Source organism: Neopelma chrysocephalum, unplaced genomic scaffold (genome assembly GCF_003984885.1).
Source record: "Neopelma chrysocephalum unplaced genomic scaffold, ASM398488v2 Primary Assembly neopelma1_97034, whole genome shotgun sequence".
NCBI classification, from domain to species: Eukaryota; Metazoa; Chordata; class Aves; order Passeriformes; family Pipridae; genus Neopelma; species Neopelma chrysocephalum.
This window is the reverse complement of record NW_020925676.1, coordinates 1,848,532-1,920,620: the sequence shown is the minus strand read 5'-3', so window position 1 is coordinate 1,920,620 and position 72,089 is coordinate 1,848,532. Positions and strand designations below refer to the sequence as shown.

General features: G+C 39.6%; 2 long non-coding RNA genes across 3 annotated transcripts; both read left to right on the top strand.

The window, feature by feature from the left end:
- Positions 1 to 12,293: 12,293 nt before the first annotated feature.
- Positions 12,294 to 12,577, top strand: LOC113961101. The gene is made up of 2 exons (XR_003532205.1): positions 12,294 to 12,427; positions 12,545 to 12,577. It is a non-coding gene; the product is annotated as an uncharacterized LOC113961101 (long non-coding RNA).
- A 17,983-nt stretch (positions 12,578 to 30,560) lies between these two features.
- LOC113961102 lies at positions 30,561 to 51,928 on the top strand. Of its 2 annotated transcripts, XR_003532207.1 has the most exons (5): positions 30,561 to 30,797; positions 30,902 to 30,949; positions 32,402 to 32,464; positions 46,206 to 46,283; positions 50,250 to 51,928. It is a non-coding gene; the product is annotated as an uncharacterized LOC113961102 (long non-coding RNA). The 2 variants fall into 2 exon arrangements; XR_003532206.1 differs by having other exon boundaries at positions 30,566 to 30,949.
- The last annotated feature ends 20,161 nt before the right edge of the window (positions 51,929 to 72,089 follow it).

Below are 72,089 nucleotides of genomic sequence, written 5' to 3'. Positions count from 1 at the left end.
CTTGTCAGCCACCCCACTCTGCCAAAAGACAGGAACTAGATGCCACAGACAACCCAATCCTCTGTCTGCAAGACTTCAAAGGCAGAGTTCCAATTAGTGAATTAACACTCAGCTAAGATTTCAGGTAAGCAGAACTGTTCCAATAGCAATTTTGGCTGCAAGAATCCCTGCAACTGCTCTTTAGAAACAGACAAGCAGGACCTCATTTCAAGGCATGGTTCCCTCAGGGTGTGCAAATCTGTCTGTGGAGTTTCAGGACTATCATTTCTTGCTGCAGAGGTGAAAGAGACTGCTGCTTCCAGGGCAGAAATGGAGGTCTCTATCATAGCTGCCAATATGGTTGCTTGCTTACAGTAGTCTAGATCTTTGTCCCTCTGTATGATTTGAGTTATGAATCCAATTGTTTCTTTTGCATTAGCAAATAAGGTGTAAATGCTTGCCAGCATATACTGTTGTGCTTTGTTCATTTCATCCACTGTTTCTTCCTTCCCAAATGGTCAGTGAAATATGGCATATGCCCTTTCTAGAAATCAAATACACAGGACCTTATTGTAGCAAAGGGAGAACAGGTTGCAAGAGAGGGATGCTGCTTGACCAGCCTCACATGGAGAAACTTCTTTCCCAGCTCATCTGTTCCTGTTTCTCCCTATGCTCACATATTCAGGATTCCCCATGTGTTTAATCTCAACTGTCACAGCAGTCCTTTTCACTATTATACAACAATATGCAACTAGACCTGAATGCTGATGAAATAGTGTAATTAGGGGTGCAGGATGATGGTGTGCTACAGAACAGCATTTCTCTCAGTTACATTTCTCTCAGTTACATTTCTCCCCCTCTACTTCACTCTTGAGGCCCCATATGGAGTATTGCAACCTGCTCTGGGGTACCCAGTACAAGATAGACGTGGCCTGTTAGAGCAAATCCAGAGGAGGGCACAAAGATGATCAAAGAGCTGAAAGAAGCTGGCTATGAAGACAGGCTGAAAGAGTGGATTGTTCAACCTGGAGAAGAGAAGGCTCTGAGAAGACATTATTTGGCTCTTTGGATGCATTGAGGGGGCATATAAGAAAGAAAGAGATGTTTTACCAGGACCTGCAGTGATAGACAAGAGGTGGTGGTTTATACTGAAAAAGAGCAGACTTAGTTCAGATATAAGCAAGAAGGTCTTTAGGGTGAGGGTAGTAAGGCAGGTAGTGGAACAAGTTGGCCAGAGAAGCTGTGGATGCCCCATCCCTGGAAGTGTTCAAGACAACGCTGGATGGGGTTTTGAGCAACTTGGTCTAGTGTAAGGTGTCCCTACACACAGAAGGGGGATTAGAAAAATGATCTTTAGGAGTCTCTTCCAACCCAAACCATTCTATGACTCTATGTCAAGAGTACCTAAACAAAACTAATGGATAAATCACATTCTCTGTGCCTTCAGGGCAGCTTAATAAGGAAAAGTGCATTTTAATTCTCACAGCTCTCTCTGCATCATACTAAGGCAAAGCATTTACTTTGCACTACTTTTTTCATACAATTGGTATGAATCCTTTTGGGAACACTGAGAATCCTGTGGTTGCATCTCTGGCTGGTTCCAGTAATACAGTAGAGAAAGAAGGTCTATCTCTCTTATCCTAATTTCTTCCCATTACAATCATTTTAGATGTTCTTCAAATGATAAATCCGTCTGAATTTTGACATGCAATATGCTGTTGTCAATTGCTAAGGAGATTAAGATCTAATTTGACAACAACACCCAAATCCCTTCCTAGACTAAAGGCTATAGAGTAAGATATTTATTTCACTGTTAAAAGTAAAGCCAGTTTGTTGTTAATTACCTGGTGGTCTATATAACTCTACTGATTAGATTTTACTATTCAGGAGCATATTTTCACCACTTTTGTTTTTAAGGATACTTAATTTTCCCCCAAGAAAAACTAGCTTAGTGAATTAGGGAGTCAGTCTTCATCTTTGTCAGGGAATGTCTTCAATTTCTCTGTGAACTTTGAAAACAAAATGTTACCCCATAACAGCACTGACCCAGGAGAAACTGGAGTGCTTATGATTCCATTTCTGAAAGCCAGTCAGACCCAGCAGCTGTTACTCAATGTTTTACTCTGTCTATACTCACAGTTCAGTGTTTCTTCCCTTTGCCAATTCCCCTTTCTTTCCATAAATACTATGGTGAAAAGCCAAGCTGCTGAAAGGCCAAACTGCTACTAATGTGACAGAGACAAACCCATACAAATACAAAAAGACCTGTGTGGTGGCTTACCTTGGCTGGATGCCAGATGCCCACCCAGCTGCTTTATCACTCCCCTTCCCAGAGGGACAGGGGAGAGAGTAAAGTGGAAAAAAAAATAACTTGTAGGTTGAGATAAGACAGTTTATTTTAAGCAAAAAACAAAGCAAAACTTGCGCACGCAGAAGCGAAAGATAGCAGGTTTTATTCTCTACTTCCCATGAGCAGCATTGGTCGGCCACTCCCGAGAAGCAAGGCTTTGGTACGTGACAGTTTCTCAGTAGGCAGCCATTAGACAATGAATGCCCCCCCTCCTGCTCTGTGCCTTAGCTTTTATATCTGAGCTGACGTCACATGGTATGGAATACCCCTTTGGTCAGTTTGGGTCAGCTGGCCTACTTGGGTCCCCTCCCAGGATCTTGCCCTCAACTAAGGAAGGAATGTTACAGCGTTGGTGCTGTGCTCAGCGGTAGCCAAACACTGGTGTGTTATCAACACCCTTCTAGCTGCCAACTCAAAGCACAGCACCGTCAGGGCTACTGTGGGGAAATGAACTCCAGCTCAGCCAGACCCAATACAACCTGTCACACTAGATTTTGAACAGCAATTAAAAAATCCTGTAAGAATTCCAGTATGTAATGACCAAATTCCACATTTTAGATGTAACTTTCATGCTCCTAAGTCAAAATGAGATAAATTATCAGATTCTGCGTTGCAGTGTGATTTTGTCTTCCATTCTGATAGCAGATAAAGACTACTGTACGTCAAAGTACATTGTATAACAAGGCTGCCACTGAACTAGAACAAGGACAAGTTGCCATGCTTTATTAATGTTGTTGCTGAAACTAAAATAGAAGTATAAAAGCCAGGCTCTACCCTGTGTGATCAGTCTACCCTGGCAAGCAACACACCAGAAGGGTTGTTCAGCCTATGGAATCCATTGGAGGAATATTTAAACTTCAGCACCTTCCTCTCCAGAGAAGATTGCAGTAGAAGCATGAGAGGATAACAGGATGGGAAGGCCTATTTTGGCTTTCCCACAGACCATGGTGTCCCTGGGGGTTGAAAACTGCAGATGGCTTATGTGGCTGTTGGCTTGTATGGCACAGATTTTCTTATGCATGTATTCCGTGTATTCTATTTAATACAACTAAGGTTGAATCAGAATTTGGCTTGCAGGTGAGAATGCTGTACATTCCAATTCCAGCATGTGAACATCTGTGGCATTATGCCACAGCCTGAAACTGTGTTTATCACAGCCCTTGGCAGCCCTCAGACCAGGTATAGGCAGCTACAATCACCGTGTTCTTTCGCATGTGTAAGATGAAGTTCGCCATGCAAATCCACAACATTCTACAGTGACTGCTGTATCTAAATAGTGACCAAAAGTGTTTGTTCCTTTCAATTACCATTGCACAGCACTTCCTCTCTTTCCAAGGATTTGGCAAGCTATAGCAGGAAAAAGAATCTGCCCCCAAGATTTGCTCTTTGAAAGTTTTGCAGCTCTCTATGTTAGAGCAGAAATAGCTTATATTTCTGTTACTTTTTAGTTATTATTCCAATAGCATCCATACCAAGCACTGTTTTACTACTTCAGATGGCAAAAGAAGACATGTTGTGTTTTTACAGCTTACATGACTGAGTTTACAACTGAGAATTGTTTTGTCAAGCTAGGTACAAGAGAGGCATAGAGAAGCAACTGCAAAAAGTTGACAAAAATAATATATCAGTCTTCAAAAACTACTCTACTTTGTGTTTATGCTCAAGATTGTCAGTAAAAATACATGGATGGGCCAAATCCTTGTCCCACTGAAACAAACTCAAAGTGTGCTAATAAAAAGTGGTGTTGCCTGTGATTTTTATCAAGACAAGTTTATCAATATTTACTTGATAAAACTGTACACCAGAGAAATTTTCAAGGCATCTAGAACTCACTTCTTCCTTCCATTAGGTCACTTATCCTTGTCCATGTTTTAGTGATTCTCCCTAGATAGGGTCTGGCAAGCTGAAAGCAGTAGGAAGTGCATCAAGAAGAGTAAAAATAGCAAATGTACAACAGTATACCAGAAAAGCTGCAAAGACAAATAAGATGCTAGCTTGAAAATTCTTTGCAAATATCACAAAACTCTTTCCACTCAGGTAAGGACCATGAAACCAAAATGATTCTGCAAAAAAAGAAATTATCATTTTCTTTTTTAATAGATAGAAGTGGTTGTATGGTGGTTGTTTGCTTTGGTGGGTTTTTTAAATGTTGTAAAGTTATAAGGACATTGACTTTTTGGGGGAGTTACAACAGTGAACTGAAGGGGAAAAAAAGTTATACTGCTTTGCTGTAGAACTTCGGAATGTGTTTCATTTCCCTAATTTATAATAAGATATTTTTAATAAGAACTTGTTTCCTTTTAAATTATGTAAACTATTTGTCTGTGTCTTTTCAGCAAACATAATGTTCTTTTTAAAGGCTGCAGTGATTGCAATTGCATTAACCTTACTACGCATTCAAAGGTATAGTAGCAGTGGCTGTTATGACTCATGAAGAACAGCAGCTATTACAATTCACGTTTCACATCATATGAAACAAAACTGTATTTTTTAATTGATACTAAGCACAAATACTATCTAACACTCCTTTATCAGTCCAGTTCAGCATTATGTGCTCCTAATATTCTAAAAGAAATGCTTCCATCCACTATGAATCCATTACTTCCAGCGCATAGTGATATCACTATCAGAGCATAGGCACCATCACCGACAGGCACTCTCCTGCATGTCTGGCAGCCTCATGAGACAAGTAGCTGACACTAGGCCAAAAATCACCCTTGGACATGTGAACATAATTTCTGGTTAGAAAATCAATAAACTTTCTGGAGCATCTACATGTATAATAGATATAATTCTTCCTTTATCTGAACTATGCCTCTTCATCTGCACTTTTTGCCGAAGAGTGGGAAGCATCCTGAATAGTTCAGTTTGCCTCAGAAGTGAAAGTGATGCTGAACATTAAACACGAGGCTTCATTCACACACACGTCATATTCAAGCAGTGAGTTACATCCTTTATTAAACACAGAAAGCAATTTTCCTAGGGACAATTCTAACACTGAGATTAAGTCCTTTCTCATATACAATCTCTTCTGCATTATATCAATTATTGGCTGCCTGGCTTCCTGATGGAGAATATTAAACTCTTAAAACTAATGCTTCAGCTTAGACACTTGATGTCTCAGGAAGATATTTGGTTCTCCCAAGAGGGTTTAAACAAAGGAAACTCAAGAAGTTTAAGCAAGAGCTATTGTACCAATTCTCTGCAGTAACTTAAAGGGCTAAGTTTATAGGACCCTGCGCACAAATGCCTAGCAACAGTAGTCCCATATATGCTACTCATTAAGCTTGTCATGGGCTTAATTGCAACCCCAAAACAAAATAACATTTGGTTTCAGAGAATTCAAGCCTTTTTAAACAGCTACACGTAATTAATTTGGGTGCATGAGAGTGACTTACACCATGTGGAAACTTTTCATTTAAGGCTTTGGAAGAGCAATAAATATGTAAGAGATGTTCCTAACACTGAACTATTACAATAATTAGTATAGTACCATGAAGAGGTGGTCAATGCCCATCCCTCACTGATACTTCGGCTGCCATAGTGCTGTTATGGTGTTAAAATAATGGGGATCTTTTGGGTAGGAAAGGCTGATATAAAAATACATATCGGTAAAAATCATGCCACGTTGCACAGTGAATACATTTTTATCAAGGTAGTGTACTTGCCAGTTGTAGAATCATAGACTGTCCAGAGTTGGAGGGAACCACAAGGATCATGGAGTCCAGCTCCTGGCCCTACACAGCACAACCCCAAGAATCACACCATGTGCCTGAGAGTGTTGTCTAAATGCTTCTTGGATTCTGTCAGGCTTGGTGCTGTGACCACTTTCCTGGAGAGCCTGTTCCAGTGCCCAACCACACTCTGGGGGAAGAACCTTTTTCTAATATCCAACCTAAACCTCCACTGACACAGCTTCATGCCATTCTCTTGCATCCTGTCATCTGTCACCAGAGACAAGAGATCAGTACCAGCTCCTCTGCTTCCCCTTGTGAAAATATTGAGGATCACAATGAGGTCTCCCCACAGTTCGCTCTTCTCCAGGCTGAACAGACCAAGTGACCTCTGCCTCTTCTCATAATGTTTCCCCTCTAGACCCTTCATCATCTTCATTGCCCTTCTCTGGATGGTCTCTAATGGCTTAATATCTTCCTAATATTGTGGTGCCTCAAAGTGCCCCAGAACTCAAGGTGAAGCTGCCCCAGTGCAGAGCAGAGTAGGACAATCCCCTCCCTCGATCGCCTGGCAATGCTTTGCCTGATGCTCCCCAGGACATGGTTGGTCCTCCTGGCTGCCAGAGCACTGCTGACTCATATTCAACTCACGATCGACCCTGTTGCCGTTTCACCCACCTGCCCCCCCCGGGGCTGGAAATGGTTAATCCCAAGTAAATTTCTGATGTGGGACCAATGGAGAGCTGTGTTTCGCCCCTGTGAAAGTAATGTATCACAACAACCGGGAAGGGAAGCTGTTGGCGTAGTTGGAAAATCGGGCAGCCATGTAAGTGCCGAGGGGAGTCCCCCCCGAGTTTGGGGGAGCCCCTGGGCCCCCGCTGCCCTTGCCCAGCCAGGGCTGCGGGAGGTTTTTTTGCCATTTCCCTCCCCCACTACCAGTGGGGGCAGCGGCACAGCCCCGAGCGGCCAGCCGGGGCTGGAGCTGGGCCCCTGCCGGCCAGACACAGCACTGGAGCGAGAGAGAAACTCCCCAGGAGTTTTCCAGTCGGCCTCACCCAGGAGGAGCTGCTCGATGGAGGCCGAGCAGGTGGTGGGGGTGCAGCCCGACCCCCAAAACCTCGAGAGAAAGACTTTAACTATCACTGTGCAAACTTCTCCTGAACTGATGTGGGAGGATCTAGGGGTGGTAGAAATTGTGTTAATGCTGTGTATTTATTTATTCTTTAGTTTAAGTTTCTTTAGTTATAGTTTTCATACTTAAGATTATATATGTATATATGTATTATAGTATTTATTGTGTTAGTTATTTCAATATAATTCCCTTCCCCCATACTGAGTTGTGTCTGAAAACTTCTCTCACTCCCGAACAAATTGTGGGGAAGCTTGGAAATTGGATTTTTGGGATGAAACCGCCAGGGACCCCCAGGTCCTTTTGCTAGCACTGCTTTCCAGGATCCCCTTCCCCAGTCTGTCTGTACACCTGGAGTTGCCCCATCCCAGCGCAGAATCCAGCACTTTCTGTTGTTGAACTTCATATGGTTTGTAATTGCCCAGCCCTCTAACTTTTCCAGGTCTCTCTGCAGGATGTCTCTGCCTTCAAGGGTGTCATCAACTCCTTCCAATTTTGTATTGTTGTCAAACTTAGTGTACCTTTGAGTCCTGTGTTCAAGTTGTTTATGAAGATATTGAAGAGCACTGGCTCTAAGATGGAGCCTTTTGGACCCACACTAATGACAGGTCACCAGCCTGATGTCACCCCATTTGCTATAACCCTTTGTGCCTAACCCATGAGCCAGTTACTCACTCATCACATGATATGTTTATCCAGCTGTGTGCTGAACATTTTGTCCAGAAGCATCCTGTGAGAGACAGTATCGAAAACCTTACTGAAATCCTTACTGAAATCCAAAAATCTGCATTAGCTGGTTTCCCTTGATCCACTAAGTGGCTTACCTTGTTGCAAAAGAAAATTAGGTTTGACCAGCAGGACTTTCCCCTCATGAAGCCATGCTGGCTATGACCGATAACTGCGTTGTCCTTCAGCTGTTTTTCAATACCTCCCAGAAGAATCTTCTCCATAATTTTACTAGGCACCTAAGTGAGACTGACTGGCCTGCAGTTTCCAGGGTCATTGTTCTTGCCCTTGTTGGAAACTGGGACATTGTCAGCTTCCATTAGACACTGTAGCGATACTTTTTAATTATAAAATATAATATGCAGGTGTTTTGCTTACAATTTCCTCATATTTGTGGGATGAATGATTGTGTTGCAAGAATATCTCTTTTTTGAGTGATCAGATGCCTCAATGTGAGTGATGCTGAGCCTAGCACATGGAAGGGCATAGTGTAAATTTGCCGATGTTACGGTGGGATACTTGCACGCAACATATGAACATGATATGATCCATGAACATGAGTTTGGGATAGCTGTAAAATGGGCAAATGACTACATTGCAGTGGACATATGATCACCCAATACTGGTTTTGTTAAAAACTGTCCCTTTCAGCCTTTGCTCTCAACTTGCCCAATGTGTTTCAGAAAGTGCAAGCTGCATCCCCTTGTCCTGTACAGACAGTGTGTCAAATAAGGACTCAAAAATGGGAATTTGTTATAGTGTTTCCACAGAGAAAGTGTTTTCTCATGGATTCAGTAACAGTCTATTTAGCGAAGGTGGCTTTGGGAGTATGCTGAATATATGTCTCTACCAACAGTCTTAATTGTTGTCTCTTCAATGGGAGATGCTCTCTTTTTGAGCAGTTCTGGCAACAAGTCAGCCCCACAACACACAGGCAGTGTCTTGGCAGCACAAGCAGCTGGAATACAATGCCAGCAGGCATTGTCCCTGAATTGCTACTGAACATCTCTGTATTTCTATGTCACGTAGTGCCAAATGGAAGGTGGATGCTTCTCCTTCAGAAGAACATCTCAACATTAATTTGTAATGGCTCAGGGAGTACTTTCTTGTGTCATGTGCAGTGAGAGAAGGAGAGGGGCAAGGATGCCTGCTTAGACGTTGTCTGAGGGTAGACTTAGGCTGGATTTCAGCTGGACCTGCTATGGTCTATGCTGACTTACTGAAACAAGGGCAATTCCCAAAAACACACACTGACAGTTCAGCATCCCCAAACATGCTGTAGCATGCTGTTTGAGATATTATCTGGAGCGGAAAAGACCAGAAAATCAAATCTGTGTCTTTTGCGTCCTAACTCAGCTTCAGGCTGTGCCCTTCACTGTGAAATATGGATTATCAGAGTGAATGAAAAATGCTGAAACTATGAGTTTCTTTTATTTCACGATACTTGCTGAGCTGTAGAAGTCTGTAGAAGTTCCAAGGTGATTGAAGTGCTATCTTTTGGTGTATAAACTTGGTTTATACAGATTGCACCCAGCTGAAGTCATGTGGCTCTCTTGGTCTACAGGCTCAGTTGTTCCACTACCTGAGACAAAACCGTTCCCCTTCCAAGGGGCCTCCTGTGACAAGGACATGGACAGTGCTGGGTTGCTTTATTCTGTTTCACCCAAGATCCAACCAGCAGATCTGAATCAGAACTAAGACTTTCCTCTGGTCCTTGCTAAGACCTGCTGACCTTGCTCAGTCTCAGACACATCACACTTTCCCATAGGAACAGTGAAATGGTCTTCTGACCCTGGGAGAGGCCTCTGCTCCTGGAGGAGTCTGCAGGGGGTGATGGCCCTTAGTTCAGTTAGAAATTAGTTTTAAATTCTTTCATGCACATCTGTAAATCTGTGTGAGGAACGCATTTTAACAACCACCCCAGGAAAGGCCTCCAGAATTAAAAATTCTCATGTAAAGTGGGGTGACTTCTGAAGCACTTTTACTCTTTTACTCATTCCTATTCGGTTGCTTCTCTTCCCTTCACTCCACCTTCTTCGTGCTTGGCTGCTAAAACCAGACACACATAAGTGCAGATATGTTTAATGCTGTCTAGACAAGCACCCTATTAAGCTGGGCTGGGGCAGTTGTTACCATAGAGATGAACAACTATGATTTTGTAGCTGAAAATGAGGTAGCAGGAGATTCATACTTTCTTCACAATATAGTGGCAAAGTCAGAGTGAAATTGAAGTATGAGAAACAGCAACTCTTTGTTAACTATTAGCAGAAGAGCCATAAAAAGGAAGTGATATAGCTGGTTAAGGACTGGACCTTTCTATTCACAATGAAGGTGAAAAATCTGAGTTTTGAAATAGCCCTGAAACTGCTCCTGACTACAATGAAGATCACTATTTCAGCTTCTTTTTGGTATAAAGCATAACCTTATATCATACACTGCTTTTACTCTAACATTTGAAGTTTATGCTGAAGTTTTAGCTTAACAAGTGAAAGTTTTTTGCTGTTAGATGAGCCCAGAAAGTTCTCTCCAGTTTTCTCAACATTTCACACTAAAGCAGCATTGCCAGGAATTGCTGGGGCAGGCTCAAAGAGAAACCACAAGATTTTTCTCACTGCTGCAAAGATTCAAGTGAAAAATCTTTCTCCTTTTCAGTATATTGCATAATACCCAAACAAAAGCAATTCTCATTTCTTGTGGAGGAAGTTAAGGTACAGCAATTGTAGAATCATAGAGTCATTATGGAACAGGCTCCCCAGGGAAGTGGTGGACTCACCATCCCTGGAAACATTCAAGAAAGTAAGTAGACATGGCCCTGCACTTCTTGGTTTAGTAAGTATGGTATTAGGTCAAAGGCTAGACATGATGATCTTGGAGGTCTTTTCCAACCTTAATGATTCTGTGGTTCTATGGTTAAGATAGGAAAAGACCCCTAAGATCATCTAGGTCAACCATTAACCTGGCACTGCCAAGTCCACTAGTAAACCGTATGTCTAAGCACCACATCGACGTTTTCTGAATCCTTCCAGAGATGGTGCTCACTTCCAGCCACCTGGGTCCTTCCTGATTAGCCAGGACTGCTGGCAAATGATGGAAAGTGCCTCAGTGAGCACTTCCACCAGGTCCCTCAGTTCCCTTGGGTGGATCCCATCCGGCCCAATAGACTTGAGCATGTTTAAGTGGAGCAGTAGGTCACTGTTTCCTCCTGGATTATGGGGGCTCTTGTCTCTCAAGAGAACAAAGGCCAGCAACTAAAAGTCTTCTCCAGCTGCTTGTAGAGTGTTTATCTGCCTCTTCATCCTGGTTGGGTGGCCTGTAACAGACCTCCACCAGGATATCTGCCTCGTTAGCATTCCCCCTAATCCTTACCCACAAGCATTTGACCTTAATCATTACCATCGTTAAGCTCCAGGCAGTCAAAACACCCCCTAACACACAGGGCTACCCCAGTGCCTCTCTTTCCTAGCCTATTCCTGAAGAGCCATATTGAAGAGTTTATAGCCATCCATTGCAACACTCCAGTCACGTGAGGAGGAAAGGAAAGTGTCCTTACAACAGCAGCTCTCACTTCCCAGCCACCCCTGCCACGGTGGTGCCTGGGACATGGCACTGCTGCAGCCCTTCCACAGCTCACACCCCCTCCTGTCCCACAGATGGTGGCATGGGGCCCATTATAAACCCTTTTTCATCACAAAGGAAACCAAGAACAATGTTCACATGGCATGTTTCCTATAAAAAGAAAAAAAAAAGAGATTGTTTTTATTTCCTTCTGAAACCCCTGAAATATATTTAATTGAAAAGTATTATCACAGAATTGTGCTCAGAGGTAATAAAGCAAGGAAGTAGCATTTCAGATGGTATAATACCATGCTTATGAGTTCCTTTTCTCTGTTTCCCTTTTGCATAACTTTTATATCAGATCATTAAGCATAGTTAAGCTGTATATTTTAATGTATATGTTAGTGTACACAAGTTGTAAGATGTGGAAAAAATATTTTCCTAATAGAACAAATTGAAACAAATATCAAATTACCACATTTCTTCTCTCAAATTTTTTGTCTATGGAGTGTAGCTTTTTTCCATTTCAGAGACAGGCAGATGTGGGCTCACAGATTTCAGGAACAAAAATACAAAAGAATGGAAGTCCAGATGTCCTAAACTTGCTTTATCAGGGGGTTGGATGAGGTGACCTCCAGAAGTCCTTTCCAACCCCAAGCATTCTGAGATTATGTGATTCCATTACTGAGTCTTGTCTTTTGCTGTGACAGGTATCCTATCATCTCACCTCTCTTGGAAATGTACCAAGTTCTGTATTAAATGTTGGTGATGCTCTTTATTCCCACCAATTCTGTGGAAGAGGTTGTTTCAGAAACTCATATTCTTTCCTAGTGCATCTCTGGGTACACCTCTTGAGCTTGTTCTATGCCATCCCAGGGAGTGCCCCAAGAAGACCAGCTGTGAGCAGCCCTTCTCCTCTGGAGTGAAAATGCCACCCTTTGATGCAAATGGCTTCTTATGTCCTGCTCTCTATGCCTCTACAACCTTGAACTCTAGGCTTGGCTCATTCTGAAGGTGAGCTGTCACATTAGTGCATACTTACTCTCTGGAGTCACAACACTGAGCTTTTTCAAAGGTGTTTTTAGTCTCTATAACAACTCTGAAAATCATCTTTCTTTTCCTTCTTCTTAGGTATGAATAAAGCTATCTGTTTTGGTTAGTCTAGCATGATTTGAGTTTTTATTTTTCATCTAGTCAAGGTCCAAAAAGATCATTCTCCCCTCTGACATTAGAACTAGTGTCTGCCTCTTCTGCAGAGTGAAGGATTTGTTGTTGAACTCCACAGAACAACAAAAATAACTGAAAGCCCTTGTGCTGGTTTAAAAGTTAACCAGCAGGGGAAATGAACTCAATTCAAAAGAGAGATTTATAAGTCAGAATAACAATTTATTAAAATAATACAATAAGTACAATTATACAGACAGACAATTGGTTTTAACCCGCAAAACCCAAATGTATAACCCAGCACCCTGGGGTATGAACAAAAGTGGTGTACCTTCCCCCCCCCCCCGAGTCCAAAGTAAAGGGAGAGGGGAAAAACCTGCTGGTGGGAGAGCTGTTGCAGTCTGGTCAAAAGTGGTGATTGCAGTCCAGTTGAGGGTGGTGGTCTCAGTCTGGTTGAGAGCGGTGGTCTGCAGTCCAGTTGAGAGCGGTGGTCTGCAGTCTTCCTCTGGATCCCACGAGTGGTGCCAAGGTTCCAAAACTCCCAGTTTATATATTCATCAGTTCAGGCGGGAGTTCTCAGTCCCTCCCTCAGAGCGGGGAATTCCATAAAAGGGTATGAGGACAGGAACATAGGCCTCTACTGACAACAGTTTTTGGGAAATGGCATGGAAGGCTATAGAATACACAGTTTTGGGTTACACCCATCCAGTGATGAATTGGTCCCAGCCGTTCTAACCAGGACAGCCCTCAAGTTGACTAAAAGTGCGTACAGATCACATAGGCTTCAGACAACACGAGTTGGTATAAACTCAGTGGTAAAATTTATGGCATGCTGTAATACTGCTTGACAAAATATTTTTTAATGTATCCATTGATAGAAGCATGAGGTCTCCTGTTGAAGAATTATGGAATTATGATTCTGACACCACTGGTTTCCTTTGCCCATTGTAAAATGTATAATGATGTCTTAGGGCTGAGTAAACAATGACAAAAGAAGACAGACTCAGGTTCTTCCCAGTTGTGTATGGGAAGAGGATCAGAGACAACGGATGGGAGTTGAAATGTGTGGTTCAGACTGGATTAAAGAAAAAAATGTTTCCCCATGAGAATAGTCAAGCAGTAGCAGAGCTCATGGAAAGAGGTCTGCCCTTGTCTGCCCTTGGGGAGTTTCAAGCCCTGACCGAAAAGATCCCGGTGTGAACCTGTCTGACCTCAGACACTGACCCTGCCTTGAGCAGGAAGTTGGACTAGAGACCTCCTGGGGTCCCTTCCAGCAGCAGTTCTTATGAAGGAATCATCAGCAAACAGGTCCCCTCTCCCTGCTAGGCTGGTAAGATAAATGTTTACTCAGAAGTGCCTCACACCATGTCCTGATGGACATGTTAAGAAGGTGCTATCCAGATATGAAGTAAAACAGTTTGTATGGCATGATTATTCTGCTGTGAACTTATACTGTGTTCTTGGAAGTACAAACACACTTTAGTCATCATCCTACATATAAGAAACATGTAGACAAGGGTAAATTTCTGAAGAAATCAAAACTTGCAGAAAGTCAGATCTTGCAGAAATTTGGATTTGTGAATTACAGCATAGAGGCAGAAATACACACTACTGAATCTAAGCAGAAAAACCCAGAAGTACACTCCAGGCAAGAGGTAAACTGCTGTGGTAAACACTGTCTGAAGCCTTCGTTTCTTTTCAAAACCTATTTAACAGCAAAATAGATTGCAGTTCACTGAGCCAGAGCTGCAGAAGTGCACTAAAGTGACCATTTTGGATAAGGCAGTCTCTTGGCTCATAAATACGGTGAAGTATTGAAAGTTACCATGGTTACCCTCAAATTCAAGCTATCCTAACTACTCCAGTAAAATCCCTCAAATGACTTTGAGATAAGAATAATGAGCTCTTGAGCCCTTCATTAGTTGTGCAGACAGGTATCACTCCAGCTCTCAGGTTGCATTACTTCCACTTTATATAGCATGAATTTGAGCTAAGCACCTTGCAGCTGAGCACCTGTTGTTCTCAGACAGTTGGAGGACAGACACCTCGAGTTGTTTTGCTGAAGGCTTTTTTGCTAAAGGCTTGATTGAAAGCCCCAGTAAGTTCAGCTGGTGCTGAATCAAGCTGCCACATGAGCACCATCATAACAAAAGTACTGTACTTTTCCCACAGCCATGTATTTTAATTTGGGTTAAATGAGGAATATGAGGGATGAATCTGTGATAAATCAGTCTGTAATTGGTCAGTATGAACTTTGATGTATTTTGGGAAAAAAATACTCTTGTGATGTTCTTATATGGTCACCACTGCAAGGACAAAAATTAAATGGAAAAACTGAGATCAGTGAATTTGTTTAAAAATAAATTACTCTTTCTTTTCCACCCCACTTATTTTATTAGATGTGCAATATTTCAAACTAAAATTAACATTTTTTGTGGGTTTTTTTAATACAATTTTGCTAAGCAACGGTTAAAAATATTACCCAGAACCTCTAAGCAATGCTAGAAAGAACTCGACACTCATAAAAATGCAACTATACTATTACTACGTTCAAGATGAACTTAAAAAATACACAGATTGCAACTCACTTTTAGCTTGGGATCTAAAGTAATTAAATTGTAATTTTCATATTGTGTTAGGTTTGAAGTTTTAATGTTCCTTATAAATCTATGACTTAACATGCTATTTTTGTTGCTCACCCTAAAGATGTTTAACAGAGAAAACATGGTTGTTAAACACACAAAATGAAATTTTAATTTATACAATCTATCTTCAAATTGCTGTTGTGTGGGAGTAAAAAGTCTGAGCTTCTCCATTAGCCATTTCCTGGGCAACAGACTATGATGACATAAATTCAGAGTTATGACTTCACCATAGGATCAAGCAGCAGAATATGATGAGTGATGGAAAGCACTTATTTAAAAACAAATATTAGTTCCAAAAGTGAAAGGAAAGCATATAATAGTATTTATTCTCTGTTTAATTTAAAGTTTGAAAACAATGCCAATTGCAATAATTGCAATAATACAACATTTCATGATACATAGTGGAGTAGGAGAAAAGCAGAATGAGACAGTCAGAATCCATTATGAAAGACAATGCAAGAGCAAAAGACACATTGTTACATGTCCCTCCATACAGCTGACTATGTCACAGAACTGACCTGGAGGGACTTCCTCAATTTGTCTGCAATGCTTTTTAGTCCAGCACCTTCTTACCATGTCAGGAATTGAGAATGCCAGTTACTCCTGAGTGCAAGCACTGGGTGAAATAATATCAATTATGAACCACGCTGATCGACCAAGTCTTTCACACACAGTGTTTAGCCTTGTGTCTAGATAGATTTAAGAAGAGCAATCTACTGAAGACCTCCATAACCTGTAGTTACATACTGCACTTTGCTGCTTGGTTGATTTTTTTCTTCCGTCTCTCTTTTCACCCTCCTCGCCTTTCAAATTTCCTTTTTTTATTTTTTATTTTTTTCCCCCAGGGACACAAAATTTCCTTTAAAATGTTTTATTTTAGGCCTTAGATAAAAAAATGAACAAATGCAAATTAAACAAACAATTAATTTCTTATAAGGCAAGGAAAAAGAGACGTGTACTTTCTTATCCATCTGTACTGATTTGCAGACCTGTAACAAATCAAAAGTGCCAGATATCATGCTGATAATGGATGCAGTATCTATACCAGTTTTGATGTGAGAAAGAAAGTATCCAATTAAATTAACATAGAACATTTTAATCATATAAAAGGTACTGAAAAAACTCACAATATTCAGTAGTAGCTTTTCAATGTCATCTTTTATCTTGTTATAATGCAGTATATCACATAATCACAGAAGGGATATCTACAACGATAGAGACTCCAAAACCTCCTTGGGCAAACTGGGCATTGCTTGGTCACCCTTCCAACGAAAAAGCATTTTCTGATCTTCAGGAGGAGCCTCCTGTGTTTCTATCTATGCCCATTGTCTGTGGCCCTGTTACTGGGCATAGACTGGAAAGAACCTGGCTCTGTCCTCTTTGCACCCTTCCTTCAGGTGTTTATATACATTGCTGAGGTTCCTGAGCCTTCTCTTCTTCAGGGTGAACACTCCCAGCTCTTTCACCCCCTCACAAAGTTCAGCAAGGCAAAGTGCAAGCTCCTGCACCTGGGTCAGGACAATGTCAAGTGCAAGTACAGTCTGGGCAGAGAATGGATTGAGAGTGGCTCTGGGTTGAAGAACTTGAGGTGTTGATTGACAAGACGCTTAGCATGACCTGGACCTGTGTGCTCGCAGCCCAGAAAACCAGCCATGTCCTGGGCTGCACCCAAAGCAGTGTGGGAAGCAGGGCAAGGGTGAGGATTCTCCCCCTCTGCTGCACTCTGGTGAGACCCCACCTGCAGTGCTCTGTCCAGCTCTGGACCCCCCAACATAAGAGAGACGTGGATGTATGGAGCAAGTCCAGAGAAGACCACAGAGATGATTAGAGGAATGGAACACCTCTCCCATGAAGAGAGGGTGGGAGAGTCTGGGTTATTCTGCCTGGAGAAGAGAAGGCTCCAAGAAGACCTTAGAACACCTTCCAGTACCTAAAGGGGAGCTATAAAAAGGCTGAAGGGGACTTTTTACAGGGCATGTAGTGACAGGACAAGGGAGAAGGGTTTTCAAGTGAAAGAGAGCAGGTTCAGATTAGATATTAGGAAGAATTCTTTACTGTGAGGGTGGTGAGGCACTGGCACAGGCTGCTCAGAGAAGCCGTGGATGCCCCACCCCTAGAAGTGTTCAAGTTGCCAGATTGGACGGGGCTTGGAGCAACCTGGTCTAGTGAAAGGTGTCCCTGCCTGTGGCAGGGAGGGTGGAGCTAGATGATTTTAATGTCAAACCAATCCAAACTGTTCTGTGATTCTAGGATTCTGTGATCTGTTTGAAACACTTTTCAAGTATTTCAGGAGTGAGTTCAGTTACCACATGTTTTCTTTGAAGAAAATAATGTAAGTTCACTAAGCAAAACATGTTCCTCTCACAGACAGGGTCATTTCACAGCTATGTCACTGACATTACTACAGTAGAGCATGATCACAGTGCCGGAGCTGCACCTTGCAATAAACTCCATTACTGATATAAATACACAGAAAAATAAAGAGCATTACTTTTTCTAGAAGTAAACATGCAATCATTTTTTCAGTATGATACTAACAACTCAGTCTTCTTTTTTTTTTTTGTTACTTCTGCATTGTGGTGCTACTAAAGAGAACATCAGATAAAAATATTTCTTTTTCTTTTGACAGCTGGTGGTCAGATTTCAAAACACAAGGTAAAGAAACAAAAATCAGCAAATGACAGAAAGGTATGACATAGTCTTACCAAGTAGCTAACTCAGCATTAAGTATAAAGTAGACTCTTTGAGATTATATATGTCATTCCAAGGTCCTAGAAGCAATAAATGGTTGGGCATGGAATCAGTTGGTTCATCAGGCACAAAAGAAAACTGATACAAAGATTGGTTTAAAGGAGATAAATATACTAGCAGCAGAAAAAGCTACTATGGTCAACCACCTGAACCTTTTATATTACACAGGCCATAGGATTTGGCTGAATTAGTGCACATTTGCATACACAACTAGACTCCTGGGCTGCAGCAACTTCCACACCAGATGCTGGAAGTGAGCTTGGTTAGCTGGTCTACTGTATCTCTTTGTCAGCTAGAGATGTGGGGAATGATGATACGCAGCACCAGTCACTCTGCTCAACTGATGCTTCCCCTACATTATGCATCACTCCCTGCAAACTTTAATAGCACCTTTTCTCATTCTAGATACAAAATCTCTGATCCGTGTTAAAGTAGTTAAAAGCCAACAGTCAGATCACCTCTCAATACACACCCATTAATTTGTGCACAATTACATTCTGATTGCCAGCAGTGAATGGTAGTTTCATCCAGGCCATGGGGATTTTGACTATCTCTCACTTTTCAGCTAAAATATTATGAGAACGAAGTCAAGTGACAAACATGAAATCATTGCACCAACTTTATTTGCTTTGTCAGCCGAACTTGTAGTCTCAGTCAAAAAACTATGTAAAGCTGCCATATGCAATATAACAGTTTACCTCTCTGGCAGTGTAAATAGACCTTGAAGTGCTTTAAAAATGTGTAAAGAGCCTAACTGTTAATTAAAATCAGGATCTTAAATCCTTCAGCAGGCAAAATTGGGTCAAGATGTACGCTAGTTTTCAAAAATGAGATAAAACCATGTTTTTTAATGAACTGAAGAAGGATGGCATATGTTCACTGCCTTTACAAATCAAGTCATCTTGTTGGTGTATAACTTCAGACTCCCTCCCATTGTTGTTTCCACTGGTTTCTTCACTTGAGAAAATTGCTTTTCAGTCCAATTGGCTGTTCCCATGTGTGGTGGGTTGACCACTGCCCTTCACAACTGGACGGGGAGAGAAAATGCAACAAAGGGTTCATGGGTTGAGATAAGGTCCGAGATAGATCACTCACTGAATAGCATCATGGGCAAAACAGACTTCAACTCGGGTTATTAATTGAATTCATTACTAAAAAAACGGGAGCAGGATAATGAGAAGTAAAATCAATCTTAAAAACAATTTCCCCCACACCTCTCTCCTTCCCAAGCTCTATCTCCTCCCCCTCCACCATGGAGGTTACAGTCAGTTCATCACAGATTGTTCCTGCAGCTGCCCAGGGAGAAGAGTCCCTTCCTTGTTCCAGCATGGGGTTTTTCCCATGGGAGACATTTCTACACAAATATCTCCAGTGTGAGCCTATCTCCATGAACTGCTGCAATATGGATCACTTTTTCGCAGGGTGCAGTCCTTCAGGCACAGCCTGCTCCAATGTGGGTCCCCCACAAGGTCACAAGTCCTGTCAGGAAACCTGCTTCAGAGTGGGTTTCTCTCTCCACAGGCCACAGGTCCTGCCAGGAGCCTGCTCCAACATGGGCCTCCCACAGGTTCAGATCCTTCTCTTGGGCATCCACCTCCTCTGATGTGGGCTTGTCCACAGGCTGCAGGTGGATGTTTCTACTCCTGTGGTCCTCCACAGGCTGCAGGAGCACAGCTGCCTCACCATGGGCTGCACCATGGGCTGCACCATGGGCTGCAAGGGAATCTCAACTCCAGCTTCTGGAGCACCTTCTCTACCTCCTTCTCCACCTACCTTGGGGTCTGCAGGGCTGTTTCTCTCACATGTTCTCACTTCGCTCTTCTCTGGCCACAATTACATCTGTGTGATAACTGGGTTTTTTTTTTTCCTTCTTAAGTATGTTATCACAGATGTGTTACCACCATTCTTGATTGGCCCAGCCTTGGCCAGCAAGCAGCACATCCATCATGGAACCACCTGGCATTGGCTCTGTTGGACATGGGGGAAGCTTCTGGCAGCTTCTCACAGAAGCCACTGTGCTAGCAAAACCTTGCCATGCAAACCCAACATACCATGTTGGCCTCTTAGCAGAAGTGCTTGTCCTGCTCTGCACAGTCCTTCAAGGAGAGGCTGGAGTCAGCCCATTGCCTCTGGCAGTCCTCTGCTGCTTCAAATCCCTGTGTCCTGCCTGTGTCCCTTTGGTGGCAGCAGAGGAATCAAGAAGGAGCCTTTAGATACCCCAGGATAATCCTCAACAAAAAACTTCCACTCTTTATTGCCAGCTCACATCTCTATGGCTCTGCCTTTTGTTTTTAAAATATCAATTATGATATTGATATAACCAGAGATCCAAAGGGAAGCAGAGCCATTAGCCATTCCAGCCCATAGCTGGAATGAAAATTCTGCAGTCAACCTCTTAGAGAAGACTAGTAATTTTTTTTCATGGAAAGCCTGATGTTGACTACATTAGCCTTGTTCTTTTTTCTCATGTGCAATCTCTGACCCAAAATGCATTTCCCCAAGGAAGTGGAATTAATTTGAAAATATATTTTTGAGATTTAGTAGTTTGAAGGAAAAGATGTTTTCCATTTGAAAGAAAGTCTGATATTTTGTAAGGTTTTGTTTGTTTGTTTGTTTTGGGGGGGGTTTTGTTTGTTTTTTTAAAGAGCTTAGTTTTCAAATCTGTTTCATATTAGTAACTCAAAAAATAACACTCAGAATAACTTTAAAATTTTGGAACCCTTCAGTATTGCTGCTGGAGAGAGTTCTCTCAATACATATTTTTGCAAATGATACAAACTCTGTAATGTGATCATACAGTGTTCCCAACAACAGAACACTTGTCAGACGTGCTATGTATGACTGAGGGGGCCAAAGGATGAAATTTAACGTCATTAACATACAACATTTAACTAGGATCTTTCCTACTGCTTGTCAAATATTACTCCACAGTTCTGAGGCTTTTCTTTTTCACTTCCACCCTAAACTTTCTCATAAAGGTGTTTTGTTTTTTTTTAAGGTGGAAATCCCCCTCAGCTGTGTAAAATTTTTTTTTAATAGTGGTAAATAATAAACTGAGCACTCATCAGAGCTCAGATTTGCCTCTGGAACAACTCTCCACAATGGTAAAGCACATTTGCTAAGTTCAAAAAAGGCAATATCAAAAGGACAATCATGAACAAAGTTCTTTTTTAGTAATGCCATATACAAACCAAGAAAGTTTCCACTAAAAGCCACTTAAAATACATTATTAACTTAATAGCAAGTAACCACTGCCATCTGCAGAGTTGAGTATAATCTGGGTTGTAACATGAAGCTGCCTAGGAGTATAATGACATTCTGGCCCCAGACCTCCGTCTGCCCATGGTATAAACACTTCAGTTGTAGCTGTTCAAGAGGGGGAAGTTCTAGTTTTAAGAAGAAGTAACCACAGTTTTCCTAGACAAAAAAACAACAAAAAAACCCCCAAACAAAACAACAACAACAAAAACAAACAAACAAACAAACAAAACACCACCCCAGACAAACAAACAAAAAAAGCTAGCAGATTTAAGGAAGCAGCATATTGTATTTTTGTGGCTATGTTATAAGGTAAGAAGGAAAGAGTAGTTGCAGTCTTTTGGTCTCAGATCAAGACTCCATTGAATCCAGGACCATCTTTGACAGAGGTGACAGAGATGTGTAGGGATGACAATGCATATACAAGAAAAGCATGTCTCACATTCTACATGGAATATCTGACAGGTGTAGTAATTGCCTCTCCAGGCCAGAACTGGATTTTCATTAATCAGTGTAAAATATGACATAACTGAACTCACCTGCTAAATCTGGGAAGGAGTTTGGAATTTGGAATTTTTTTTTTTTTTAATAAATGCACAATTTCTTTTTATGACATGCTGGAATTGCTGAATCCCAGGCTTCAGCAAAATGGTAAAACAAGAAGTGTTCTGTGAACATACACACACACCTGTGCGCACATGTTTTTAAGAAAGCAATTCTGTTCACCAACTAAAAAGGGACTTTTTAACTTCTTCGTCTAACTTTAATCTTTTACTGCCTGTTCTTTGGTCACTATTATGAGAAGTGCCAGGAAAAAGAGAGATTTATTAGATCAAGGATAATGGACTGAAGCTTAGTCTCCTGAAAATGAATGGGAGATGTGTTACTGGTGAACAGAGTCAGGACCTTCTTCAGATATACCCTGCAGGCAGAAAGAGGAAAAAGTAAATGATGATACAGTTCATAATAAAAAGCATAGTGCAATGCTTTGAAAAAATGGAAAAAAGGAGAATTTTGGGACAATCGAACTCTGACCAGCTCTTTCTGTAGTAAGGAATTTATAACTCATTATGGTTAAAGGGAAAATTTAGGGGGTTTTGGTTTTAAGCCTATGAAACTAGCAAAAAAAATGTAATTAATTCCATACTCATCACTTCCACAGCTTCCCATTTTCTTTGTACAAGTTCTGAAACACTCTAAAGGAAATGTTATGGCCTATTATACAGGATTAAAATGTCCCTGGGCTGTGGCAATTTCCCTTTTTCCCTAGGTATAGATGGGTACATTGACTGACTTTTTTCCCCTTTATATATTTCTTAAAGACAAACATTTATCTTCATGTCTGACCCTTTCATGATTACTTTTATAAACCCTGCTGGGTCCGGGTCTGGATGCAGAAATTTCAGAGATATTTGTCTTGTAATGTAATCACAGTGTTTTTATTGTTATATAGTTTGCACAAATCATCAACATTTTCAGCATGATTGGCAGTGTGAACATGAGAGCTTTTGTACTCAATCTAGAATGAATTTTCCTTGATTGAATGTATTTAATTACATTGCAATGAAAAAAAAAATCATCCAAATCCAGACATTTAAAAATAAGCTGACAGAATTGATTCAAATCAAACTCCTATCCTCTGCTTTTCCAGAATTGGTGAACTAGCAACAACTGATCCTCTGTTGTTGCATTCCAGACAAATTAAACTTAATCTTAAACTCTGCTTTATAACCAAACTTAAATTTGGCTTAAACTCATGAAGTATTGACTAAAGTAATCTTGCCGGTTCTCACTAAATGACTGAGAATAGTTGAATGCATGGCCCATGATAGAAAAATTGTAGCTTGCATTTTTAATTAAATGAATTCTCATTAATTTAAATAGAACACAGTGCGTTTGTTTAATTTACTTGAATAGAAAGGCTCATCTCTTGAACCATTACTTGGAACAGCAATTAACACATCTGTGCAATCACTAGTGCGAGTAAATGTTACTTAAAAAGTGAGAATTTGAGAATTGCACTTACACTCATGTCTCTTAAACAATGCAAGTATGAAAACATTGCAAGTATATAAATCAGAATGACATTCAGAGAGTGTCAGTGTAATTTGGGAGAGGTCTCAGGTTGGTTTCAGAAAAGTACACACGTGTACTGTTCAATCTGCTGTCTTCTTTGGGTGTAATTTGGTTGGCTAGTTATCAACAACAAATCCTGTGATCTGTATTTTAACTTTTCTTCTGAATTTTGATAATGCTTAAGACTTTCTCTGTCTCCCATGACTGCTCTCCCTCTCTCTTTCCAGGGAGCACATAATACTCTTCATCCTTTTTGGCGGAAATAGCACTTCCCAGTCACCCTTAGTCAGAACTAAATGTTTTTCCACTGTTTTTCGCACCAGAGTACCTGAGTTTGCAAGGAGACAAACCCAAACTGTAAATTCTTTCAAAAGTCTTGTGAAGGTAATTTATCCTAATTTCCTTACAGGAAAACTAGGCAATGAAATACATCTCACATCATGCCTCACAGAACTTCAGTTAATGGTGTCTCTTCACCATTAACATTCAGAAACTGGGGTGTCTATTTAATACAACAAAGCAAGTCATGTGCTTGAGATCGACCACACTTTAGGGTCTTCTATGGAACTCAGGAGATTCTCTTTTCTCTGCATGCAGATACTGCTTTATATACTTTGGCAATCAGGCAGTACAAGTCAAGGATTTACTTAGTTTATCAAAAAATACAAGGTCAAGGTCAAGGCAAATCCTAAACATTAATTATGTAGTTGTTGGTTAGTATGCAAAGTTCCTCAAAAATCTAACCTACTGGCCATGAATTTGATCTACAGTGCTTAGTATTTTGGTACAAATATTTGTATGAATGAACCTGGTAGCAAATGCAACAAAGTGTCCTAGAAGTAAATACTCTGAAAAGGTAAATTAGACCAACAGATTCTAGGTTCAGTTACATGATTCACTAATTCAGATTATTGTCCATTCCTGCATTCTGGGCCTGAGTCAATGATAGAAATCCCAACTTCCTGTAAAACCTACGAGAATTGTGAACCCTGATTGGGGAATCATTATTCTGTTTTACTCCAAGATAAAAATCAGGAGATAATCAATTGAATTCTCAGGGAGGCAATATAAATAAAATGAGATGTAGCATTTTCTTTATATAGTACAAATAGCCAAAATTTTTAAGAGGCAGTGGTCAATGGACCACTCTTGAATTAGGATCCAGAAAGAGCACATGCCAGGGAAGAGTACGCAGGAAAGAAAGCCACTATAGCCACCTTTTTCTACTTCTTGTTCTGCAAGTGGAAAACAGGGCCTTACCTGAACTCATACACCGACACGGGTACTGTGGCTGCTGTTTTCCAAGCACACAACTGCAAAGCTGGGAATCATGAATTTGTACTGACTGAAACAAAATAAACGCAGTCACTACCAGTATCTCTCCCTTCCCTTCCAAAGCAGCCCTTTTAACCATTTGCTGTTGCTCATGGAGCTCTGCTCACTTCACCATGACTCAGGACTGAAATTTGCCTAATTTTTACATTTTTTTCCCTCTGTAGGCCCCAAATCAGACTGATTTTTCTTCTATGATATTCTTAAGCTATTTTTCTCTCTGGTTTAAGGGCAAAACCCACTTTATTTCAGTCCATAACAAAGTTCCCTCAAATTTTAGTGGATATAGAATTTCACTTTAAATTTTGTATGCTTAACCTCAGCAGAGTACTTAACTCTGTACAAGCAGGTAGTTTCACTGAACTCAAGGGGACTAGTCTAACTGTACAGGCCTTGTCACAATTTTCCTACCTTTGCCATATTTTTTAAGTATTATGCATATTTTACATCACATCTTCCTGTCAAGTGTTCAGTTTCTGTCATTATTGCAGAGGAACTGCAACAGATGAACCAATAATCCATTCTGGAAGAGTGAACTTCAGTTTGTTAAGAGTGAACATGTTCATATGGCAGCTGATGTGTAGTCCTTCCATCCAAGGTGTCCTCTGCTGGAGTACCAGTAAAAAAATCCTTAACATTTGGTTTATTTAATGACAAGTTAATCTTATTTGGAAATCTTCCAGACAACTTGGTTTCTTCAGTTATTTATGCATAGCTCATTTTGTTTGGTAGTAAAAATAAATGAAAACAAAACTCTCTTAGATTTGGAGATAAGCATGGAAAAGAAACCCTCTGCATCCAGCTCCCAGAAAACCCAACTGAAAACAGAACACACAGTTTACGCCTTCTTAAAAAGTCAGCTAATGGACAGCCTTCCCCTCTAACTTCAATCTAGTTGCCACAAAAACATCACACATAATTTCTCGTAGCCAGTTTATAAACTACAGTGCCCCCTTTATTTTTCTTAAAATATCTTGACAGTTTTTTAGGCACTTTCTTCTGTGAATTTATTTTTTGATGAATAGAACTTAAGAGTAGGAATAGCATGAGTGACTGAAGAATTTGTAAGAAAGGAAAGCTGTCAATGTATATTCTATCTTTATGTGTACATGGTGAGTTTCTTTCTGGTGCTATGTGGTGCTTTCAGGATTTATCCATTAAAGTACTGCAGTGCTGCAGATATCATTAATGGAAACTGCATATTCACAAAAGCTGCAAACAAATACAACTGAATTTGGGGTCTTGGATGGTTTTACAATGAATTGCATGCATGACGTGGCTCCAATTTTGCAAAGTACCAGCTTCACCCAGCATCTTGTGCACCTTCTCACCACCTTCTTATTTCAGGTGCTCCAGGCAACCCAAAATCAGTACATTACAGGATAAGGCAGCTCTCTACACTACCTCTGGCAGGCTTGAGTGCGATGGATTTCCAGACCAGAGTCTTGTCAGTTTTGTGTGTTTTGCACAATATTGGAATTGGCTGAAGGACAGAGGTGAGAAGGTGAGTGGGAATTGTGGCTGATAGTGTAGGATATAATTTCTCTGGTTTCTGTCAGAATTGTGAAGGACAACTTCAGAGTGATTTTTCTGGTTACTGTTTTAGGTCTATTCATTGCAATAGCTTTTCATCTGCTTTGTTAGCAGTAAATCTTTGTTATGCTGTTTTTACCATCCCCTCAGCCACAAGGGCCTGTTCTGCTTTGTCCGCTTTGCAAGCTCATTTTACACTATTTATATAAAAATAATGCTTTGTAAGTCAGGGCTTTATCCATTTTAGGGGTTATATATCAGACCAAAGAGAGAAATAAAGAGAAAAGGAATCAAAGGAAATTGTCACAGACAAGAGGTAGCAAAAGGAACAAACTTTTTCTCCCCATCTATAGTTGACTACAGAACTAAGTCAGACTTGGTTTAGTTAACCATAGGGTATAACAATCAGGTTTGAGGTTAAATCTATTTTCCTGAGGACAGTAGGATAATTTACCTGAGTATCACATTTGCAATAGAGATGTTTTTAGGTGAGTGATTAGAAACTAGAAGAGGGAACACTGGCACTGGGCTCACAGTCAGGTTGAAGGCCACAGCTGCAGATGCAAGAAGAGTTCCACTTCATCGCAATATAGCATTTTAGAAAGGGCAATACTTTTCCCTAATAGACTGGTTACCTATTGGTGTTTCTCAGCATCCTAATGCTCTTTACTACTTTAAAAAAGACATAATCAAAAAATGTATTATTTGACTAATAACTGCAGAAAAGTGTTTTTCAAAGATACTTCAATTCAATCTTAACAGTTTGCTTGAATTGGGTCTTAACCTCTCTCTTTCTACCTCATTGTCTGGGGTCCATGTTAGTCTTTATCTCTCAAACCTTGGATGTCTAATTATATGTCCAGAACCTGGAGTGGCAGAAACCCTCCTGTCTCACAGTGGGGCCAAACTGCCTCCTTTGACCACTCAGGCTCTTGCCTGCTGATTCCTCTTAAAAGCTAAACCTTTGTTTCCAGTTCCTGTCAGAGCTGCTAATGGAAGCTGGCTAAGGGAAAGGAAATTGAAAACACTGCAGCCAAACTAAGGAATGCAGACTGCAGACTTTGAGCAGATCCTAGCAACTTAGCTTGTTTCAGGCAGCAAACAGGTACAACTTTCCACATACAGTCAAGCACAAACAGCATAGCAAAGCAGTTTACTTACCTGGGCTACAAAAGCGAGTCATTGGAAAGAAAATGAAGGTTGTAAGGGCTCAGATGAAGGTTTACACGTACCCACAACCATTCTTGGTTGTTCCTGTGGGAGTTTTAGGATGTGGTTAGGTTCTCACGAGTCATCAGCTGTGACTCTGACACAGGACAGGGAAGTGTAACAGCACTCAGAACCATGTCCATAAAATCAAGCCATTAAGAGTCCTAAGTGGAGAACTTGGACTGGAGCTGCTGATGGACAGTGAAACCGCAGACCCTTCAGTGGCCAGGAACAGTTCTCTGTAGAGGACTGAGTAAGTGATTTGTCTTCTTTTATAGCATTTTTCAAGTCTGATTACGGTTGTTCCACTGATACAGTGAACCATGCATTGGGATCTGACCAGATCTGCAGAGAGTCCAGGTGAATAGAAATTACAAGCTAAGTTAGGATCTAGGTGCTGAGAAATTGGGTTGTAAATTCTGTATTAAGCTACTTATTTATTGTAATAAATTCTGCAGTATAAAAATCATAATATAGAATGGTCTCTGAATTCTGTTAAGAATATAAAGCTTAAATTGTAACTATAATTTAGTGCCATCATTACTCTGCCAAGGATCCCTGAAAGAATCTGTTCATCCCCTCCATGTTGGATAACAGCATTCTCCACTTCACTCTCTTAGGGTCTTTGCAATACAAACTTCCCACCTCCCACAGTTATGTCTTTGGTGTCTAGTTTCATTTCACAGTGCCAGCTCTCTACAAGTGGTGAATCTCTGACACTTCACCAGCTATGACACATACTCCACAGGTCAGAAGATGCACCTGTTGCACAATGTGGAATATGTAACATTTTTTAAAGAAAGGATGTTCTTTGATGTTTGATCTTTGTGTACTTTCAAGCCTAAACAACAAGAAAGGTTTAACCCATGAAACAGAAAGCAGCCAACAAGCTCTAAGTGATGTCCAGGTGTTGAAAAGACAAATGACTTGTTGGTAGAATTGCCTAAGGCTTGACAAGTTCCAATGATCTCAGACCTAGAGGGAGTTTAACAGCACTTGGGAAGAAGGTCGTACCACTGATAGTGGACACAGGGAAGGTAGAATTTACAGGCCACAAGGATATTTGGCAGAACCCCTAAGATAAGGAAGAAACTAGTAAAAACAACCCAGCAGCTGTGCTGAATCAGCTCCGACTGGGTACAAGGTAATTCCAGCAGGAGCAGATCGCGACCAGCTCATAGCCACCAACCCTAGAAATCCAAGGGCTCCAGTGAAGAGAAAGATTGAGCAAACAGACTAATTAACATGAGAAGTGAGAGAATCATTAACCAACAGAAAATAGAATACTGCTTAATAAGAGAACTAGGTAACTTGTAGCCAAGGAACATTAATGCCTTTGTTTGCTAAAATGTACCAACAGTGAAAAGTTTTGGCAGTTGTGATGCTGTCTTTGTGGATTTGCCACCCAGTGCCCCTTTCTGTGCAGAACTGCCAGTACATCAAATATCTCCACTCAGTGCATGATCATCCTTTTGCACACTGGGTGCAAGAATCTATTTTTGCAACACACCTAAACTAGACAGAACCCACTGCTCTCACCTAAGTGTATACCATGAAGGACTGCTACCTGCCCTGAGCCCATATTTATTATTCAGAAAAAACAAAACAAAACAAAACAAACAAACAAACAAAAAAATCACTATCTCAAGATAAAGTTTAAACGTACAAGCTCTACTGTATTTCAGTCCTAACAGCTGATCGGTGAAATCTGAGGAGAAGGTAAGCACTTGAACAGATATGAGCAGTAGTAACTGTATTTTTGAGGCGAACAATCTGATCCTTTTGCACTAAATTTAGAATTATTATCACAGTTTACCAGAGGTTTAAATATCAGGGGCTGCTTATGTCCCATATTTCTCCCTTCCAGCTGCTGAATTTTCCCTAAGCTGGCAGGCCTGCAAAGCATTCCCAAAGATATAGTAGCTGGTCAGGAAGGTGCAGAGACGTGCTAGCAAGCTGCTTCCACTCAACAAATGGAAATCCTACATGGACCATAGAATAATGCAGTTTCATGGGGAGTTAAACACAAGTGGATTCGAAAAACAAGGTTAGTTGCTTATAATCCAGGCCTGATAGAGAAGGTTTAATCTTCTATTAGCCCACATCACGTATGATTTCATACCATTTTAATCACTCTTGCCCTGGGCATTATTAACGCCGAGGAAGGTGTCTTCATAACCTGCAGGGTAATAGGGAATCTCAACACGTGTTTCTCTATTCTTTTAAGCCATATATCCCCGTATAGCATTTTGGGGTAAGACTGATTGCGCTGTGCCCACACTGCACCATCTCTCAGGTGCCTTTACAGCGGGGAGAACCTTCGCGGGGTCTTTTGTGTCGCGACGATATCCTTCGCTCCGCTGCCTTCGTCCCTCGTCCCATGCTCGCGGGAATAATTCCCACAACGTATGACATCGCTGCTGCCCATCCCGTGCCACCGCTCCGTGACAGCCCCGGCAGAACCCCTCGGGTGCCCTCGCCAGCACTGCGGGGCGAACCCGCGCTCCCTCCCCGCGGTGTCCCCGCATCTATCCCCGCATTCGTGCCTGGCACAGCCCCGCACGACCGGGAGAGTCCCGGCCACTGGCTGCTCCCCCCTCTCCCCACCCCCCATCCCTGGGCTCCCGGGGCAGTACCGCGCTGCCCCGCCCGTGCCACGGCGCTCCCCGTCCTCCCCGCCCACCATCTTTTCCCCTCCCAGACAGGCACAGCAGCAGGCGGGCGGCTGCCTCCGTCTCCCTCCCCTTTCTCCTCAGATGGCCTTTGCAGCCGCTGCAGGGTTATTATTGCAGTCTGTGGCTGCTCCCTGCCTTTCCCCCCCATCCCTCCATCCCTCCGCCCCTTCGCGCCGCTGCGCAGCGCCCTGGCTCCGCTCCCCGCCCTTCCTGGCCGCCGCCTAGGGGGTGCGGGATGGCCCCGGGGGTGCGGGATGGCCCCGGGGGTGCGGGATGGCCCGGGGAGGGCGGGATCGCCCCGAGGGTGTGGGATCCCCTCACGACCTGGAGACAGCGGATCACCGGCTCTCCCGGGGGCTCCTTCGACTTCGCGCCCCTCGGAGCGGCCGCGGCTCCCAGACATCGGGAAAGGGCGGGACGCGGAGCTGCGGATTATTGCAGACTAAGCAGTCTGGTGCTGCAGCAGCGTGCGGGGGGAGGTGGGCGGGCGGGCAGGGGGAGTGTGTATGTGTAAGGCGAAGGGGGGGGGGAATGGAGCAGGCAGCTGGCCAGCTACCATCAGAATTAGCTCATTGTTCAGTATAACCAGCCCTGGCAAGCAAAACCCAGCCCGAGAGAGAGGGAGAGAAAGAGGGAGAGGGAGAGGGAAAGGGAATGGGAGAGAGAGAGAGAGAGAGACTTTCCCCCAGCCACCCCCACCCCTTTTTTCTTTTTTTTCTCCGAGGCTGCACTTTGGAAGAGGTGCAGTCATTCTTACCCACACCCCCTACCCTCTCTCCACTCCCCCAACTATAAATTCCCTTCTGTAGCATGCTGCCCTTTTTTAATCCACATTTGTGTTTCAGATCATGTAGAAAGGACAGAAAGTGAGCAGGGACCAGGGGCTTTTGTCTGTAAGTATATGCAATTCCAATCCACAGAATTTTATTTTTTTAAATTAATCCCCTCTCTCTTGCCCTCCCCCCTGCCCTTCCCCCCTTCCTTTCTCTGCGTCTCTTTATTTCTTTTCATTTCTTTTTGTCCTTAGCCGGACTTTGCTGCAGCTTGGCTTTCCCCTCTCCGTGCACATTTCCAAACAGTCTTTTTAAAAGAAGATAAGAAAACATGCAGTATATGTGTTTAACTCTTTGTGCTTTAAGGCTGGATTTCTAGGCTGTGGATTTTTCCGCACACATGCAAGGGGAGATGAGCAGTGATTTTCTATAATGTTTTCCTTTATTCTCGCTTTTGCACTCTGCAAACACCAAAATGTATTTTTGAACCTAATGCACTTGGCTTTGTTAGCATGCATGCAAGGCTCTAGGATAGGTTTATCATCTCCTTTCTTCTCCCTTGTGAAACGAATCTCCCTCTTCTCTGACCTGTCACTGGATTCCTCTCAGGCTGCTGGGGTTTATTTTTAGAAAGCAGTCATTCTTGCAACAGCTTTCTGCATTTTTGCATGTGCAGCAGTTAAATTTTGGGTGGTTCTTTTGAGAAAAAAAAAAGCCAAACAAAACCAAAACAAACCATATTTTGCTGAACATGTAGTGATGTGCTGCTTTCTTTCAAACGTTTCTATGTACATTTAGAGATATAAGAGTTTGCAGTTTTTCATCCAGTATGTATGTGTGTTTGTGTAAACGTATGACTCATACCTAATTACATTTCATACATACACACTAAAGGTAAGAAATATACAATCAATAGAAGAGAACTTTAATTTTTTGTCATTATGAGACAACTGATAAAGGAGGTATGCTACAAATTCAGTCAATTAAGAAAATGATAATTTAAGGTAAATGAGGTAGGACCTACTCTTTTTTCTCTCCCTGTTTAAAATAGAGAAGGGTTGTGGAACAGAGAGAGAGGGAGAAAACTGAAGGTTATGTAATGCAGTACCATTTCCAAAAATACCTAGTCTCTGGGCCGTTACATTGTGTTATACTTGTTCCTTGATTGCAAAAACCCACACTTTGTAGTATGCCTGGGAACAATGGACCGCAATTACTGTAAGCATACAGTGACAGCTTTTTTTCCTCTTGACTGATTTTTGCCTTTGTTAGCCATTAGGTATACTGCTCTTCAAAAATGTACTGAGTGCTAAGAATAGCATAGGGTTCTGCAAATCCAGGTACCAGGGATTTCTTTGTCCTATATTTAAGCCTACAGACCACTGAAGTGCAGAAACACATGATACATTACCATTTGTGTGGTTAGAATAATTTGCATGACTTTACTCTTAACTACTGAAGTTAATACTTGGTTCACTCACTGTTAGGCTGAAAAAAAAATACCTATTAAATATGGTAACTGTTGGAGTTACTTTTTTTTCCCATTTTTAATTTTTTTAAAATTTTTTTCAGATTGTTCTCCTTGTACTACTTGAGAGAAACTGCAATCCCAAGACTTAACAGAATCTAAAAATGGTAAGAATCAGTTGCTTTAGCACAGAATCAATTTTTTTTGTATAAATACAAACACTATTTCCCTGTTCCCGATACACATTTATAAATATGACTTTTATAAGACATACTTTTTGAGGCTATGGGGATTTGCCATACAATAACTGATGTACTCTGAAAACCTCCTTATGTTGGATCTTTTATTTTCTTGCAACCTTTGAATAAAAATCTGAAATCCTTCCTTGTGCAGTAAAGCTTATTTAATCGAAACAAGAAATGTTTAGGTTACTGTGAAAAATACACATTATAACACATGTAGCAATATATACAGACAAAACAATATCCAATAATGTCAACTCTGACACCTTCCTTCCAAAAAGAAATAAATAGGTCATTGCACTGAGTAAATGAAACAGATTTAATGTTAGTCTGTCAGGGAAGTACTTAAGAGACAAACTAAATTTTCTTATTTGGTAATGTTTTCAAAAGGTTAATATTTCTTTGTGACACAGATCTCTTTCAGAAAAAAATGTCCAGGTCTCAAACCTGACTGAACTTACAGGCACTTGGTTGGAATGTATTTATTGAACAATAACCCATTTCCTTCAGTGTTAATTGTGTTTGTCTTTAGTGATAAAAGCCCATATGTTGAACTCTGAGATATTGCTGCTGACAAACAACCAATTTTAAGGATGAAACATTATACATCTAATATGGTATTCTCTGCAAAGGACTGTCTCAGCATCAGCAGGACAAAAATAATATTTTTTTGCAGAAAAAGGGCTCAAAATAGGCAGGTTTGTTATCATGTGGCATTCTTGATTGAAGATGCAACTATTGCTTGGAGCATATCTCAAAACATGTCCTGACATAAATGTGATGTGTTTTGGGCGCTATGTGAAAATATCATGGCCAAAAACCTGTTAATTTGTATGGAGAAATGTTTGAAGTATCATTGCATAGGATGTACATTAACACAGAATATTTTCCAAAATGTGAGGTTCTCAGGGACATATTCTTATTAGGATTGGGTTGAATTAATTGCATTAATATTATCCTTGTCTGGTTCTTGCATTAATATTATCTTGTCTGGTTCTGGGGTTGTTTTGATTTGGGGGAGAGGGGATTATTAAAATAAGCAAATACATACTCTGTTATAAAGGCTTTGCTTTTGTTTTTGGCTCCTTGTTTTATATAATTTCTCTCTGCAAAAATAAACTTGCAAATTCTGGAGTTTTAGTCTATTCTGGAACCTACTTTCATCAAAGTGCTTTGCTCATCTGTGTATAAATGAATAGATGGGGGTGGGGAATTAAAAGGGAAATGATTCACCTAAACTGTGAATAGAAATCATGTTAAAATACATGTTGTTCACACAACTGTGGAATATTGGATAAGGCAACTATTTTCCTACCAACACCAAGGTGACAATCAGCCCACATTTTTAGATACTATGCAGGCTGTTATGTGCAATATATGCCTATCTATGGAACAAAAGATTATTTTAAATCTAGTTAGGCATTAAATAGCTGCTGATTTTTACCAGCAGGTGGTTCTATAAATCTAGCAAGGTTCCTGTAATAGTCAATGAAATCAGTTTTGTAAAACCAGTCTCTCTGGGCTAGAACATAAAATACAAATCAGAGCTATCCAAATGCAAAAAATAAAATGTTGTTACCCACCTGTCTAGTCCTATTGTTTGTTTTGCAGTGTAACATAAATAAAAATCTCATTTAGCTGTTTCTAAAAGTTTTTTATTTGTCAAGAAAAGGCCTAGTTCAACTTCGTTTTTTGTGATCAGAATTAAAATGTAAGAAAGATTAGATTTTGCCCCAACTTGCAAGGTTGCTTAAGATGTGATACTAGGCATAATCTCTTCTCCTACCACCACCTCTTTTTCCCTTTCCTTCACTTCTGGCACACTAACACTGAACGCATTTCTAAACCAGACCACTGACATACTTTTCTTGCAGTAATGGACACACTTGTCTTTGGCATATTTCTTGTATTATATTGCAAATATCTCCCTAGCCACTCTAATTTGCAGAAAATATTCTTCTTTACATATCAACACTGCCTATGCTGAAAGATGTGATGGTAAAAGTGTTTACTTTGTTTTTAATATCACAGCATATGCAAAGGCTCTATTCTGCTCTCACTGGTCAGTGAAAATTCAGCTGTTGGATTCACCAGACTGCGATAAACCTTTAAAAATGGGGGAAAATGGCTTGCTTATTTCTTTGCTAAAATGGAAGTTCATTAGTTATTTAGTTAAGCTTACAGTTAAAATTGGGAGTATAGGACTCTAATGAACTTGGTAAGTGAGAACAAATTAATTCTTGCTTTAACTTCGATCTTACTGTTTCTTAATGTTCTTTTTCCAAAAAATGTTTCTTAAACAGTTTACAAGTAAAAGCAAATAATTTAACAGACTAGTTTCCAATGCTGCTTCTTTTTCTAGACTTGGAATTCCTCATACCTGGTTGATTAATCAATCTTTCTTGGAGCTGTATAATAATAACATCATGAATTTAAAGAGAAATAGGCAGAAGACTGTACTTTCTCGTCTTCTTATAATATTAATTCATGGACATTTTGAGCCATCTTACACAAGAACACCTGCCATTTGAGGATCTGTTCTTATTTGTGCGTATATTTCCTTAAGTGTCTACCTTAAGGGAGAAAGAGTCTTTTACATTTATGTGCAATGCATGAAATCTTGAGGTGTTTAAGTGCTATTTCCATCTGAAATGCTAGAATTTCTGTACACCACCTTCATGGGAAGTGCTGAATGACATAAAATATAAACTGAAAATTTAATGCTAATTAAAGTGGAAAAACAGACTCTAACTAAAAAAGAAGAAGAAAAAAAGAATAGTTTTAAAAATTTTTCTTCTTCCCCAAGTGATCCAACCATTAAAATAAAGGAACTTCTCAGAGAGTAAGGAAGTCTTAATTCCAGTTTTCTCTGACCTCAAAGAAGGCTCTTAGCAAAACCAGGGACGGGTTACTGTTTGTGCTGGGTTTTTTTGGTTATTTATTAATGGTAAATGATTGTTTTTAAAGAAATCATGCCATCAGTTTAGGAACTTGAGAAAGGGGTCTGTTTGTTTGCTTCTAAAGCACTCAGGTGTGTTTTTTTCATCTCACACTGTGGTTCATTTCTGGATTTCAGGTTCAGTTTTGAGGCTTTGCCTTGAAGGTGCTAAGGAATTTAAACCAACAATACTAATAAAAATGTGTATCAGTCAACAGATCCTTAATAATTTAATTTTGACCTACCTGAAAATAAAGAAAAGATAACCTAGAGCAGATCATTAATTTAATTCTGACTTACCACCATTAGATGATTACCATTAGACGACTTTTTTTCTGAGTCACCAATGATCTGGAATCTCCAGGCTAGGTGTTTTACAGTATAGCTGTGTCATCCCAAAGCAAAAAGGCCCCAGAAGTAGGTCATTTGGGCCGAATGCTTCCTGTAGTATATCCTTGCCTGAACTGCCTCTGTTCCGAGGTTATTCTGTCATTTACATTCTCTGCATTTTAAAGTTTTACTTGTGGAAAAAAGAGAAATATGGGATGATGACCTTTCAGAGTGAAAACAGTTGGGAGAAAAGCTCTTCTTCATTAAGTCAGAGAGAAAGAAATGACAACCTGCATTTGGTTGAAAAGAATCACCATTCCATTAATTTTTTTTTTTCAGAAGGCGGTAGAAAGTTTATAGGGAAATTTATAATTAAGCTAGATGAAGATATTTATGAAGGAAAGTCTATGTTTAAGATTTCATCCCAGTTTAGCCATTACAAACCTTTTTTCCAGGGAGTTACATGCAGATGTCTTTTACATTCTGTAAATTTCTGTGCCTATGAAATGATTCCACCTTGGTAAGAACAGCTTTTCATAACTCTAGGGTTATCTGTGGAGAATGGAGCCTAGAATTGGTCTGGAAGAGGCATTATTTGGAACCTTTTATACGCTCTGAGGAAAAAAAAATAAAAAGAGCAAGATACTAGAATGAGACATTATGTCTCTAGACACACACGGCACACACTGGACAAATGCAGCTCTTGGTCTGGCATGAAAAAACTCATACTTTGTTGATTATTACCAAACCTGGCACAGGAACTGGAATCTCCTTTATGGTAGTTCAGAGCTGCATAGGACCTCTAGAACTGTATCAGACCCTCTTCTGTTCACGTGTAACATGAGTAGAATTTGGTTGAGAAAATTTGGTTGGGGGTGAAAGCTAGCAGTTTTGGCCATCTGAATGTGTATATTGTGCTTTTTTATTATGCTTATGTATTGTGCATGGAGAATACATTGTGTACAGTTTGCTCAGTGTTACTTGATTCCTGAAAAATTTAAGGGATTAAAGCTTTCCAGCTTACAAAATTTATAAGCAGAAATACAAAATCATTTTTGCAATACTTCTATCAAGTCACCTGTTCAACTGAGCAGGAAACACAATTTTGGTTGATTATGAATAGAAAAGAAGGGCTTAAAAAAAGGTAATATTTACCCAAAGCTATAGATAGTAGGGATATTTCTGTGGTACAGCTCATATGTACATTAAAAACCAAAAAATTTGTATATACACGTTTCTGCTCAGTCACAAACATTTACACTCTGGGTGCTAAAATTTTCTAACTATGCCCCAGTGTACTTTGTCTGAGCAGAACTGTGTTGACACATGGAATGGGAGGTTTGCATAATACTAGATCCAGGAAAAAGCTTTACTAAATCTTTTCTCAAAGGCTGAAATCTTGGAAAATCATAAAGAAGAATTAATATATATACCTTGTAACACTACGGTTACGACATTGATTTTTAAGACTTGGGATCTAAGGCCATCACAGGATATTTTAATAAAAAAATGTTTTAACTATTTGTATTTTGGTTTTATTTCAAATATTTTTTCACCTCATTAAACCACATTGGTTGACGGTGTGATCTAGAAAAGTGCAAAAATGTTATTTTCAAATGTTTAATATAGAGTGATAGTATGAGTCACTGTTTGAGTGTTACATGCAATTCAGTTTGGACTTCCGGTCTGGCAAATTCACAGCAGTATTACTGAATGAATCCCTATGTACATGCTGCTGGGAGGATTCCTGATGTTTCCTTCTGTAAATACTGCATTAAAAAAAAAAACCCAAACCAAAAAACAACCAAACCAAAACCAAACAAACCAAACAAACCAAACAAAAAAGGAAAAAACCCACAAAAACCCCCACACCCTCAGAATAAGTAGGATTTTCTCATCCTACAGGAAGAAGTGATTGTGGATCAATTTTGTTAACACTAATCTGTCTGTCTACTAGCTTAGCATACTTATGTGGGAGCAAGTTGAAAAAAGTAATAAGAAATTTGTGTGTTTTAAGCCTTGGCTTAATATGTACATTATTGGAAAGAACTGAACTCTTCCAGCACTGATGTTTAGAAGGCACACATTGGCACCACAAAGTTACTCAGACAGGCCAGGTTAGAGAGGAACAAATTTTCCTGCTTCGTTTTAACATGACTGTACCTAAATCTCTGTCATAAAAGAATATGAGTTTACATAACTCTATTCCTGCTGGCAAAAGAAAATCCTGTGGAAATATTGGTATGTGTCCTTACCCTTGATTTCTCAGCGAAGTAATTATATAAGGCAACTTCGAAAACCTCAGAAAGAATACTTGGCAGCAAAAGTTCTTTCCCTGTGTGTCTCTGTTATATGAGTCCTAGAATCCACAGATATTTTGTTACTTTCAGCCTACAGTGCACACATGATACACTTTGTACTTTTGTATCTGGAGTAGCACTTAGTTCCATTAGATGGTACTAGAGGCTGGTAATATGGAGACTTCAGGTAAATGTGCCATAATGCTTTCAAGCACCGGTTACAGTCATCTGTGGTCATTACAACCCTTTTAATGAGGTAAGTACTGCCTGTACAGTGTGATTCTGTCTCCCATTTCCAAGAGTACTGCTGGGGCTCCTAATGCTGGCCTGAAACATGCTGCTTGGTCAAGGGTCTGGCATCTCAGAGGCAGAGGCAGCGAGCTTGCCGCTGCTTGGGGAACAGCATCACTTGTTGGATTGCTGGTTATCTTTCTGGTATGTGTGAGAAAAGCAGTCTCAGTCCAAAACAGTCTATTGAGTCTTCTGTAAGCTACAGTATTCAGGCCATTAATTTAGGAAATTTATAGGAAATTAAAAAAATAAACACTTCTGAGTCTGCTTGATGTATACCTTTTGTGTACCCCAAAACTGCAGGGCTAGGTCTGAGATGGCACACAGGAGAAGCATTATTCTGGCCTGACTCTGTTCTTATTCTTTCTTCAGGATTCCCTAGTGGCCTTTTTTGTGGTCTTTCTATTAAGATCAAAACTCAATGGAGTGAGGAGACTGGACTAAATAAACCTTTTGCTCAGCCTGCGACCATGTTCCTTTTCTTCCTCCTCTGTTGCTCAAGTAATTTGTCAGTGTTGAATATGAAAAATTTAACTATTCAGCCTTTGGTCCAGCATTTTGCTGCCATGCTGTGTGTTCACCTGATTTTATAGCAAGAGACTTGCTCAAGCATCTTGTTCTGCAGTCACCATTAGGTGTAGATGCAAATAGTTACTAATTAAACTCTACCTTATTGCCCTTGAAGAGCAAATTACAAACTCCTATGCAATTGACTCAGAACTGAAATATTGTTTTAATTCTCAGCCTTGTTATTGTTGTTTTTCTGTGTGTTGAATGTTAAGTGAAACAACAAAAAGAACCACAAATGAAATATGATGGGTTGTACTGGGCTCTGAGTTCACTTTTCTGGAGGGCTCATTTGCTTATTATAATTTCTGTGATGTTTTATGATGTCAGAGCATATGCACAGAAATTTACCAGAGGAATAAAGTGATTTGCAGCCATTTTATTGCTTCATGGAAATTTCCATATAATATACATTTATTTATTATTTTTGTTGTGAAATAAATGCATTTCTTTCTCTTCCAAGGAGTGCAATACTCTGGTAATCAGTATCTGACTGAATTCATTGATTCAGTCAGAATTTAGAGGAGCATTTATGACAGTGTTCACAATATATCATTTGAATTTTTTTCTCTTATTCTTTGTGTGCATGATAAACATTCACAGTGCTTTGCAATGATTTTTGCATATTAATGAAATAAAAAAGCAGAATGACAGCACTTGTAGCATAGAAGCCAGATTCATCTGGACTATTGCAAATTGATCTCTCTGCCTAAAAATAGCATTATGTTCAGGTAATGTGGGATGGATTCCTCTCCAGGGAAAATTAGAAAGTGTTTTCTATAATTAACCTCATTCAGTCCCCTATGCCAGAAGACAGCTAAAATTTTAGTTTAGGGTTCTTACTAGATAAAGAATTGAGCAGAAGTCTGCTGACTTTACACACAAGCTTGATCATCTTGTATTGTCCTCCTCCTTAACACCATACTCACCCAGTTTTGGAGGCCAGTGGTCATGTAAGAGATGTGGAAAATGTGCTTCTCTAGACACTGAAGTTCAGAGTTCTTAACTATCTACCCAACATCCTTTCCTGCAGCAAGGGACTCTGCAGCAGTAGAGTCCATTAGTCTTAGAAGCATGATTTAGAAAATTTTGCACAGTCCCTCAGACAATTTTCTTTTTTATGCCATGGGATGCTCTAAGTACATATATAAAAGATGCGACTTGTATAAAATGGATGAGGACAAGAGTGAATTCTTTGAAGAAGCTGATACAGATGACCCAAGGTTGGACACTACATACAAGCAGACACTTCAGTGTAAATGGAAAAATAGAGACTTTAAGAACAATGAAATAAATGATAGATGAAGACTGGTTTAAATGAGAAGTTTTTTCACTAAAATCTAGAAAAACTATCTCCAAGGTCACTTCCTTATGCTATGTAGTGAAGAAACAAATGACACTCTATTCTGTGAAATTGACAAAAATTGCAGAAGTGATGAACAAGGACTGCAAAAAAACCCCTAATGAATAAACTTTATAATTCATGTGCAGTGTGGAGAGGGGGATGCAAGAAAAGCATACTTGTCTCATTTAGGTCTTTTCATCTCTATGTGGTTGTGAGTTTGAGTCATCAAATGGGGAGGAATAAAAAGCAGCAGTAATATTTTCCCCATGAAAAGGCAAAGACATCAGAGGATGCTGATGCAGAGAAGTCAAAGGCAAATTCAGGTGTACAGTTGTCCTGTCACATTCTGCTGATGCCAAGTATTAATTATCACTGTAATGACAGGTAAAGTCTCACCAAAAAGATGGGACACTTGGAACAATCTCATCCAGGTGGAGGATCATCATATAATTCTTCATTAGTTCTCTCAAACCATTTATATAACTTTCTTTACTCTGGAATTAACCAAGTGAAATACTTGTAAATTTTTTTTTCACCCACTGATTTTTTAATGTTCTTGACACTGATGTGGAAAACAGGGATGACAGAAAAACCTGCTGCTCTGCCAGTGTATTGAAAACATGAAATCAGATTATTTGGGGAAACTACCGCTGCACCTCAACCACAGGTTCACGCTTGTGGTGCAGAGCCAGTCAAAAAAGCAAACAAGTTTGTAAAATTGACAATCCTCACACCTGTTAAACCACAGCATTTTTAACTAATTAAACTGAGGTATTTAACTTGCATTTTAACTTGGGCAGATTGTGGTTTTTGATATTTCAACAGAGAAAGCTTCTTCACTGAGCCTTTTTTAGAGTCAGCTTATCACAATAGCATTATCCCATTTGATCATGTATGCAGCTTCTTCAGTACAACAAAGGTTCATCAAAACTTCAAGGACTCTTTGAAATAAGGAGTAATGATGAGCACTCTTGATGTGGCCTTATCATTACCCTCTGCAGAAAGTTCAGATAATAAAAAGTGTCTGAGAGCACGCTGCCACCCAACTAAACTCTCAAGAAGCAGCAACAATTCAGCTGTATGTATTAAATCTTGTGTGCTAGGTTTGGAACATGTGGACATTTATATTATATGCTTTCATCATGTTCTCCTAGCAGTGTTAAAAATAAACTACTAAAGATAGGAGCACTAGAAGCAAGGTATTCATTCTAGCAAAAGAATTCCTTTCAGTTTTGTCTAAAATTAATTAGTGAGGTTTTCATTAACAAAACTATCTATTTGGTGTTTAAGCCATGGTGCAGTAAGATCGTCTGTTTATACATTTAGATTGTGATTGTGGGACCTTGGTTACAAAGAGAACTTTTTACTGCAGTGGGAGGCATTTGTGGGAATTGAGAAATTCATGGTAGGATGTGCTGGGGAAAGTAGATATACAGCTCAAACCAGCTGGAACTAAGAAACTTTTTTTTTTAAAAAAGGCAAAATTATAACTGTTTAGACTTCACAGGCAACTATGTTACAATTTTTCAAAAAAGAAATTACGTAGTGTCTTAATTTGGAAAGAAAATCTGCTGGACACTTTCAGTGATGCTGAGACTAGCCACAAAGGAAATAATTTACAAGTGTTCCTTGAGTAACCTCAATTTCATTGATTTGTGTCATTGCAACACAGAGCAATGATGGTAAAAAAATCCATGAACTACTTTAAAGAAATACAGGTACAGAAAGGAGGAGTAGCATTCCTTTCTGGCTATACAACCCATCCTTAGGAGAACTGTGTAAGAGAATGGCCTCTCTCTATTCTGGATTAGGCACTACAGACACACAGGGCCCACAGTTCTCACAGCTGCAGAAGTGTCATTTTAGTGCTGCAGACGGAAAAAGCACACCTCTTTCTTTCCTTCTTTTCCACACACCCCTCTTGTTTTAGTCCCATGTTCCTTTTGTGTCTGCTGTTAGACTGCTAATCCATATGGGAGATCCTTTCCTTATAGTTTCTTTTTTTTCTTTTCCTGCAAGCTTCTGCAGAACTACTGGAGATTACCTTTTATTTGGAATTATGAATTTCTAGTGTACTTCTCATCATTTCCTTTTTGTTTTCATTTCCTCCTCCCCCCCCCCCCGAAAATTGGTTTATATGACAAAGAAGTTATCTGAAACTTCACAAAAGCTAGTTGCTGATTTGCTCTGAGCAGTTGATCTTCAATAAACTTTTAGTTAAGAAATTCTGACTGCAGTTGAATACCACTGCAAGCCTTGAATGAGACTTGATAACAGGAATTCTACTGTGGTCCACCAGGGGGGATGAGTGGGAAATATAGAAAAAGTAATTCCAGGGGCTTTCTTAATTGTTTCATAACTATAAAAACTTTGGGAATGCTTGTTAGGAGAATGCTCATTTTACTAAGTTTAGCATGCTGTAAATCTGGGTTTTTTCCCCTCTTGATGAATCTATGTGAATGTTTGAAAGATGCTCTTACTGACTAGGAATGAGGAGTGGGTACCAAGAAATTAATTTTAGCATTTTTATGTGACTGATACTACTGTATTTAGTCCAGCTATGTTAAATTATTTTGTGTGTCTGTTTTAAAGCTGGGCAAAAGATTGTGCTCCCCTACTGTTGCTCTTTAAGAGGACATGGCTTAAAATGGAAGAACAGGAATTGAATTTTTGAAATGTTGGTAAAACAGAGTCTTTGCTATAGCAAGAGTTTCTCAGTCTGTTGGGTAAAGGAGAAAAGATGACTCTGGAGATCCTTCTGTTTCTGAAAAAAAAAAGTATCACTAAGTAGTTCTGGAACCTGGATGCTGTAAGAGCTCATAAATAGACTGGGCATTTATTTTCCTCCACTTTTGCTTTTTCTTTAACACTAAATTTTATAATTTATATCTTTTCAAGAGACTGGAGGCCACAGAATTGAAAATATAATCTTAATAGATCATTCCCAATTTCAAGTTGGCCTCAGTGTTCCAGGCATAATTTCATGCTGCTGTAGAACAGTCTCAAAGAGCTCTTCCCAGATCAGTGGGTTTTTTTCCCCCTGACTTCTCCAACTGGGAGTGAATGGGTTTGCATATCACATGTTCTGCCAGGAAGGCAGGATTCCAGCAGGGTAACACTGATTTAGGGGTGATCCACTCTGATAATTTATGGATGAAGTTTACTAGCTTAACTTTTTAACTAATGATTATCAAATACTGAGGCCATCAATATGAGTCAGAGTGTGACTCTTATACATTGTGCAGACTTGCAGTAACTTTAGTTTTCAGTCTCTCCTAAAGCTCAGTAATTCTGTTCTGAATCATGATACTTTGGTTATTTAAGCCAAGCCTGAACTTGCATAATAATCACGCAGGAAGTACTAAGAAATGAAAATTTGGTGTGTATCAATGGAAGCATTTATTTAGAAGTGTTTGCTTTATGCTAACAGCTGGAATATTGTAACCCTTACATCCTACTCTGTAATGCAACATTGCTTTGCACTTTCTCCTCTCTCTATAGCTCATCTTGCAACATTATTATCAGTTGTTTTGAGCTGCTGTAATTAACTAAATGTTCTTGCTGTGTTTTTCTAACACCCCAATTATCAGTATATTTGAACATCTAAGTAGTTTCTGCATTTATAAGCATGTAGCACAGCAAGACCTCATGGTTTGGTTTTTATTTCATTTTTTTTTCCTGGTGGATTGTAGTAAGTTTTAAGTAGACTTTTCTATACCAGCATTTTTTTTTTCCATTCCGGAATCTTCCTCCACTAAGCCAGGATCCAAACCGTGATTCTCTGTCAGCATTGCTCCCAAGTCAGATACTTAAAGTTCTTTGGCTGTCCATTCACAACTTTGGTACACTCATGGCAGAAAAATTACTGCATGTGGAATATGTCCATGTGATTACTATCTACCAGTATGGGCCACAGTAGTTGTTTTGAAGAAATATTAAGAAAATGGGACATTATGGATTTTTTTCTTTACAGAAAATTACTGTGAGAGGTAACCAGGGGATTGTGTAGGGTATTTTGATTGTGGTGTTTGGTTTTGGTGCTTGGTTTTTTTAACCCTGGAACATAATTGTGAGTTTATCTTACAATTTACAGCTTTTCCCTCCTGTCCCGTTCCCACCCTTAAACTGCAGTTCCTCTAAGTTTTTTTTATTAGTTTAAGTTGAGGATTTTTATTTTGTCATTTGACTTCAGGTGCTCATTTTATTCCTACTAAATTATTAATAGGGATAACATGGCCTATAGGCTAATCTAAATATATCTCAGGCCCCATGGAAAATATAGAAGGTCATATCCATCATAATGACTAATACTGTATTCTGATGCTTATTCTGTCCTCCTATATACATTTTTTACGTTTTGCTGGTTTGAACATGCACATCCTGTGGTAGAGCTGAACTCCTATTGCTACTTCCCATCATGAGTTTTCACACAAAAAATACCACTACACAATAAAACCAAGACATATTTGCAGAATGAGTAATCAGCCATTATAAATAGCAACTGGAGAACTCAGAGGTTACTTGATGTCTTTTATTCAAGTGTTTCAAATATTCAGTGTGAACATTAACTGATGAATTCACAGAGTGCCCTATGTATTAATTATTTTATGTCAGACATACCCAGAGAGCTTAACTGGCTTGAAATCTAAGGTATGAAATCAAATCTGTCGCTTTAATTGGGAGAAAGCACTGTGGTTTGTACTGCAGAAAATCATGGGAGAATGTCTGAAAGCAGGTATTGCCTTGGGCTCTGAACCCACCTCTGTTTCCTGCCTTACAGTAGAGTTCAGCACTTTCTGTTGGAAAGATGGTTTAAATAATCTTCTGATTATTTCTCTAAGCTACAACTAGACCAGTTGTGCCAACTTATAGTAAACTTGCATCTCCACAGAAATAAAATCATTCCTCCTGTTCCATTATATGTTCAGAAGTAAGCAGGTGAGTAAAACTGGTCCACCAGTTATTTAAGTGACAGTACATGTTTTGGTTCCTAAAGTGCAAAAAAATTTGAGTGGTGTAATTTTTAATAGCCAGCTCAAAACATTGACATTTAGACATCCAGATATTGTGCAGAAAGAGTTCAATTCACCAAATGCCAAAGGAAAATAAATTCAAGATCTTCAGTACTGTATGTAACTTGTAGCTCACCACTTCAGTGTTTCATGAGACCAAGATGAAGGATGTTTTGATCTTCATCCTGAAGTTGAGGTGCATTAGCTTGGCATTTTTTCACCCTAATCTCCCATTGTAGTCAGTAGACAGCTTTGGATCTTACCCATTTTCCATAGGAAATTTTTTCTATAGACATTAAATCCTGCTCCGAGGTATTTTATTGTACCTATTTTATAATTTGTTGGATTTTTTTTTAACATGCAAAATATAGGGTGCTAACATAGTCCTTCAATGATCTTAGAAAGTTCTAGTTCACAGTTCATTGTGAAAGGATTATCAAAGGTGTGTTGCTCTTGTCTGCTGCAGTCATCAGCAAAGGTAATGAACTTCATTAAATAGCCTTTTACCAGTGACTTCTGGAAGAAGAGAATGGGCATGTTGCCTCACAATATCCTCAGTAAGTTTAAAAGTATGGACATCCTCTTATATAGAATTTTTTAAAGATATTTAAAACATTCCATCCTGTGCACTTTTTTTTTTTTCCAAACAGCCTGTTGAATGCAGATTGCCATAAACAGTAGAGTTGTAATGCTCTAGGGACAGATGTTGTCATGGCTACAAAAAATATGTACTAAGCGTTAAACACAGCTAGGTCTCTGGGCCAAGCTCAGCTAACGTTAAACTTGGTTTTAGTAATGTGATCTGTCATATGAACACAACTTTATTGCATTTAATGAATCTCTCTTTGTTAGTAAGATCTCATATATATTTATGTTACTACAGGTTTATCAACCAAGGTCAATGGCTTGGGTGAGCCAGAAAATCTTTCCAACCAGCGGAGGGGATGGGGGATTTCCAAAGGTAAAGTTATTTATGTAATTTTTTTCATGTAACAAACAGTTTACTAAGATGAAAGTTTTCTGAAAAAAAATTAAATTGCAACTTCAATGGATTTCATTTTATGCTTTGAGAAAGTAGCCAGCTCTCATGATTTCATCATGAGTCTTATGTTACTCTGTTTTTCTTAAAGCCTTGGCTCCTTGTTCCAGGCAGTTAACTGAAGATTTCAACTTTCATTTTAAAATTATGTTTTTAGCCTTCAGGCTTGCAGAAAACATGGACTTGTGCTGGCTACACACCAGAAGGAAAACATAATTTTCAAGAGCTCATATTTCTTAAGACTGTCTCGTGATTTTACAGGCTTGTCATCTGAGTTTTGAATGCTTAATTTTTGCAATTCTCTCTTAGCAATGCAGATGAAAATGTCAGTGACAATGCAGGAGGAGGAACCAGGTGGTGTTTTTTATCTTTTGTTAAGTTTTTTGCTTGTGCTTTACCTGGCTTAAGTAACAAGCATACAAAGCATGGCAGGTTTCACCTGAGTTTGACAAGGAGTACCCCAACATAAAGGCAGAAGATGTGGCTTGTTGCATCTTTAGATGTGACAGGATTCATAAGCTTTTATTCTGTTACCATTGCTGGCTTCATAAATGTGAAACTGGATATGAAATCTGCATAGCAAAAGTATAGCAGTTACTCAGAACCACAGAATGTACGTGTTTTATTTTCATATTCCCTTTCTTTACTGACTCAAGATCTGTGGGGTGGGAAAAAAAAAGAAGCAATAAGTAAAGAAGAGATCACTTGGTAAACTGAAGAGAGCATATGGAAAATTGTTTTGATTAAGTCTAAGTTATTAGCTAGACTTCAGCTCCCTGTTAACAAAACTCTGCTATTATTCCATCTGGATAACATTGTACTTTCCGCACTTTTTCTCTGTAAAGGAAATTCTAAAATTTATAGCTGGGCTATTTGCAGTCTGCTATTTTCAAACTCATGTGCCAGCATGCCAGTCTTCAAACTAACATATATGGCAGTACTGCCACTCTTAACAGTCACAGTATTCCAAAAGTTCAGCTGAATAGGCTGATAGCAATGCCAGAGTATGTGCTGTATATGGTCATACTTGCATCAAGTAAATTTGCTAACTTTGTGAATCAGCTGTGTGCTAACTAGATGGGTTTTATTCAAAATTTCAAATGAGCAGCTTTAGTAAGTTGTCATTCATAAAGTTACTCCTGAAACACAGTAATGAAGCTGTGAATTATGTGCAGCATAGTTAGTAGCAATGTTGCATTATATAGGATTTATGAATAGCTGTGGGTTTATGCTGTACATAGGCTAACATAAAAGTTTATCTAAACAGATAACAGTTTCTCAACTATTCAAAAGGTATTATACACTTTTTCCCCTTTATAATCATTGGATTCTTGCTTTTTAAATACAATGTGGGTTTTTTCTAGCCCTTATATAATTCTTCAAAAGATATTTGACATGTGCTTATACAGGGACCAGTTTTTAGAACCAGCTCCAAATTTTAATTCACAACTGACCTTCAAAAGCAACTTGAATATTAGTTGCACACAATCCAGCTTCCAGCAGAGTATCAACTTTGACAGAATCTGTGTGTCTTTGGAAACTTTTTTTCATCTGTCCTATAAAATTAATTAGGATAAATTGATGAAGAAAACTGCACAAAGTTTTCAGTCCTTCAGCTGAGCAGTTTTACCTACTCAATGTCAAAAGGCCTCAACTGCTAAAAGGATAAAGTAAAATGAATAGATTTTTTAAAACTATTATTTGAAATAAAAGTGTTGTTGTGGTTTTTTTAATTATTATTTTCATGCAACCAACAAATGTAAAAGGATACAGTTCTTAAAGACAATTTATTTCCAGACCTAAGAGAGTCATATGGGACTTCTTATCTCATGATTGTATGGCAGAATTTCAGGACTGAGATTGTTTTTACAGCTGAAAAGGAACTGCCCAACACAATGCTTTTGGAAATTTGCCCAGACCTTTGGTCTGTGTGGTGCGCCTATTTCTAGTTTTCTTCTCACATCCTGTAAGTGATACACAAGTAGCAAATTTATTAAAAAAAAAAAAAAAGTAAAAATATTATCGTGAGGATGGATGAGTCCTGTGAGAAAACATGTTTGTGCAGTCACTAAAATTTAAATGGCATTTTCTCATTTTGAAATTCTTATAAAATCCCCAGTTTGGTTCCAGCAAAGGTATATTTCTACTCCTACTTCTTTCCCTGGCTTTCAGAGCCCTTCTGCATATGTGCTGCCCAAAGTCTGCTCTTTTTCTCCATTTCTGGATGCCCCAAAGGAAGAGGTCACCAAGAGCAAGGGATTTTGCTCTGTATTCAACCTGAAAACTGCTCCTGACCGTGTGCAGTGCAGAACCCTATGAGGATTTCTTCTACCTAAATGCAGAATTTATCCTGTAAACTGTGATAAAGGCAGTGGGAGACCCACGGAGTGACTTAATTCCCAGCACAATAAATGTAGCAAGTATGGACATCCCAGCGAAAATTCTGACTTTGAAGAGCCAGGAAAGGAAAATTGCTGAAAATTGCACTTTACTGGTAGTTGTGGAACTGCCATGTGTTTAATTTCTTATTCATAAATTTACAACTCTCAGGTCAGAAAAAACAGAACATGAAGAAAACAATTTCTTTAACAAAGAGAAGCATTCTGCTTATGTCACAGACATGTCCAAAGCCATATGAGCAACAAAACACCTTTACAATTCTAATCTCTTAAACACAAACCCCACCAATTTATTTTTCCATACTTACAATATATTGCTAGCTAAACAAATTCTTTTTGTTTCAGATCCCATAGTGGCATAACATCAGCAAAGTACTTTAGGTGCACGCTTAGCCTTTAGGCTTCATTCTAAGGCTTAAATTGAAATATATATTTAAATGCTTGGCTAAATATGCACGATTATTATGTATTGTTAAAAAAGGTCTGTCTGAGGCAGCTGGCTTATATGGCCCATCATCTTCTTACTTATCCAGAACAAGAAACACACTGCAGGGTCTTTAGTGTGCTCTTTTCAATGGATTAATGTAGGGAGGTGACTTATTAGTGTATGTTAGCTGCTTAAGCAGTAAGGTTTTTAAAGATAAGAGGTCTAAGCTGTAAAAAGTTCACTTAAGATGGTCTTTCATAAATAAGATGCGCTTTTATGTTGGAGGTCAAGTGGATCCATAAAAGGGAACATTTGGAGACAAACAAACAAATGAATTTATTGGTAGATAATACCATTAACATTAAGGTTTTGGTTACACCAGTTGGTACTGAGCCATATTCCCAAAGGGCCTTGGTGCCTGCCATCTGTTGATCCATGGCCCTGAGTTTTACATTTACGGCACTGAGATCCTGTGTCTGCCTTCTGTGCTTCACATGTGCAGAACAGATAATTGCTCATTTTCAGCCACGGTTGTGTGCCAGAACTCCTGCACACACAGCACCTGCTGGTACAGGTTTAGATCTAAGCTGCCTAAGCTGTTATTAAGGGCATAGAAATGGCTTTGTTGGGCAAAAGTGAGTAAAGTAATTCTGAGGAGTAGTGTAAGGATGACCTGCAAGAAGGGGTTGTTGCTCCATAGCTTCTTTCCCAGTGACTTTTCTTGGGTGGCTGAGGCCTCTCCAGCTGCAACAGATGTCCAGATTACCCAGTTCAGCAGTAGAGGGTGGTTCCTGGCTCAACCCTTGCATTTTGGCTGCTAGGACACACTCATTCATCCTCAGGTGACATGTTTTTCTCAGATGGTGCAAGAATTGCCTGGTCTTCAAGCAATCCTTTGCTCTCCATAACATCAGTATTTATAGGTGATTCGGTCATGCTTGGTAGATGTTTAATTCTCAACTAAAGCTGGGGAATTATGTAAACCTTAGGGTAGGAGGAGAGAGGACCCCACCAAACAGACTTCTGTGAAGCACAGCTAATACCAGTTTTTCATCTCCACAGGGAAATCTCCCTATCTCGAAGGAAGTGAATCGCAAGAAAAGTGAGGCGGAAGGGGAGTGCCTGGTTCCAGCAAATGGCTATGGACGCCAATTCACCAAAATCAATTACCTCTACTCTTATTAAACATTATTTCTCCATTCGTATTACATATGGTGTATGGGTTTGATGAGGTCATGGTGTCATATCTTGGGGATTGTTTCTGTGTAAATCATCAAGTGTAAGAAGAAACTATGGGACTCTGAGCCTTGCTTTAGAGAATAACAGTGGACAAATGTGTACCATAAAAACTAGTTTTTAACATTCTAACTCAAGCGCAAGCTCTCAGAATTTCACACTGTGAATCCATGTTTACAAACATTACAGGTGGGCCCTCAGGCCTGGTTCTACCACAACAATGTCTTCCACTACTCAAACTCCACAGCTCACATGAAACTGGTTAACAGCTCTCTCCATTTCCACCATCCAGAACTGCTTCTTGCAGAGGCTGAGAGTCCCCCTTTTTTCATTTAGATGTAACAAGCCTAGTAGTTTATTTTCATTGATTGTCTGTATATCTCTATATTTTATCCATGTACTCTTTTGATGTATAGAAGTAGTTTGAAACTCATGGTTTCCTTGTGGTAAGTGATCGTGATGCTGCCACGGGATTTGAGACACTGATGAATGGTGCTATTTTGGACTTTAAATATGCTCCTTGGCAAGGTAGCTCTGATGGAGTTATTTTTTATTTCCATGTTCTGAGAAGGTGTTGGTACTTTGTTTTTCTGAATGTTGTTCTTTAGACTGGACTGACTTGTTTACTTGTGTCTTCAGTGTGGCTTTCTTATTCAGTGCTGTAGGTGAGTAACTACTTATAGCATACAAGTGAGGAACTGATTCCCTATCAGTGTCCACTCACAAACATGCAGTTACAGTGGGAGCAATCACAAAACTGTAATTTACATAGAATCTCCTTTCTGACTCCTGTCCACCTTATGGAGAAAGACGAGCAATAATTTTCCACCAACTTCTCAAAGTCTCTTGATTTTTGTCTTTTTTTCTTACAAGCCTTTTAAAAAGAAGGGACAAGTTTTAATGTCCTCTTCAAATCCATAAAATAGGGGATATAGTAAGAAAAATACAGCAAATTTCTGGGAGGAGAAGTCCTAAAGGGGAAGAGTACATTTCCACAGTCCTGTCAACATGTGGACTTTACATTTTTGTTCTTGCTCCCAGACTACAATCAATACAAAATAACACAAACCACAGAACTAAGCAGTACCATCTACTCATGGAGTGTTGTTGTGTTAGACACAGTCTGAAAGCCCACCTTAATTTTTTATATAATTCTGTCTTTTAGCTCTTCCTTTTACAGGGCAGGCCTTGTTCTGAACTGTCTTAGCTTCTGACTGTTAAATACCAATGCATGCACTGCACTTCCTAGATTTCTTTCCCTTCCCCACCTTCTGTATCCCTTTCCTTGTACCTTTTATTTTCCAATAGATTAGATACGTCTGTTGTGCTGTATATAGAGCAAGAAGTAATATTCAGCAGTCGTGGCATTTATGTATAGTTGTTGTGTACTGCTGAAAATGCAGGCTTTTGTAACAATGTGATCTTTAATAATGCACTATAAGTACCCAATGTATTTTAGCTATTTTAGTAGGATTTGTTCAATAAATACGCAAGCTGTAAGGGTAGCTGTGATGTCTTTGTTTCCTTATTACAATAAAGGGAGGGCTCCTTTTCTGATGGTTTGCACCTGTTCTTTACCTGCCTTCTGAGGTTTGTTTCAGGAATATGTGGTGAAGTAAAAGGTGATTCCTTTTGTAGCTATGCTAAGCAGTAGCTATTAAGATAACCTGAATGCCAAACCTGGATCTGGGAAATGATATCTTGCTGGACAATGGTACTCATGTACTTTGTCTTTAAGACTGTGGAGAGGTTAGGTCAGATGTGACACTTGATGCCATTTTTAGTAATCCTAGAAAGACACTGTGGGGCTGTGTGTGGCAAACACAATATGTTTCATTTTCCACCTCTGATAAACTGGATTAAAAGGTCATTTTCCTAATGTATGTAATACAGTTTAAAATAATGTTGATACAGCCCTCTCTTAAAAATACTTTTATTGGTGGAAAAGTTACACACACATTTCTAAGGTTTAGAACATATATTGGTTTCATTATAGCGCAGAAAACAGATACAGTGGCATTTAAAAAAACCCCCACAAGTAATGACCTACCAATTAATACCAGATGTAGATCTGCCCCTGAAATTTTGCAGTCATGAGAGCAAACAAGTGCAATTCCATGTGCTCTGACTGTCTATCCCATCAAGTGAATTTACACAGGGATTGAGTTTGGTTCAATTACTTTGATCGTATCACAGAAAACTGACCATGCACATACAGCATCTGATCCAAATGGCCACTGACATCACTGTAGGAAACACAACAGACAGCAGTGTATTTGGACTAGAGCTAACTCTGGTTACAAAGCAGTTTCATCTATCTGTAGTATATCTGTATTCATACTAACAGTATATCTATATGCATACATCTATAAGGATATGTAAATGATGAGAAACAGTTAAGAGAGCAATGTCTAATTGATTAATTGATCTTATTTTTTAACCTGTGGGCTACTAGCTTTGGGAAGTAAGTGAACCATTTCAAAAAGACATATGAGAGGTTATTAAAAGGCTTTTAGATCACAATTCTATTGTTATTACTAAGTATTTAAATTTCCTACCCAAAAAAAACCTTTTAAATCTGAATTATTTAAAAGGATCATGATCCTTTGGAACTTGCAGCTGTTGAAACAATGATTTCTTGACCTTTGGCACTGATTTTTAATCTTTACAGCAACATGACACATTTTAATAAGACATAATGATCTGTGGATTAGGGTTTTTGATGAAATTAAAAGAACTGATAAGGCATTTTTGAATACCACAAATAGCAGGTCTTTTTGTTAATTATAAACGCAAAGGATGCCTTACTGGATAAAACAACTTTTAATATGCTAACACTCTAGAGACTAAAATTTGACAAAGATGATTTAATGTAGGTTATGATTAACAGTGGCTCCCTGAATGAGCTAAAATGGCATATGCTTTTGCATCAGCAATAGTGGATGTGGCATGTATGCAGCATCAGCATCAGCTACAAGAGAAAGAGTTACAGTGAATATGCCTAAAAAAAAAAAAAAGGCATGGGTGTTTTAGGGAGTGCCTCTAGGATTTAATACATCTATTTCCTTGCCTTGCAAGGGTGGGGAATGGAGCAGGTTGGTGCTTCCCAGGTTGACTGGAAGGCTTTCTGGATTTGGAAATTTGATTAAAAGCATTGAGAAACAAAAGCATTGAATGTGTCTCCGAGGCAATTTTTGCGGAACACCATGAAAAGCTACCTTTTTACCCATCTCATTAAATAATCATTTGTGCAATAGAAAGACTAGTGGGAGTATTTCTAAAGCATGATGGTCAAGTAGATTGATTTGTGAAACACTAGTTTTAACTGCAAACCATGGAATAACATATCATGGAGTATCTGGCAAAGCAGTATTTGTCCCTCAGCAAATCAAGCAAGAAAAAAACCCTCCAAAGATGAATTCTACAAAACAGAAATAATAATTGATACTTGTTTTCATAAAGCATTTTCAGCTACACAGATAAACTCACTGATTAGGAACTAACTTGTTACCAGTGACCACTGGTTCGTATTAATAATTTTATTCAGTGGAAGTTAGCTAAATTCTGTATGCTTGCATATAAAACATATTGAAAAGAATCACAAAAATTTTAAATCAATAATACATTAATGCCAGATTCCATTTAAATTTCCATTTAAATATAATTAAATTTATATTTATATAATATAATTTATAATTAATTTAAATATAATTAAATAGAAAGTTAAATGGCATTAAATTAATCCAGATCTGTCTCAACAGCATCATGTTCCTGTGAATAAAAAGGCAAATGTGATACTGGAAAAATCTGGAGTATAACTGGCAAGACAAGTGAGATAATAGTTTAGTACTATTCAGCATTGGCAAGGCTACAGCTGGAATAAGACTTGGGCACCCAAGCACAGGGAAGATGGGTGCACAGTGCCAAGTACAGGGAAAAGCAGCAAGTGTGATGTGAGCAATGGCAGAGAATATGGCTGACGGGTAGTGACTGAAAGAAACAAGTTGGTTTAGTTCAAAGTGAAGCTAAAAAACTGCCTTTCATACAAGTAGAGCAACATGGACTTCAGAGTCATAAAAGGGGTTGTGGTATTACCTAGATATTTGGAAAATACTTTCAAAAGTGGAAGGCTAGGGGTGTGCTCAGGGAGTGGCCAAGGGAGAGACTGTCAGTGTTCGTCTTCTGAGATCTTTCAGAGCATGCTGGTGCTGCTATAATGTGCATTACCTGTAACTTCAAAGCCAGACAACCCTATCCTGAAATAATGATAGTCTAGAATCAGGAATTTCTGTCTTTCTATAGCTCCTTAAAATCTTCCCTGACAAATGCAGGGAAACGTGGCCCCACACATTTCCAAAACCATGCACACAAGACTTGTATTTCCCACTCACTTGCTCAAGGCTGAGTCCAAGAGGGCTATGATCTATGTGCTAAGACATGAGACTCCTTTTTGTGGCTCCTCACATCTCTGTTTTCTAAGATTCATTTTGAGTTCTGGTGAACCAAGAGACAGAAATACAGGAACTTATATGGACTTTGCTGCATCCATGAAAACACAGGTAAGCTACATTCCAGTTCAGAGAAATGAAAGACCAGGAGGAAAAAGAAAAAAGAAAAAGAAAGAAAGATGGAGAGCAATATAGTAAGCAATTAAGGAGAAATAAGAAAGTCAGAAATCTTGCCTGTTTGAGCTAGAGCTCCAGAGATGCAAGGTTTGCAGAGAGAATACAGGAGCATCACATTCCAGTTTGCAATAGCTATTTTCCTTTACAGATGCAGAATTCTGAAATACTCTACTGAAAACATACAGGAAGCAAATTTGACTTTATGAGACACTGTTGATGGGCTTTTTTCACCACATTCTGTGAATGAGAAGCTGCAGGAGAGGGGGCAGGCTGGCAGCCCCACTGGAAAAAGACATAGTGGTATATGAGACTTTTGGCCAGCTGTGGGATCATCAGGATGCCTGCTTAGCCCAGCCTGGGCCTCAAGATCCTGGCACTGCATCTACCTGTGAACGAAGGACATGTCTGGAAAAGTTGCAGACAAGGGCCACCACAGTCAGACCCTGTGTCTCTAATCCCAGACTAAATAGGGGAACAGGGGAAAACAAAGTAGACATGCTGTAGTCTACATCATTTTGAAGAAAGAGTCTAGTATTTGGATACTCAAAAACTGCCTACTTATGCTGCACTGAAAAAAAAAAAAGAAAAAAAAAAGAAAAAACATCTTGAATTTATAGTTTAACTGCATGTAAACATAACCTAAAATCTCCAGGTATCCTACTAGTATACTAACAATTCTGCCTGCCTACACCTATCCCTCTGAACTATTTTGTAAGTGTATCCAGAGCTACCACCTCTCTGTCAGGGTACAGCCAGAGCTCAAAGTGCTGTGTAAGCTGGTGTAAATTATCTCAGGAATCAGAGTAACTGCAAAATCAGCACTGCTTGGGGGGAAAAAAGTCAGAAAAGGATACCCATGCTTTTCATGCATTCATTTCTACTTTGTCATCCCTGATACTGCCTGAGTATCTTAGCATGATGACACCAGCCAATCTCTAACATTTCAGAGCAGCTTAACTCTAGTCCTGCTCTGAAGTCTCTGACTTAGTGTTTCAAGCTGTGGGTTTAAAACCTTCAACCTGTACGTCACTTAGTGTGCCCTGCTTTTCAGACCTCTCTGATTCTTGTGACTCATCTAATACTTTCCAGCTGCTGATTCCAGAGGAAGAGATGTGACCCAGCAGCTGATGTTTCATACAAAGAAAGAGTATCCTGTTTGCGCAGCGCTGTTTTCAAATTCATGTTGCACGTGTCCAAAATTAACCCCATGAATCTGTCCAGACAGATAATTGTATTATAGGGAAATTTACTCTATGTAGGTTAGAACAGATCGTGAAGGTTTCAAGAAGTCGCAACACCCAGGACTTCTATTTTCCAGACATGTCCTCAAGATGAAAGTGCTGAGCAGGTTTCTTGGGCATTTTTTTCACGTATTCTTATGTCGTTTTTGCAGTCTCAAGTCTTTAGTTCATCTCAACAGATTCCCATTAACAAACACAAGAAAGCAGAAAGATCTTTGTGGTATGATTTCTCCATTCAACACTCCATCTTCCCAAAGAAGATGCTTTTCTTAGCTGGAAATTTTACTGTGTATTGAGCTCCTAATAAAACTTTCTGTGGTCATCCACTCAAGACTTATCACTGACCATCCAGCTTTCTACAACAAAACCACTGGACAGCAAGTTCCAGAGGCTGCCGAGTTTTTGGCTGGGCTGCCACAAGTTTACAGCTATATCTAGATTTACTTTCCCACCAGTTATGCAACCAGTCGCATGGCTGACTGTAGTGACAGCTGCTAGAGTTAAATGTGTTAGCAGACTATCAGAGCAGCCCTGCTCTGGAGCTTCATTTCCCTGTGAGTCATTTTTGGCTTGGTCACTTTTTCCTCACTGCCATTTGCTCAGAGGTGAGTTTCTGCCCATGAGTCATCAGTGTTACTGTAGAGCCCTGTCTGGTGAAGTCCCCCGGGAGCCTAAGGAGCCGTAATGTTTCCGGCACAGACTCTGCTCAGCCAATCAAAACCACCTGTATCCTCTAACAAATTCACAGTCTGTTTGCTTTCTTTTCAAGTCCAACAAATTCTTGGTGTTTCCTTGGTAGCCCACCCAAGCTGGCAGCACTGCTCAGAGGAAGGTTGTATGAGGACAAGGACTGCATGTGGCAAAAACACCCTCCAGAAAAAGAAACGGGTGGGGGTGGAGGGTACAAAAAAGGATGCCTGCACATTGTGTTTGTAAATAAACAGCAGTAAGTTATCAGCAAGTTAACTGTAGCAGCAGGGAACACTTCAGTCAGATTCTGGAAAGCTAACTGTGGCAGGAAACGGTTACGTAAAGTGCAGAACTGGTACTATTTAAAAGTGCACTTTGATCAACAAAGGGAGAAAAGATGTATTTCATGCTTTTCACTCTAAAATACAGCAATTTGAGGTAGCTCTTTTCAGCGGGGGGGCCTTGAGTTGCGATTTGCTGTAACTGTTAAATCTCACAGCATTGCCAGATCACATGTGAGAGCGGAGGAAAAATACAGGGCACTTCTCCCAGGTGTTATCTGCTGCTTGTTCTGTTACTGAAGGATCTGAACATCTGAAGGCAGAAGAGAGGAGCTGGACACTGGCAGGGGGGTGTATAGCTGGGCACTCCACCTCCCATCCTGCCAGAGCACCATTTCTAAATCTCTCTACTTCTCCATTTTCCTCTGCCCAAAGGGTCACAAAGAAGCAAGGTTCAGCCACAGAAGCACATATCTAGTTGCTGTGTGAGTCAATTAACACTCCCACACCCCTCAGATGTATTTGATAATTCATGATAATACCGCACACGTGTCCTGAGGCTGGGGAGAAGCTGCTGAAGGGAAATGAGAGGATCGGGGTTACTCCAGACCCAGAAATCAAGTTGGCCAAAGACCTGAAAAGTAGGGAATGGTTTCCTGTGATAGAAAAGAGGTATCTTAATTAAATCCTTTTCTATGATTCATGATATCTATCCTAATTTCCAATAAATCCAGTAGAAGGAGAATCCAAGAACACTGAGTGCTTAAATCACGTGCTAAAACAACTGGGATGTTGAAAACTGTCAGCCATCTCTCTGATCTCACACAACGGTAAATCCTGAGCTATTTCACTGGAGTCACTAGGCTGCATAAACAAGATGAAAACCAGGTTCATGTGGATGACCCAAAACCTTTGATGCACTCATGAAGCAGACATTTCAACTGGGTGATTGAGACTGCATAATTCAGCTCTTGTAGTCCAGGCAGTGTCACTGACACTCTCTTACAGACAGGCAGGGTTTGAGCAGAAGGGTACAAGTCTGCTTGGTGCAGGCAAATTTCCCTCAGGTGGGCTCTGCCCATGCACACTGTCCCTGCCCTTCTATCCCTCTGGGATGCTGAAAGGCAAACCTTAAGTTTTCTGTCCTTTCAGGGGGTGCTTGGCTGCTACTGACCAGAAACTAAAGCTTTTAATGCATTTTAAGGGAGGCCACCACTCTAATTGTTAATGGGTTTCCTTTATTATCAAGGTGATTGTGCTGTGACGTTCCCTGGTCAGAGACTGCACTGTTCTCATGTGGAGGAATGATGTGAGCCACAACTCAGCTTCTGCTGGGATGCTTTGGGGCCTCTGAGTCCAAACCACGCTTAATCAGCTATTGGGGAATTTTTGGATAAGGAGTAATTTTGTTCTAATTTAGGGATTATGGTTCATGGAAAGGAATCAGAACAGATATTCCCTAAAAACTCAGTTTTTCCAGATGCTTTAACGGGCTTTGCTCTGCTCTAATGTGCTTGAAAGGCAAAGATGACCTGGGACGGGCATCAAGAACAGGTCTATGCCATAAGGAAGGCACAAGGTAGACACAACACTTCTCTTGCAGTAATTACTGCCTGGCCTTTGCTGCAAAGTCAATACCCTTTTATTTTACACTCCCACCTATTGCATTTGTAAACTCTGATCTCAGAAATGTGAACAGCAAATGAAGTTACATATCAGTTGATGAAACAGACAACATCTTGTTTGTAGATAGTGCAGTAAAGTTATATCCAGTGGGGGGTAAGGTTTGTTCCTACTCCTGAAAACCATGCAACTTTTTTTATTTCAGATTCATACATGTGAACTCATTTCAGAAAGCTGGACTTTCTTGTACCTTTGGAGTGACACATGAAGCACTGAATCTGTTTCTACACAGACCATCAGGAAACCATCCTCATAACCACAGTCTCTCTCTCAAGGTGACAGAGTGCTGTTAAGGAGCCAGATTTTTGATGGTTGATAAAATATTTACCTGTGTCCTTTATTTTTTTGCTTTGGAGGACAACATACTGTTTTCTAGTTAACCTTAAAGTCTTGAACCCCAGAGAACACTAAGTAATGTGTTTTATTGGGAACTTCATGCAAAACCAAGAAAAATATTTCCCCAGAGTTCTCACAGCTATAACAGACTACTAGGGATAGGCAGACATGATCATTTCAAAACATTTAATTTTAATACTCTAATCCATGTAAGAGCTTCCAATAATTTTTGACTCTGCAATGAACAAAGCTACCTATACTCAGGGTGGTAGGTATATCTGAGACAAAATATATATTTAAACTAAATCATTTGGCTACATTTAATGTGGGTAATTTTTAGCACTGATATTCTTAAAGCAGACTACCAGGAGTAGGCTGGTGAACATCACACTCTCCTGCACTTCAGGAAACAATGCAGACAGCAGGCCAGAGTTTTGCTGGATTATAAATAACCAGATTTGGCCTGGCTCTCCTGTGGATTATGCAAATTCAGTGTGGAAGAGGAAAGCAGATTAGGGGCCTTATGTTGCCTACTTCTGAGCAAGGAGTTTTCTTCTACTATACAGGCAGGTGGCAAAGGAGCAGGACAGGAATGACTGCTGTCCCTTTGGGCACAGGCAGATAAGTGATTGGCATTAGATATCTCCCCATTTCCTATGCACCACAAAGCAATTGCTGCACTATGGAACAGATCTTCTTTGCTAATTTAGGATCTTAGAAGGCAAAAACCAGCATGCTGTACCCTCAGTATGTCTGCGTGTCAAAAGAACACTGGCCAGAGTAGACATCTTTTATTTGTGCCTGACAGATTGGTGGCTTCTGAAATGGCTCTAGGTAGCAATCAGACTCTTACAGTATTTTGGAGGTGTGTATCTGCAGCTAGTTGGGACTGGACCACCCAGCTTTGATCTGGCAGGTCTCAATTAGTATTTCCCCAACGTAGACCATTTCCAAGCCAAGCATGTGTCACTAACTGTTTTTCTGATTTCATTCCTGTTTTGAGAATGATATGTGGATGTTACTGAAAAGAAAGTAAATGAAAAGGAAGCAGTAAGTCAGGGAAACTACTTTATCAATGCACTCAGAACTCACTTATCTTCAACTTGTTGCTAAAAGTATCTATTTTTCCCCCCCTTGGAAACAAAAATACATATATCACTGTCTTGAACCGCAGTATTTGAGGGAGTATGCACCTCACATTGCCAATCTGAACAGCCATGTATGTCCAGTATTGTGCTATTTTCTTGATTTGCTGCTTATTCCCTGGCACTCATAAGAAAAAGTGAAGAAGAAATCTAATAGTGAACGAGCTATGCATTCCAGCTTGACACTGACCCACACAGAGCTCCCTGAGCGTTCACAAAACTTATTGACTCTAATAAAAGCAAGCACTTGTAAAACCAGGGCTAAAATCCCTGAGGGAGAAAGGTAACGGCTGCACCAGAAGAGGATACTTCCCAGGAGTATCTCCCCAGGAGACCCGTGCTGCTGGATGGAGAAGAGTCAGGAGAATGCACAGGAGCTGCTGATGCTCCAGGGAACCCTGTAGAAGTAGGAGGCCCCTGTAAAAACAGCTGTAGTCACTGTAAGAGGTGGCTATCTTTAAAGTCTGTCAAAGCCGTAGCTGTACCTCCTGATAAACCGGCAGAAAAAGCTGCTTTTGAAAAAGTGGCTTTAACTTATCCATGCCTCCTTTTTACAGATATAAGAGGAAATAATACTGATTATTAGGTTTTGTAATGTGAGAGGGTGCAGAGGCCACTGAGATCAAGTTAAAACTGTGCAATAAAAATAGCCCAAAGAATGACAATAAAAAAAATATGGGAGACTGCTCAAGTTCACCAATTTCCTGTGCCAACTGTAGCAAGTCACTCTGTGTCAGATCTAAAAAAAAAAAAATAAAGAAACTAACTACAAGTTCCATGTTGGAGGGTACTTTTGGCACTCCAAATGCGTAACCTACCCTTAATTCATTGCCCATTTTTGCTACAACTCCTCTGTAAAACACTACTTTTGTCTTTCCCAGTGGTGTTGCAGGGACAACTCAGTGACTGTGAAACACTAAATGCATGGTGATGTGATTCATGGAAGTGTGAAAGATGCATGCAACAGTGTCATTACTCCTTTCTACACACTATTACTACAGCAAAGCAAAAGACTATTACTGACACTTCAGGACTCTACAGGTATGAAATACCTGCTATAGCTAACACTGCCTGCTTCAAACCACAAGTTTTCCCTCAGTTATATTCCTTTATTCTAGTAGCAACATTTTCTGGGCTCAACAAGAGTTCTTCCTTCTCCCTGCGTGTTCATCCCTCATTTAGTTTGAAGAACATGTGTTTGATGTATCCATTTGGGGGTTTGAGGGGGTTTTTTGAGTCTACTCTTAATGTAAGATATTCCCTGACATCCTGAAGAGTTCAAGTTACTAATGGCTTTCCAAGACATCATTCCAAAAATACCTCCATAGCTTTTAATAACAACAGCTACTACTGGTAGTCAAATTACAATGACTAACTAAAACTTTCTATGCCTTTGTAATCCTCCTTGGGTGAGTTGCTTGCTAAGATCATAAGAGGCTACTCAATGCAATCTTGAGGTATGGGATTTGGTCATTCTTTTATCCTGTCTTAACTAATCAATTTCTTAAAATGATTTGGATAGTCTGATCTTCCTCTAGATTTAGCAATGCTTTGTGACAGAAATTTCAGAATCCTTCTCTTCACTGCAGAGTGTTGTGCACAGGCCTGTACTTTAAGCTGTGCAAGCTAAGAGAAGTTGGCCTAAGCCAATTAAATTGACTGATCACAAAAGTTTAAAAGTTTAAAAGTTTAAAAGTTTGAAAGTTAAAAAAAAACTAGTGATATTGTATGAATAATCTTTTAGTAGTCTGAAAGGATTTGATGAGAATAAAATTGTATCCAACCAACTCCATTTCCCCTACGATGAGGAAAAGCTTGTGGATAAACAGCAGAAGCCATAAATCATGTCTTTCATTATGTTTTTGACACTGGCTGATGAGATCTTTTTATAAGTAAACTAGGCAAACCAGGTCTGGATGAAATACATTTGCGTAGGAGTAACACTGGAGAACCTTATCAGAAAAGTGCTCAGCCATTTACTACAGAAACACAGTCATGAATTTGTCTTTGTCCAAATCAATATTTTTAGCAATTAGGATATTGAACAAGGAAGCAACCCTATTGAAATTTAGGCACTGCTTGCTTGTCACACTCTGATGAGGCTGTGCTAAAAGTATTAGTTTCATGGCTGCATGTAATCTAATAATAGCAGAAGCAGCAGTCGCAGCCTGTAGCCCCTGGCCTTCTGATCCTACAATTTAATTGAAGATATGATGCACGAACCATAGCAAATGTGTGGAAGAAGACAGAGAGTGAAATACAAGTGACATGATCAAACCTGTTACATCCGGTTTCTATTATTTCCACCACCTACAGTATTTGTGTTCTTTCAACAATGATTTTAATTTTTTTCACTTCAGATCACTGGCTTAAGAAAATGATTAATTAAAAATAAGGAGTTTGGTTTCTTTTAAGACACCTGCTCACATAAGAAGCCAGTTTTACCCCCACAAATAATTCTACTAATGAGCTGCCAAGAAGCACAGGTGGTTTCCCCATCTCCACCCTTTATCCAGAAAAAGATGTTGCTTCCTGCATGCACAAGAGAGATGAGCGTGGATCAAACTGCAGATCACGGTGCTGGACTGAGCATGACAGGATTACCTGCTCCAGGTCCCCTTTGGTCCACCCTGCTAGCCACCTCAGCCTACTAGCCTGCTCAGCATCCTACAGAGGTGCACAGAGAAAGCCATATTTCAATTTATTTCCAATTATTTCTGCCTTGTGCATTAGCTTATAGCAAGGACATGGGTATGGTTTGTGTGTTTATGACTGCAGTGGATGGATCCCTGGATAGAGCTTTCTACTGTGAGGCTGCTGAGGGGTCCCACAGACAACTTAGGTGTCCCTACCAACTGCCAAAATCCTATGCCAGACCAAGTTACAAACACTGAAAATCAAGATACGTGCAATTTAGGCATAAAAACCTATTGCCTCAGTTAGAGCTAGAGCTCTTATATATTTGATTAATACAAATAACCTTCACCTTTTTGAGTTCTACCAGGTAGCACAGGTTACTTACTGTATGGATATAAACCACTCAACAAGATGTCTGTAGCTGCATTAGCTTTGAAGAAGAGACGTGGGAGCAGATGTGTATCTGCCAGCCTGCTCCTAATGCACACAACATGATATTTACCAGGGTAAGGTAATAGTTTCTCTGGGCTCAGCTGGTAGCACTCAAGCTGCCTCATGCTTTGTCAAGGCACACAAAACCACCAGGATAATTATCTGTCCAAAAGTGAGTTTTAATTTCATGTTAGCATTAGATCACTCCTTACAAGCACATCTGTGACACCTGTATTCTACCCATTAACTCTGGCCCATTGGCTACTTAACACCATACCGTCAGGAGGATTTTAGTAATTCATGTACGTTTAAAAGGCAATAAATCTCTGTGCATTGTACTGAATATAGAAGTGTAAATCTGTTTCTGGAAATCTCTCTTGCTTAATCCTAAAGACTAATCCCCTAGTATGTTTATGGGGTTACTCAAAACCAAACAGTAGATAGATATGAGATTGTACATTCAGTCCTGAAAGGGAAAAAATGTGTTCTTTATAATAGTAGAGAAATAGAAATAAGTTGTTGTTTTTTTTTTTAACAAACTACCTCTATGGAAAATTTGACATGAAAAATTACTTATGTTTTCCCTATTACATGACAGCAGTTTATGTCAATTACTTAGCTTTTCCCTGTTTTGTGAATTTTAAAGCTCTTAGAGTATTTTGCGTGGTTTTCCTCATTTTTGAGTGAACACAGCTGTTACTAAACTTCGTTAAAGAAAGCTTTGTAAGCACTCTTTTTCAGAGGTGAAGCCAAGAATTTAGGAAGGTTTACAGAGCTGACTTTCATGCAGATAAGAGGGCTACCATCAAACAGTGTCTCTTTTAAATTTTAACTTCACTTTATGAGTTCAGTTACTTTCACTACTGGAGATAAAAGGAAAGACCTAATGTGGCAGAAAAAAATTACTTTCTACCATCCTGCTTTTGTTCAGCTATCAAATACATCTGCACCTAGTTACTCTAAGAGAGAGCACATTCAACTAATTAAGCCTCAGATCTGATTTAGTACCTATGCATTAACATCAAACTAAACTTACTAGCTTCTGCCACAATGTGAATGAATTGCTAAAAACCCAGTGTATGATTATGAAAGGAATTCTCTAAATTCTCATATGTTTCATCTTTATGAATGCTCCAATAGCTTTAAGGTATTTTATCCCAGCAGTCTGGAACAAAATGGGGTTATAAGAGAAACATTCCATCCAGTATGTTCTTTGCAATATATAGTAACCACCATATTGGTTTTTAGTACAATTCTTTAAGTCAAATCTGAACTAACCAGACCTGAAACAATGTCTGACTGGTTTCCTTCACCGGTGGCTTAGATCCTTTCATAAAATGATGTAGCCAACAGTTGTTTAGAATCTTTCAAATTCATGTTTTCCCAGAAATTATATCCAAATTACAGCAAAGGACAAAATTAGTAATATTTTCACTTCTGCAGTCAACAGATTACATGCCTCACTCTGTTCAATGCTGTTTTGTTTACAGAGAATAGTGTAAAGATTGAAAGAATCTTCAATAGAGAAATTTGACGGAGAAAGTGAGCAAGGTACAAAGGAAGCAGATACATCCTGATTTTCTACTAGGTTTTTCTTTAACTTTGGCATGCTGCTCATCATAGGAATATAATTAGCCTGGTGTTTGAAGCTATTGCAGATTAAAAACGCAGCTAGATGGCAGAGGCAAAGGTCAATTATAACTAATGTCATTCATTGCAGATTGGTTCTTGCTCCCTAGTTACATTTGTGGGAGTGCTTTCAATCTAAGGCAACTACCCAATTCGAACCATTTCTGCAAATCATTTTGGTTCTGTTGAAAACTCAGGAAGAACTGAAAAGAGAGGGAAATCATTTAGTCCTGCAATTATCTCTCAAAATTGGCCTCTGGCGAGATTCTGAACCAAGGCTGTAGCATATGCCACATGTGACAATTTGTCAGGTTGTGTTGTTCACAAGGCCTGGCCCGCACACTTCAAAAAGCAATAATTTTCCCAGAAGCAATTATTTTTGTTTTTTAACCGAGTATCTGTGCCACACATTGCCTTCATATTTATGCTTATTCATGCCTTCTCCACAGTACTATTAGTGGTGACAATTTTAAGGGGATGGGGAGGCCACCCCCAGGTAAGCAGCACACATCTGATGATACTTTCCCAGTAAATTGAAGATACAGGTTTATAGTCTGCCTGGGGCATAATTTGGATTTAAAGTAACAACCCAGGCTTTGTTCCACAAAATTTAGTAGTTCATTGCTTACCTTTCCACTCTGAGTTCAGAGAAAGGTAAAGGCTACTTTAAACTTCTACCATGAGTAAACATAATGTGAAATTATTAGGACAGCCTCAGAACTGCAGCACTGTAATTCTATTGCCCTGGCATGATGCAGGAGAGAGGTTACTGTGCAAGTACACAGTACCTTTTAAAAGTCATAAAATGACCAATATCAAGAGTTGTTTATTGTTTTGTTTTGTTTAATTTTTTTCACAGAGTACTTTCCTAATAATTATCTCTCAGTTTTCAATCCAAATCACAGGACTCCTAAAGCTAAATTTTCAATTGATTCAGAGACACTCTGCCCAAACCCAAGAATACCACAGTATCCACACATCATTGTATGGACTGCTTCTCCTCCACCCAGAAATCTTCTAAGTTTATGCTGAAACAGAGTATTAGACAAAATCTAACCTTAAAAGAGAAAATATAAGAGAAATACCAATACATACTCTAGTACTTTGTAGTGGTTTGAGCCAGGTTTTCCCCCTGAAGCTAAAAGTGGTAACCCCCAGGGGGTGGTGACCCTTGGGGCTTGACATACTTTTTCTTCCTTGTTTTGTTTGGTTCTTTTTCTCTACAGCGAGACCATTACTCTTTGAATCAGATACTTCCCTAGCAATTCAATTAATTATAATTAACTGGGCTGGAACTTTACTCTTCCGTGCAATGTACAAATACATTGGGCAGGAAACAGCAAGCTAAAAACAAACCCAATGCTCAGGCAAGGTACAATAAAAGTGTAGAAGAAAGGAGATACTGGTCTTCCATCCAATGTGGGTGAGTGGGAGTGTAGGCGGCACCCTGTTCCCTTAACTTTGCCGGGACTATTCATGTGCAGAAATACATACATGCATTTGTGTTTTGACAGCCTGAGACTTTTAAAAAGGAGATCAAAGAAACTGAGGGAGGGAGTGGGGAGGGGATTTGTAGTCCTCATATTCATTAAAGTGAGTTGTTGCATCTGAGCTTATTCTGACTCTGAGTTATTCAGCTGCAGCATCAATCCCTTTGTTGTGTGGGCAGGTTGGAGTGGAAAACACACATGCACATGCTCACACACTCACAGGGCTCTGCAGAGGCCAAATTTACATTATCCAGTGACATAGTAGAGACACTTTACACAGGCAAAATGTTGCTGAATAGCAAGCCAAAAAGCAGCCCTTCTTAACTACCCAAGCTGAGGGGAACCTGCTGTGACTAAAGAGCCATGGTGTCCTTAGTGGAAGAAGATAAGAGTGGAGCAATTCCTCACTATCTTTTCTTCCTTTGTTCCCATTCTTCTAGGGGTTGTGACCACCTTTGACACCTCCCTGTTTTCTCCTCTATGTTTATATCAGATAGGGGATATTTACAGGTGATATACATATTCCTCGTTCTTTGTCATGCCTATTGACCAGTTGTGATTTGTGCTTCAACTTTCAACCTCCTATTACTCCCTTGTGCCTGTATCTTCAAAGCCTCTAGCATCAACTTCCGTCATCTGGTTGCTCTCTTGAGGACCCCCGCCATAGACTAGAATGACTTCAAAGCTGCATTATCAGAGACTCTTTGAGCCTCAAAATTCATGCCGTGTGTATATATTTGAGGGATTTTAAAGACAATTTGAGTACCTATTTCCTAAATGTAAAAACAAATGTGTAGCAGGTACAGGGACCTGTCTGTAATTCTGCCTTTTATTGTCTCCAGTAGGGTTTCTTTTGTGTCAGGAAGAATGCCTCCATCATATCGCTAGTTCTTAGCCAGATGTCCACGAGAAGTAGGACACAACCTTCTTATGCAATAATAAATACTGCAAAACACCAAAAAAACTCTGCCTGACCTTCAAACACTTTCCAAGAAATAGTTTAAGCATTTTCCAAATAAGGCATCAGTTATGTAGGAAGTTGTCCAGATTGGCAAGCATATGAGAAAGAGATGCCAAAAGTCCAATCTCCTTTGCCAGACTCAAGAGTACAGTACCTGCCTGTGAGTTTCTACTTGGTAAATCAGAGACAAGCATTATCTGCTCATCTTAACATAACCCAAAATGAAAGCTAAACAAAAGTCAGAAGTTTTGAATGATAGTGTTGGAAGAATTGCTTCAGCTTTTTGTCACACATCCAACAAGTTTGCCTAGCCACAGAGTTCATTTTTTCCTACATTTTTTTTTCAGAACTTCTTGAGTTATGATGGGAAAATAAAAGTAGATGACTGCAAAAATATGTAGTTTCGGGACTAACAGCCCCCCTTGCTCTCTTGATGCTCCAAAGCGGATATGCATGGCAAAGTTTTATTTGTTTTCAGGTCTTCTTACCTACAGTCACGCAATGTGATTTAGAGGTGGCTGCAGTCCAAGCGCTCTGCTAGCAAAGGACCCTAATGCTTCAGGGGATTCTGGTTGATAATATTTTTCCAATGCAAAAATACCACAGACAGTTACATAAGCATATATACTTCATCTTATAATAGGAGAGCAAGTTTTTCTGTCAGGAAGAAAGATATTTTTTCCCAACTTCTAAAAACAAACTAATCATCATATGTTTAAGATGACTACAAGTGGTCTAAAGCATATGACACTTATTTGTTTAAAATGCTGATTTGAAAATTAGGCGTGTTTCCACATCAAGTTATCGATCAGTCCTTGAAAAGCTCCCTTGAAAATATGAGACAATTACTGTTTGCTTCTTATGGAGCAATTTGATTGTACTACAAACTTGATGCACAACTGGCACTTTTTGAATTTGACAAAATATCAAACCAAAGAGAACAGGGGCTGAGTTCTGCAGTGCTCCAAGTGTCCCTGCAACAGTCCAGTGAAGTACTGACTCACCTCCTCCATTTAAAATAAGTTCCACTGCAGACTGTTCAATTGTAGAAAGTAAGATAATACAGCTGTGCTACTGCACTGTTTGCCAGATAATGGTTCCATCCATGGAAAAAGTGGCTTCAGGTTGCTTTCCCCTCAAACATAACTCAGGTCAAAGAGAAAATACTTTAAAAGAGAGAAAAATAATGCTGCTACTTGAAGTTTTGTTACCTACCCAAATAACTAGTAAACTGAAAAATGCATCTAGGTCTACCAAGTTTTCAACTTCTTTGTAAACATGATTTTTTTCATTCTTGGGAGATATGTCTAGGGGCAATAGTGGGTTTTGGTCTTCTGGATAGGAGATCATCTGTCTGGTTGGAGCATGAGTTGCAGATGCCCAGAAAACCTGGGTGAATATCTTGCATACACAAGCAGATCAAAAGAGCACACCAGAAAGTACTGCAGTTGAAGTGAATGGACACTGCCCAAAGCGCTACACGGAGAACCTGACACGCTCGGACACACTTTCTGAACAGCAAAGGCTCACAGGCTTCACCTGAGAAATTAGAGACCTAAAGCAGCCATGTATGTGTAGAAGGAATGTGCTGCTGCCTGCCTTTTAATTATGTAATTTCTATTCACAGATGCAGAGCTGAGCATTATACAGCTCCTGGCAAACAAACTGTAATGATTAGGTTGTAAATGAGCCAAGACACTAAAACTACAAAGTAACCATTTTCTGTAGAGTGCTTATTACTGCAACTTGTTTTATCTGCTTCTGCTCCAACAGCTCAAGGTTAACAAAACCAAACTCCCCGAAATTTTAATGAGCACACAATAAGGAAGGAACCATCAGAAATATCACTACTAGAAACAGCCACTGTATTTAATGTGTATAGGACAGACAATATCAGAAGCGACATCTCACTCTGCCATACAGTTCACAGGAAGAAAAGCAGAAAATAAAGTTAATATACAATGAATTTTCCAGTCCGTATAGACAGCCTAGTAGACAACACACAAAATAAGAACAGACTTGAGTCTCACCCGTCCTGCTGACTCCACTTTTATTGAATGTTTTACTAGTTTAAAGGGCTGCTCTATAAACTTTTTGCTGTGTCTTGCATGTTCTGGTTTAAGCCAGACATAAATCAGAAATGCTAAACTAGAGCAATTATGACCTTTACTGGCCATACTATAGTTAACTTGTTGCTTCACTTGAAATTTTAACCAGTCAGATAGCATTATCTACTATTATTAAAATACATTTTATATCATCGTAGAAAGTCAGGTGTTTATATAGCAATGTAGATAAGAAGGTGGTGAAATCTATATACAGTATTAGTCACTCATTCTGGTTTTTAAACTATTTATTTAAACAGACTATTTCTGTTGGTATTGTAACAATTGTGTGAAGTTTATAAAGGCAAATAGACAACATTATTTTTGAAAAAAACTTCTGCAGGTTAACAATATTAAATATATATCTGTGGCAGGAAGAATGTAACAAGGAACCATGGGAGTTGTAGTCTTCCGGGTTCTCACGCATGCTCAGATAATTCTTGATTGTCATTGGTTGGAAGATCACATGACATGTTTAAGCACTGTATTTAAACCTAAGCGTTTGAAATAAACGGCAATTCTGCTCTGGCACTCGCTCGTGTCTGAGTGGGGTTCGTGCCTCAATCAACATCCCATATATCAGATTGTTTTCATAGATTAAGACCACATTCTTATGTGTGATACACAGGGTGAATAAGGCTGAGAGAACTGCCATCTGCAGGAGAATAGGGCTTCTGAGAGATACTATTTGAGACTAAAAATCTCAAAATCTGCCTGAAATCTTATTTAGAACAAGTACTCTGCCAGTGAAAAATACAGAAAATCAATTAAAATAAACAAATAAAGTACTTCAAGGTCAGCTCTGTATCATTTAAGCGTCAGGATATTGTGTGAACAATTTCTATTGCATTTCTGTGACCTTTGCCTTGGCATGGCTGGGTGCAGATAGTAAAAAATACTGCGCCACTAATATGGCTGCAGGCCCTGTGCCAAGGTGAAGGAGGAGTTCTTTTGGCAGGTAAACAAGTTTTATGGACACCTGCTGTAGTCCAATTAATACTGTACAACACAGTATGTTTTCCTTATGTATCCAATGTAACCTGGAGAAGAATCACGTCTGTGTGTCATAAGTGGTATATAAGCTGTCTTTTCTCTAATAAAGCTGACATTTTGCTGACCATAATGGCCTGTGACCATTTGTCCATGCCCCTCCGCCGATACTTAAGTTATGTTGAAATGGAATTTATTTTCATTATCCTTAATTTTTGGAAAAAACAGAATGTGGCACCTGTTTGCAGGTATAAAAAAATAAGTTTTTCTTGTCAATATGATATTGCAAAATGTTAAGTGTTATCTGAGTAATACCTGGCTTAGAAAGCAATAGCGGGTGATGAGAATATTTCTGTTTACTAACCAGGTAATGTTTGAACTGATTATCCAGTAACTATTGCTGATAAACCTGGGTCAAATGTAGATTGATTCATTTCCTATCTGATACTAGCACTAAGAAATATCCCCACTTTTAACCCTAAGTATTGCTTAAGTCAGAGCAAAGTATTTGCCATGTTTTTTGTGTTTTCTATAAATTAGTATTGTGCAATCTGGTTTTATTTTGCTTGTTTAGTATTTGTAGTTACAAATGTAACAATACACTTCTCCCTGAGAACAAGGAGGCCTCTGGGTATTCAGTTTCTGCAAGGCACCTTCAAAATAGGCATTGTAAAGCCTTTGTCCAAACAAGGCAATTTAAGGGTCTGGGGTCACACTCCCTTCAAGTCAGTGGTGAGATGGTGAAGGGCAATAAACAAAGCTAATTTTTCTGACAGGGGCAGATCAAGAGCTGTCCAAGCAGAAACACTGCAGTGAGTTTAGACTGCCTAAGCTGGTACTGTAGATGCTTAAGCCTCAGAAAACAACTTCCAAAGGCACTTGAAAATTCACTTGTTTCAGTTCCTTGATGGCTAAACTCAGATTCTTTCCCTTTGCTTTGGCATCCTCTATCTATCTATCCTCTATCTATCCTCTGTAGATAATCTTGGTTGCTGGGTCAATTAAAAGATAAGACATTGCTCCACATAGCAAGATAAAACTTGTAGGCCCTATGGTCCCAATTCTCAGCAAGAATCCTCTCACATTTACATGAAGATACACATTATCTTGTTAAAAGGTGAGATAGTTCTGCCCTCTGTGAACATTTCCTGGACACGTTATGGATGGGGTTGGCCCCACCTGGACACAGCTTTGAGACCTTTACTGTGCATTTAAATAGCATGGCCTCCCTTGACTGGCACCCAGGAATAGACAGCTGTATAGATGTAACCTGCTGAGCCCAGCAAAAAATATTAGCTAAGTTAAACACCAAGGAAAAGAAACAAATGAACTTCAGCAGCAAGGACCCAAAAGAAGAAGATAAGGAATAGTGTATTAATTACTCCTACATGTGAAACAGTGTAATTCTCCCTTGTATGCTG